This window comes from Mesoplodon mirus (genome assembly GCF_964341445.2).
Source record: "Mesoplodon mirus genome assembly, chromosome: 10".
NCBI lineage: Eukaryota > Metazoa > Chordata > Mammalia > Artiodactyla > Ziphiidae > Mesoplodon > Mesoplodon mirus.
Window position 1 is genome coordinate 3,309 of NC_138986.1, and position 71,640 is coordinate 74,948.

The 71,640-nt window shown below is 49.6% G+C and overlaps 1 long non-coding RNA gene and 2 pseudogenes across 5 annotated transcripts; 1 reads left to right on the forward strand and 2 right to left on the reverse strand.

Moving 5' to 3' along the window:
* Window positions 1–3,564: 3,564 nt before the first annotated feature.
* On the forward strand, window positions 3,565–28,407 carry LOC309811375. Of its 3 annotated transcripts, none has more exons than XR_014295142.1 (4): window positions 3,565–3,626; window positions 18,251–18,327; window positions 18,741–18,983; window positions 27,873–28,407. It is a non-coding gene; the product is annotated as an uncharacterized lncRNA (long non-coding RNA). The 3 variants fall into 3 exon arrangements; XR_014295143.1 differs by lacking the exon at window positions 3,565–3,626 and adding an exon at window positions 16,681–16,976; XR_014295144.1 differs by lacking the exon at window positions 3,565–3,626 and adding an exon at window positions 16,985–17,007.
* LOC309811282 (putative ATP-dependent RNA helicase DDX28) lies at window positions 14,590–16,378 on the reverse strand (annotated as a pseudogene). Its single transcript has one exon. The product of its transcript is annotated as a putative ATP-dependent RNA helicase DDX28 (transcript).
* A 2,960-nt stretch (window positions 28,408–31,367) lies between the features above and the next one.
* LOC309810914 (phosphoethanolamine/phosphocholine phosphatase-like) lies at window positions 31,368–37,540 on the reverse strand (annotated as a pseudogene). Its single transcript has 5 exons — window positions 37,502–37,540; window positions 37,192–37,242; window positions 36,631–36,686; window positions 36,112–36,174; window positions 31,368–32,746 (listed from the first exon to the last, which is right to left on the reverse strand). The product of its transcript is annotated as a phosphoethanolamine/phosphocholine phosphatase-like (transcript).
* Window positions 37,541–71,640: the final 34,100 nt, after the last annotated feature.

Here is a 71,640-nt window from a genome sequence, read left to right on the forward strand (position 1 = left end):
GTCCCCTACTACGATTGTGTTACCTTCGATTTCCCCTTTTATGGCTGTTAGCCTTTTCCTTATGTATGGAGGTGCTCCTATATTGGGTACATAAATATGTACAATTGTTATGTCTTCATTTTAGGTTGATCCCTTGATGATTATGTAGTGTCCTTCTTTGTCTCCTGTAATAGTCTTTATTTTAAAGTCTCTTTTTTTCTGATATGAAAATTGCTACTCTAGCTTTCTTCTGATTTCCATTTGCATGGAATATTTTATTCCATCCCCTCACTTTCAGTCTCTATGTGTCCCTAGGTCTGAAGTGGGCCTCTTGTAGACTGCATATATACCGGTCGTGTTTTCAGATCCATTCAGCCAGTCTATGTTTTTTGGTTGGAGCATTTAATCCATTTACATTTAAGGTAATTATTGATATGTATGTTCTTATTACCATTTTCTTAATTGTTTTGGGTTTGTTATTGTACGTCTTTTCCTTCTCTTGTGTTTCCTGCCTAGAGAAGTTCCTTTAGCATTTGTTGTAAAGCTGGTTTGGTGGTGCTGCATTCTCTTAGATTTTGCTTGTCTGTAAAGGTTTTAATTTCTCTGTCGAATCTGAATGAGATCCTTGCTGGGTAGAGTAATCTTGGTTGTAGCCTCTCCCCTTTCTTCACTTTAAATATGTACTACCTGTCCCTTCTGGCTTGCAGAGTTTCTGCTGAAAGATCAGCTGTTAACCTTATGGGGATTCCCTTGTATGTTATTTGTTGTTTTTCCCTTACTGCTTTTAATATTATTTCTTTGCATTTAATTTTTGATAGTTTGATTAATATATGTTTTGGCATGTTTCTCCTTGGGTGTATCTTGTATGGGACTCTCTGCACTTCCTGGACTTGATTAACGATTTCCTTTCACATATTAGGGAAGTTTTCAACTATAATCTCTTCAAATATTTTCTCTGTCTCTTTCTTTTTCTCTTCTACTTCTGTGACCCCTATATTCGAATGTTGGTGTGTTTAACATTGTCCCAGAGGTGTCTCAGATTGTCCTCAATTCTTTTCATTCTTTTTTCTTTATTCTGCTCTGTGGTAGTTATTTCCACTATTTTATCTTCCAGGTCATTTATCCATTCTTCTGCCTCAGTTATTCTGCTATTGTTTCCTTCTAGAAAATTTTTAATTCCATTTACTGTGTTGTTCATCATTGTTTGTTTGCTCTTTAGTTCTTCTAGGTCCTTGTTAAACATGTCCTGTATATTCTCCATTCTAGTTCCAAGATTTGGGATCATATTTAGTATCATTACTCTGAATTCTCTTTCAGGTAGACTGCCTATTTCCTCTACATTTGTTTGGTCTGGTGGGTTTTTACCTTGTTCCTTCATCTGCTCTGTGTTTCTCTGTCTTCTCATTTGGCTTTGTGGACGGTGTTTGGCATCTCCTTTAGGCAGGCTGAAGATTCGTAGTTCCCGTTGTTTTTGGTGTCTGCCCCCAGTGGCTAAGGTTGGTTCAGTGGGTTGTGTATGCTTTCTGGTGGAGAGGACTGGTGCCTGTGTTCTGGTGGGTTTGTCTGGATCTTGTCTTTCTGTTGGGCAGGTCCGCATCCGGTGTTGTGTTTTGGGGTCTCTGTGACCTATTATGATTTTAGGCAGCCTCTCTGATAATTGGTGGGCCTGCATTCCCGTCTTGCTAGTTGTTTGGCATTGGATGTCCAGCACAGGATCTTACTGGTCTTTGAGTGGAGCTGGGTCTTAGCATTGAGACGGATATCTCTGGGAGGCTTTCACCATTTTGATATTACAAGGTGCCCAAGGTCTCTGGTAGACCAATATTCTGAACTCTGCCCTCCCAACTCAGAGGCACAGGCCTGACACCCGGCTGGAGCACCAAGACCCTCTCAGCCACACAGCTGGGGGTGAGAGTAAGAGCTAACTTTGGTACATCTCAAAGAACACCAATGAGATTCACTCACCATTTTCTCTCCATCAGTGAAGAAAACAAAATTCAGTGTTCGGTGAGTCAGCCACCTTGGTAGCCAGCCTCCAAGAAGGCCCTAATCATACCCTAATTATCTCCCAGTCATCATGCACCTGTGTGCCTCCTCACAGTTGAAAAGGGCTGATGTTTTAACTAATAAGACATTGCAGAAATGACAAAGTGCAGCTTCCAAAGGTATAAAAGATATTGGAGCTTCTGCTTTGGTTTCTGCTAGATCACTCTTCCTGGGGTAAGCCAGCTGCCATGTCATGAGGACACTCAAGCAGCCCTAAGGAGAGATTCATGTGGCAAGGAGCTGAGGCCTCTTACTTACAGCCACATGAGTGAGTCATCTCACAAGTCACAATACTTAATTTTATTTATTTATGGTTGTGTTGGGTCTTCGATGCTGCACAGGGTTTCTCTAGTTGTGTCGAACAGGGGCTACTCATCATTGTGGTGCATGGGTTTCTCCTTGCTGTGGTTTCTCTTCTTGTGGAGTATGGGCTCTAGGTGCATGGACTTCAGTAGTTGTGTCACGCAGGCTCAGTAGTTGTTGCTTGCAGGCTCTAGAACGCAGGCCAAGTAGTCGTGGCACACGGGCTTAGTTGCTCTACAGCCTGTGGGATCTTCCCAGACCAGGGATTGAACCCCTGTCCCCTGCATTGGCAGGCAAATTCTTACCCACTGAGCTACCAGGGAAGTCCAGTGTGCTCTTTTTTAAACCTAGTCTGTTTTCATTATTTTCTATCTTAACTGTTCTATATTAAATAAAAAAAAATAATACTCCTTTCTACCCCTCCTCTTTGAGGATGATATATGAAGAAGTATGTCTTATTTATTAATCTGAAATTTTCACCTTACTTTTAAGAAGTAATCACAATGTCAAGTATTTAATACCTTTCACTTCCACCTTGAAAAGCATGGATATTAAAGTGCTAATATAATTACCTTCCCTAGTCTATCATTTTTACTTTTTGTTATGTATAAAAAACAACTAAAAATATGCATGGTTTGTAAGGAAATGACAAATTTCAGAAAATTCAGAATCTGCATGCACTCTATACATAGCTTCTAGATATAGACACAGAAAATTGCCAGATACTCAGAGCCCCCCTTGTCCAATTCTAGTGACTCCCCTTAAGGTTTAATATTGTTCTGCTATCTAACAAAAAGATCACTTTACCTGTATTTTGTATTTTATATAAATGTAATGACACAGTAAAATCACTTTTGGATTGGGCTTTTTTATTTTATGTTGTTTGTGAATACGCCTATATGGTTGCCTGTTGTTGTTGTCATGCACTGACACTGTTGCATAGGATTCTATAGTGTAAATATTTAACTATTAATTAATTTTTTCCAAAATGTATTACAATATGAGTGATTTTCAGTTTGGGTCTATTGAGAATTGCACTGGTATATACATACTAGAACTTGAGCTTTGGTGGTATGTGTATAAATTATTGTTCAATATACATGTAGTAGTAAAATTTTTGACTCATAGCTTTCATCTGTTTATCTTTTTAGATATTTCTAAATATTTTCAAAACACTTGTATGATTTTTCATCCTCAGCAGCAGTGAATGAGATTCAAGGATTACACACATTCTTGTCAAACTTGATAATACCTGTCATTTTCATTTGAACTTTCTGGTTGGTGAGTGATAATTCCAGGTATGACTTTTTTGCATTTAATTGACTACTAAGAAGCCAAGCATCTTTTGATATGTTTACTCAACGTTCTGTACTCTCTTTCTTGAAATATCTTTTGGTATATTTTTCCCATCTTTGCTATTACATTATGTTCTTATTGAAGACTTTTTTTTTTTTTAAACATCTGAAGACTTCTTATTTAGGAGTTTTAAATATATACTTGATATAAGTTCTTCTCTCTTTCTGTCTCTCCTCTTTCTTTAGATGAGTGTCAGTTTTTAATGTTAATAACATCTAATTTGTTATTTTCCTCTATTTAGTCTTATTTCTATTTATTTATGTAATCTTATCTGTTGGAGAACACATTATATATTCTAAACCACAAATATGTTTTCGTTTCTTCAATAAATCTAATTGTTAAGCTTTAAATTTAAGTTAACTTTCTGAACTAAATATGTTGTATCATAGTGAGCATTAATTTGTCTATGACAGCTGCAAGGTTACATTTATTCAGAAAATGTTGTATTCAGCTTTCTTTTCATTTGCTCCTACTTCTCATTGATTCACAGAGGTAAACATCACTTCATCCATGGATCTGACTTTTCTTGATTTCTCATGGTCATCCTCACTAATTCTTCTTGCCTCATGAAATCTTTAGGCATTGCATTATTCCACAAAAGCAAAAAGCTTCCTTGGGCCTTTTTCCTCAGAAGATTGATTATTCCCACATTTTAAATGGGAGATTGCAATAAGTTAGGAGAAAATGCCACAGGGGTCTCTCTCTCTCTCTTTTTTTTTCTTTCACATCTTGTATCAGCCTCTGCTTGCACTCTGTGTTCAAAGATTTTTGTACAACACATTGATAGAAGTGCCAGGTGTTTCTCTCCTTGGGGCAAAAGACAGACTAATTACCTGACAAATAAAATAAAGACAGTGTCTTTCTCTGTTCAAATGTTGGAAAGGATTGCTTGCATCCTAATTTAAAAGTTTCAGGTGAGTGAAGCTTAAGATGCCAAAGCTTTAATCCATATTTGCACCATGCACAGCATCCAACAGGACTGCTTTACATAACCCCATGAGACTTTTGTGTGCAAGTGAAATAGATAAAAATATAAAACTATTGCTGTCTTTTTGGGTCATAAAAAAGATTTTTTGTCTCATTTAAAATATTTTTTTTTCTAAAATCCAAAAACGTGTCAGGCTAAAATATTGGAATTTCAAACATGGTAAAACCCCTTTTGAACGATGCGAAGTGAGACTTCTTTGTAGTGCTGATTTGCATTGCCCACTTGCTTGGTTGGCCAAAAAGGACCTACGCGTTTTTTCCTGAATATATTCAGGAACAAAAAACGTACGCCCTTTTTGGCCAACTGCATCATTGTCGAAGTTCTGCCGCTTTTCATGTGCTTTAAAGGCGACTCCGATCTACCTCTTGAAAACGGTTTCCTGCAATTCTGCCTTGTTTTCAAATCCTCTTCGTTGCCTTACCTCAATAAGGTACGAAAGTTATCATTTATTATCCTGCAGGTTTGTGAATTTTAGTGCCTCTGAGATCCATTTTTCAACTCGCCTTTTTGGGAGCTGGCCTCCAAACCGCAGGATTGCTTCAGGCCCTATTCTGGTTCCGGGGGGCAGGCAGAGCCTTTGGTTAATTCTTCTTCCTGATTGGAAATTAGAGTGACATGTGTCTGTCCAAACACCTAGAGCTGATCTCTCATTGGTTCCCCCTCTACCCGTTCAACCTCTGGACAAATTGCAAACTGTATGAAACAGGAGGTTAAAGGTGCTGATTCTCCAAGTGGGGAGCTTTTTGGTAAAGCATCTGGAATGGCGAACCCGAGCACCACGAGATGAAAAATGAGGTGCGTTTTAGAAACGTTTCCCGATCATATGGTGTACCATCCTCTGGGTTTCCCATGCATGTTTTAGCTGTAGGAAGATTCCCTTGAACCTGGAGATTTCTGACCCATGGAATGGGTAGCACGCAGTATTACTTTAAAGGGTCTGCATTTGCTCACGCAACCTCACCAATCCAGTCACCCCCAAGAGTGTCCAGCCTTATGTCTCTTCCAGCTGTGGGTCTAGATGTGGTCAATCCAGGTTCCATCACAGCCACTGAACGAATTTTGTAAGAATTTCTCTCTCTTTCACTATCTTTGCTTTTTTTTGTAATTTGTATTTATAATGGGATTTAGCTGATTTTCAATGCTGTGTTTGTGCCCCTTTACACCCACTATATTCACTTACCGAGAAATATCAGTAAATACTTTTTAAGATTCTTACTACGTGGATATATTCTTCTGTGGTGAATAAGGTGTGTTGAGTCCAGTTCACTGAGCAATGAGTAGGTCTTTTCTATTACATATTTGATTGATGGAACGGTATCTGTGCTAATTTCAAACTATTGTTTTATGCATCACCCCACCTCACCTTTCCCCTTAAGCAGCCATAAGTGTGTTTTCTAAATGTGTGACTCTGTTCTGTTTTGTAATTTAGTTCATGTAGCGATTTTTACATTCCGTCTATAACTGATATCTTATGATAAGTTTCTTTATCTGTGTGACGTATTTCTCTTAGAATCATCGTACCTAAATCCACTCATTATGCTGCTACTAGCCTTAGGACATTGATTTCATGGCTGAGTGATATTCCATTGTACATAAGTACTACAACTTGTTTATCCATTTTTCTCTTTCATGAGATACTTAAGGTGTACCCAAGTCGAGGATTTTGTGAACACAGCAGCCCTAAAATTTGGGGTGCCTGTGTCCTGTCGATTTTTGGTTTTCTCAAGATATAAGCCCATGAGTGGAAGTGCCCTGTGCTCTGTAGCTCTGTTTTTTAGATGTTTTAGGAAACACCATACAATTTTCGAGAGTGGCCGTTGGCAATTTATATCACGCCCATCAGCGTAAAAAAGCTCCCTTTTCTCCTTGACTTGCCCTGCATTTCTGGTTTTTACACTTTTTCAGCATGGCCCTTTTGACTGATGCCTAGTGAGACTTCTTTGCAGTGTTGATTTGCATTGCCCGCTTGTTTGGTTGGCCAAAAAGGGCGAATGCGTTTTTTCCTGAATATATTCAGGTGGTCACCAGGGCATGTAGCAGGTGTGGGTGAGTGTCACGTAGCGCACACCCAGCGCATAGAAGGTACGCAGGATGGAGAGGCTACTGTCCAGTGAGTGGCCGCCCTCCACACCAGTGAGGCAAGCCAACTTCCGGGTATTGTTGAGAGCTGGGGGCAGGTAGGTTAGATGATCATTTTCAGAGGCAGGGGTAGCTTACTGAAGTCCCTAACACCCACTACCACCGGTCTGTTTACCTTTTTTTTTGGCCGTGCCACGCAGCATGAGGGCTCTTAGTTCCCCCACCGGGAATCAAACCCGACCCCCCTGCAGTGGAAGCGTGGAGTCTTAACCTCTAGACTACCAGGGAAGTCCCCCGTCTACCTTTAACTGAGGTCACAAGCTCCAGCTCAGAATAGGAGGCACACATGAGGCGGATGAGGTCAATTTGTTCCAGGGTGAGGCGCACAGCATCCCGTTCGTGGGTCTGGCATGGGACATAGGCTGACCAGAACTGAGGGAAGGCCAGGGCTTAGTTTGGGCTTTGGAACTCCTTGGGCTTCTCATAGCCTCCTCAGCTGGCACAGCACTTACTGTGCCCAGAAGTCACATGTAATGCGTTGCTTTTTCTGTGGTACTTGGAAGCCCGTCAGGTGGGCTCACTGTGACCCCTGTAGCCCCCAGCATCCATGGCATGGCACTTTCTTGGTCACTATGGTAACTTCGTTCCAATGTGACTAACCTGTGGTCTCTGAGGCCCCCAAACTGCCCCACATTCCCCAGCAGCCATGGTGGCACCTTGTGTGTCCCTTTGGTACCTGGCCACCCACGAGACCGTCTTTCAGCCTGTCCAAGCTGGTCTAGCCATGGCTGAAATTGCGCAGATTAACATGCTGTAGCCCATTGTGGTAAAACTGCCTCAGGACCAGGGGCATGTTGTTGTGGCTGGAGGGAGGTCAAGGCAAATGAGTGGGCTCCTTAGGTCTTGGGATCGGGCAGGACACATTGCCTGGCCTGGGCCAGCCTGGGGGTCCCCCACCTCACACTGTCACACAGACTATACTAGGAGCAGCTGAGGCCTGGGAGGGGATGACAGAGAAGGGGAAGGGCATCCATAGATGATGGAGAGGACATCCAGGGGTGGTGTGAGGGAGCCTCCCCACCAGCGCTACATGCTCCGGACCTCCTCCCCTGCCCAGGGCCAGGCTAGGCCCCCACCGGCCCCCAGCAGCCCGCACACACTGCAGCCACCCTTCCACAAGCGGGAAGTCCCGCATCAGGGCCCGCGTGCGCTCCCGCGGACTTGGGGTGCTGGAGGTGCCCCGCGTGGTCTGCACGAGGGTTACCGATCACAGCAGCAGACCCAGCAGGAGCAGCAGGCACAGAAGAGGCCGCTGGCTGCGTGCACGGGGACCTTCGAGGCCCCCGGGCCGCAAGCTGCGCAGGGCAAGGCAGGTGGGCAGAGGCGGGTCTGAGAGGGGCGGGCGATGGGGTTCTGCCCGTCGACACAGGCCACCCAGCGGCGCGGCCTCGCGAGGGGGGCGGGGTGAGGGAGGGGATAGAGTCACAGGACCCTGCGACCCGTGTGCGGAGAGCCGTGATCCGGGAAGCCCGGCAGCCACAGGGCGGCACTGCCCTCCCGCCCCCTGCTCAGAGGCAGCTCCCGCGGGCTAAGCTGGCCTCTGCTGAGAGCCCACTCGCCTCCCATCGTGGGTTCCCTCCGCCCCCGCCCCTCTTCCCACACCCACTGCTCCGAGGGGGCGCCCTAGGTTGCTCTCTCCCGCCTCCAACCTTCCTGTCCAAGCTGGGGTGCTTCTCTCAGAGGGCCACCTGCAGCCCGTGGCCTCCCGGGAGCACACCTCATCCCCATCTGCCTGCAGCCGGCCCCGCCCACCCCGAGGGCTGCGTGCGAGGGTCTCTGTGGCCACAAGTGCTCTGGGCTCCCGGTTTCCCGGTACTGGGCCATGGGGACTGGTGTGGGGGAAGAGATAGTTTCTGGAAATGGGGGGGGGGTAACCTTGTGAGGTCTGGATTCAGGAGGGGGCCCTCTGCCCCCAACCTTCTCTCTCCTCCTACTTGACTCCCCAACCTGCATGACCATTCTCTGGGGACTTGAACCAGCACCTGGGCACTATCAGGAGCCTCCCCCACTTCTGTCAGCCAGCCTCAGGAGAGCGCCCTCAGGAGTTGCTACACCTCCCCAGGGCCTGAATAGAGGGACTTTTGGGATGTGAACTGAACAACCTTCTGGGGAGAGTCAACGACCCTTTTACTCAACAGAGCAGGAACTCAGTCAGTAGGCTATTCATGTGGAAGGAAATGAAGTCGCTTCCATGGCAGAAGAGCCCCCACCGCAGCAACCTTCGTCCCAGAGCTGCTGGCTGACCTTCTGGCCAGGATCCCTCCTACCTCAGCGTGGAAGGCCCGGCCTCGTGAAGTGTAGGTTCTGAAGAAAGACCTGGCACCTGGGTTCTGCTGCTACACTTGCCTTATCTCGTGGCCCTTGTGGCTCTAGCTTTCCCAGAAACCTCAAGGGCTAAGTGCCTGTGCTTGCTCAGAGGCCGCACGCCATTCCCCATTTCCAGCCTCAGGCCCTCCCGCTAGCTGCCTCCTCTAGGGACCCCCTCCCCCCAACACACACACACACACACATGCACACTGGGGATGTGCCTTCTCACAGCAGCTCAACCACTGAGATGATTTAGGGACTGTGCCCAAACTCCTGCATCCCCAGCCTCTCAAGTTTTTGCTCTGTTCCCTGACACCCTCTGGAGCTGTTCCACCTTTGGAACCTTCCCCAGGTGGCAGGAGTGCCTAGCACAGGGGTAGTGACCTAAGTCTGAGCACTGGCGACCCTACAAATCTGTTACAGAAGAACATTTTATTGAGCAGTAAGGGACCCCACTGGGGACAGAAAGGGCTGGCAATAAAGGAGCATGTGAACCTCGGGGCAGGGTGCGTGCCGCTTGACTCTCCATCCTGTTCTTGCTTCAGGGAGCAGGGCTTCCTGGGCCTCTCTATCCTGCCTCCTGAGACCCCAGGCAGGAAGGAGGCTCTTTGGGAAGCCACAGATTGCTGCTTTCAGTTTCAAAAAGCCCAGCTCCCCACTGGTTTGTGGTGGTGGCCGCTGACAATGGCTCAGGGCAGGAGCCCATGTGGTAGACTGCTAAGGCTTCTCTGCACCCTGGATCTGCTCCTGCATCCTCCTCGGCTCGCAGAGTGCAGACTTCACTTTCTCCAGCTCACAAAGGGGCCCGTGAGGATTGAGCAGAGGAATGCCAGGTTTTCTTCCAGGCCAGCTTCCGCCCTGGGATGTTCAGGGCAGACTCTCATTTCAAACCTCACTTTCTGAGGCTCCTGGCTTATGGCCATTTAGTGTGCAGGGAGGCTCCTGGCTGAGGAAGGCTCAGACAGAACGACACAGGTTCTAATCTGTGGTAGTGGGCAGTGGGGGGGGGGGCGGGAGGGGTCACTGCAGGAAGAGGCATTCGCTGTCTTAGGCAGTTAAACCATTGCCCTGTCTTCAGAATGGTTCAGCCAGCAAGATTCTGTGGAGTCCGCCTCCTGGCACCATGCTACAATCGCCGGATTTTGGGTCTGGAGCAACAGAGATCTTCGTCCGACTCTTCGGGAGTGTGCTTTCTCTCGGGAGCACGTCTGGGGACTGGCTTCTCGGCTTCCGCCTTTGCTGGCATGGCCAAAGGAGCATCCCCGTAGGCCCGGTAGCCACCAACAAGGCAGTATGTCTCCCCATGCCGGCCCAACTGCGTTTCTCCACACCCTCGGTTGAGGACATGGTAATGACCAGGTTTAGGAGGAGAAATGGGAGCCACAGCTGCTGCAAAGAAAATCAGAATTGATCAGTCACTTCTGCTGTACACAGTCTCCTGCCAGAATTTCCCTCTCTCATGTCTCTCCCAGTTTCTGGCTGAAGACCTTTAATCTACTTGACATCCAAAACACAGACTTGGCCCATCACCTCTATGAGTCCCTAGAGAAGGGACACTGGCTGCAAAAGCAATTCCTAGAGCCTACGGCTGCATCAGGTGAGGTAGTCTCTTCACCGTTGCCAGGGAAAACAGTAGAACCCGAAAGAAATTGCAATCATGATCCTCTCCATCTCTCCCTTCCACAACAGGGAAAACATTTCTTGCAGTGTGTCACTTCTGAGGCTTTAATGGAAACGTCTTTCAAGTTTTGGAAAAAGATAATCTAATATAAATTGGTAAAGGACCCCTCCCACTTTGGCAACCCCTCTTGGGCCCCATTTATACTGCCTGTTACAACCACACTGAACTCTAGCCCTCTGATACTTTTATCTAGATTAGAACAAGGCCAAATACTGAGGCAGAGTGATCAGGAGACTCAACCGGGTTCTGGGTACCAAGTGTAGGCTCACATCCACCCTGCCTCCTGGGACACCACCTGCTCAGCCCTCCAGTCTCACTAGCACTTCATCACCCCCCTTGGTTCTTCCGGTCTTCCCATGAATAGGGCACCACCCTCTCCCCTAGTACTCAGCAGCTCAGTATGGGATGTGTCTGAGGGGACCGATATAGATGTGTACATGACAGCACAGAGGTGCCTGGGTTTGAAGGTGCGGTTCAGGAGTGGCCCTCTTCCTCAAACTGCTCCGTTTACCATCTGCCAACAAAAATGCACTTGCCTTTTGCTAAGAGGCCAATCAGGAAAGGGTCTGAATGGAAGCATCCTGTAGCCCAAAGCGGAAGGCTACATTTATAAAGATCAGAAGCTTCCTGAACACTAGTTCAGGGATGACCTTTCACTTGTCCTCAGCAGTGAGCACTGTGGGACACTGAAGGTGTCCCAGGTCACTGGTATTACTTACAGCTGGGAAAGCGCTGAGGTTTACGTAGTGGGCAAGCCCCACAGGAACATGTGGCAGCCAGGTGAGGTTGTGTGTACACCATGCCTCTTCTACAGATGCCCGGTCTTGGTGTACCTGCTGCACTGCCCAGCCAGGGAACAGAGCACAGGTTTGAGTAAATATAGACGATCCGGTCAGACATTCTCTCTCAGACAACCAAAGAGATTGGTATCTGGTGGAGAACTGGTAGGGAAGTTTCTCTGAGGGCAGCACGTTTCCATAGTTACGCTGCCATGGAAACTGAGAAGGCCTGTGAGGTCATCACTACCCAGTGAGGTCATAATAAGGAACCTGTGACTTGCGGTCAGGCTTCAGGAGGAGGGGCAGTTTTGTGGAGGAGAGCAGGGTGGAGGCAGAGGTACTCTGCCTGGTCCCTCACACCTGGGCCTCCCCGCCCATGCCCTAGTCTAGTAGACACCCCACGTGGGGTGTGCAGGTGGGCTGGTACAGCCCCAGGGGCCCCAGGAGGGCAAGAGAGACCCACATTCTGAAATTGGCTTGAGAGGCAAGATTAACGTTAAGAGACAGCTAGGTTGTATGGCACTGACCCTAAGAGGCAGAGAATTGTGTGGACTGGGGAATCAGGGAAGGCTCCTTGGCAGTGGGCCTGAAGGACAAGTGAGATTTGGACCCATGGGGAAGAGAGGGAAGACATTCCAGTTTGGAAGAATACAAGCAAAGACACACTCTTCTCGACCTTGTCCTGCACCAAATATAAATTCATAGAACCCTCACATTTTTACACCTGAGGGCTTAGAAAAACCAAGATGTTAAGGAGCCTACCCAGTGTTACACAGCTAGTGGAGAGGGGTTCTGCTCAATGGTTAGTTCATGTCGGGGCTCCGGATTTACAGCTGATAGGAATGTGAGGACAAGCTCATGCCATTTCAAACATTTCCAAGTGATACTGAGAGAGATGTTAAAGGTGCAAAATGAGGGTGCTGAATGACCTCACAAAGTGGGAATGGTGGGCCCATTTTAATATGAAATTCAAAACAAATTCATGACAAAAGGACATAATACAAAATGACAACATAATCATTACACTCCCCTCTCGCCTAGAAGTAAAAATCATTATAATCCTCTCTCTCTCTCTCCACCATGAAAGGATGAGATAAAGGCTCAGCAGCAGCCCCCGTGAAAATCATGGTCAACACTGTGAAGAGGGGTTAGTAAGACAACTTGGTCCGACTCAGAGAAGGAAAGAGACAACTCTGCCCTTAGCCTGATCAGGCCCACAGGAAGGAACCACATTTGGGGCAGCTTTTGATAGTGTGGCAATGAGAGAGAACCTTCTTTAGGAGGGGACTCCCTGTTGCCGACCTTGAAAAAGCAAAGATGGGACCTTCGTTTACTGGGGCTGTTGCAGAGGGGATGTGCCCAGGAGGTAGAGACTGCTTGGACTACCCTTTTAGAGGTTGGGCCACCCTGGTTGAGAACCACAGCACCTTCTATCCCTAAACTGCTTGAATCAGTGGGTGCCCGTTAGGACAGACGAAGTCAGGCCTCATTGGAGCAGACTGCCTTTTGGAGTGGTAGAAGGTAAATGTGAAGGGGAATGCTTGCTCTGGCGGAGGTTTGTCACGGCAGGTGCGCCAGCATGAGACCATTCAGAATCTCCAAGGCTCCGGAGATTACTTGGCTGAGAGCATCCCTCTGATGTGGTGTGGGGACTCCTACCTTAACAGGACCTGGCTGGGCATCTGGGGGAGGCAGAATAAACGGTTTATTAACTTAAGAGAGCGAGAGAATCACCTGGGGGGTTCCACCAAACCACTTAAAAGGCCTTGTACCTGGATTCTTGAGCCAACCCTCAGAAAACTTATCTAGATCTGGAGTAGGGCTCAGGAAGCTGCACTTTTCATAAGCTTCCTGGGCAGTCCCACCACAGTGGTCCATGGATAGAGAGACCAAATTATTGTGTATTCTCGGTTGCTTTTGGGAGTCAAAGTGGGCAATATTAAAAACTGCAGCAGGCATATGTATAAACAGGGGATATTCAGGGCAAGCAGAGGTGTATAGTTATTCTATGCATGAATCAGATTTGAGAAAAGCTAGCCTGGTGGTTAAAGAACACAACCCTGAGGACAGACAAACCAGATTCTTTCCTACTGACTTGTGTGATTTTGACCAAGTTCTTTTATCCCTCTGACTGTTTCTTCAAATGGAAAAGAGTTATGACTGTACATTTAGCACAATATTCTCTTTCGGCAAAGGTTGCTCTGGGTCCATCTGTGTTCTCTGCAACTTAACCCTTTCCAGTGTGCAAGCATTTTTAAGTTGTTTGGTGAAGTATTACATTTGACTTTCAACAGTTCATTACTTTGGGCAAAGCTTATATAATGCTGCAGAGACTAGAACCTATGCAGAGATAGTGAGAGGATGTTATAAGCTTATTCTGCTGGTTTATAAAAAAGTTTAACCTTTTCTTCTCTTCCTCCACCTGCCACCAAGAGATGAGAAAGAAGGCAGAGCCTGGAAATGCACACCAAGCAATATTTCTGTGTCAGTTTGCCTTTTATTCCTCTGCCAGTACTTCCCAGAGAGATTTCACCAAAAGTGCCTAAGCTTGCCATGGCCATTGTTGTGAAGAAAATTTCTCTTTATTGCTAGTCACATCCCCTTTTCCTTCTCCTGGAGGCTTAATGGATGTTTGGGGGCAGGAAACAAAATTTAAACTAAAACATCCATTGAAAGAGCCTTCGTCCTAAGTGTGGTAGTTTGGAGTGTGAATCTTCTCAGGGTCTACTGAATCGTGCCCCAGTGGACACTGTTATTAAGGGGCACCCATAGAAACATGGCTTATGGTTAGAAACCATGACATAATACAGAGCCAAGATCGACATTATTCTTCACGTGAAAGACTACAGAGAGCCGAGCTCAGTAGTTCACCCTCCAGTGTTGGCCAGCAACTTACCTTTTGAAGCCAGACAGCAGCCCGGGTCTTCAGAAGGTGACTAGGCAGCCCAGAGCACCCCACTGACAAGTGTGCTCACCCGTCCAGCACAGAGGGGAAGGTCCCTGTTACGGCATCATATATAAGCCTGCTGCAATAAGGTTTGCTGGTGCAAAGGCTCTCTCACTGAGGACCCCAGTCCCGGAAGGCTTCTCCTCCGGCGAGCTGCCAGTTCAATCTTCTGAGCCAGGCTCACGTCCCAGGGATGGGTCACAAAGCTGACGACGGTGCCTGGCACCTCGATCCCCACCCGGCCCACCCTCCCTGCTCTGTGGATGTAGTCTTGCAGGGTGAGAGGGAAATCATAATTGATGACTAGCTCCACCTGGGTGCTGTCCAGGCCCTGAGAGGCGATGTCTGTGCAGAGAAGAATGCCTCGGGAGCCCTTCTGGAAGGACTGGAAGATGCCTGCTTTCACTGAGGCAGGCATCTGTCCCTGCAGTCTTAAGTGTTGGATTTTGTGGTCATCCAGAATATATACCCCAGCCAGTTCACAGTTCTGGAGCAATTACAGAACACCAGAACAGTTCCTGCGGCGCCAGTCCTATATGCTCTGTCATGCTGCCTAAGGATCTGTACCAACCCAGTCACCTTCTCTGTTCCCTTCGGCCTCATGAATGTCTGTCTGACATGAGGCATGATGCAGTGGAGCTTGTCACTGGTAACGGGGGTTAGAGAGAGTAAGCTGGCAACTTTACTCAGCAGCTGGCCTCCACCTTCGGGAAATGTGGCCCCCACCAGCACTAACTGAGCTTTGGGATCGAAGGGGTCTTTTAAGTCAGCTGGGCCTTCTGCTATATGGCTCCCCTCCAAGATGTAATCCACCAGTTCCAGGAAGATTTCATCCAACAGCGTGTCTGCATCATCCAACACCAAGAAGGAGAGCGGCTCCAGGCTGATCAGTTTTCAGGGCCTTCCACAGAGCCCCCGGAGTGGCCACCAGAATATCTGCTGGAGGTTGTTTGGACAGTTGCAGCCTGATTCTCCTCATGCCATGGCCTCCCCCTAACTCCCGCACCTGGAGGTCCAAGGAGCTGCCCAAGGCCTGGGCCACAGCACGCACCAGTTCGGCTAATTCTCGAGAAGGCACAAGAGCCAGGCCTCGAGGAGCAGGGATACGACAGGGGTCCAGCCTTGGCTGGCCCAACAGCCGTTGAAGGAGAGGTAGCATGTAGCTGAGAGTTTTGCCACTGCCGGTTTCTGCGGCGCAGAGAATGTGGCGGCCGCAAAGAAGTGGGGGAATGGTACTCGACTGCACGTTTGTGGGCCGAACAACTTCGGGAGCAGCCTCCTGTAGCGCGCTCAGAACGGGGAGCTCCAGACACACTTCAGTGCAGCTGCCCTTGGGCGAAAGGTTCCGCAGCGCTGGAGCCTCATGTTGCGCGCACTCGATGGAGAAATGGTCCGCGTGGGTGGACCGATTCCTCCAGCCCCACGAAGAGAGTGGCGCGGGTTCCAAGAGCCCAGCGTGAGGTGAGCCGGCTGGTTCAACTCGGGTCGCCGCGCTGACATCAGCGGCAGCCCAGGACGCGCCAGCATCGGCCACGGGGGGGCTACGCTGGCCGCTATGGCGCTCTTCCTGGCGCCGCTGTAGAGCCCGCGGGATGCGCACCACGGGCAGCGGCTCGTGGGGACCGCGGACCGTCAGGTCCCGACAAGGCGCCAGAAGCAACCGAGCCGCGAGCGACAACAGCCGCAGCCGCCGTGCCAGAGCCATACTCCACTTGCTGCGGGAGAGGCGCACGACAGTGACGTCACAGGCGCGCCAAGGCCTCGCGGACGGTGGCCGGCGCGGCTCAGTAAGGCCCGCGGACTCGGCGAACTGTGTGGAAGGAGCGGGATCTGTAGAGCTCAGCAGCGGCGAGGTCTGTAGGTTCGAACAGGGGATGGTGACTCCAGACCCCGGCCAACCTTGGGGAAGGGTGCGCGACGGACGCAGGACCAGGGTCCGGCGATACGCGGCGATGGGGCCCTGGCATTACGAACCAGGAGGGCAGAGGGCTTCTGGCGATCCAATGTCCGATCCCTGCCGTGCTCTTTTGTCGCCCTCACAGCTCCTATCATGGCTTGGCCAGTTCGGGTCCCCCCCTGTAACTTATGAGGGTGCGGCGATGTTTTCCCAGATGTGCTCCCCGTGTAAGGTCTTTGAATACAAGTATTTATTGAGAGTCTGAGTGAATGGTCAGGCCTGGTGGCCGAGACTAGGAGTCCGGAGTCGTAGGTCCAGGCTCAACCCTTTCCTTAGAGCTCCCCAGAGAGCTGAGGGCCCCGAGGGCAAGCTGATGGCTTTCAGCGTATCTTCTCTTCAGTCAAGAGAACTCATCTCTTGGTACTTTTCCCCTTTCTTTTCAGCTGAGGTTCATTCTCCCCTCCCTTGTCACCCTTTCCAAATTCTCATCCTGAACCCACTGCTTTCTTGGGTAGTTCACCTCCAACGGCTTTCCAGTCAGATACCTCAATTCCGTAAATAGCAGAGAGGAGGGTCCTGCTACAGGTTTGTGTCTTGTCTCACAAAGCCACGGTCAGGCAGAATATTTTACTTTAATTCAGTTGTTCAGGTTGCCAAAAAGCCTTAGACAACGGGTCTTCCTGAACGATTCCCGAAAATGGGTGTCCGATCATTTCTGTAATTTCCAGTGTCTTGGGTAGGAGATAAGGTAAACGTGGATTAATCACCTGGGAGGTTATTAACATCTGGCGAAAGAGTTTTACTTTCATCAGATACCGTTATAGAGATAAATACTATCAAATTTCAAATAGCATTTTGATACACGATAGACGTTCTGGAGAGTTGAATGCTAAGCCAGCAGAGGAGAGGGTTTTGAGTCCTCATGGGTGAACAGAGTCATTGGAAAGAACAGTGGCTCTTGAGTGAGGGTGATTTTGCCCTCACCCGTCCTCCAGAACGTTTGACAATGGCTGGAGACATTTTTCTTTGTCACATCCGGGGTGTGGGGGGGCGGTGCTGCAGACATCTAGTGGGTAGTGGCCAGGATGCTACTACATACCGTACAAGGCATAGGACAGCCCTCCCCACCACCCCAAAAGAATTATCTGGCCCAAAATGTCAATAGTGTGCTAGGGAGAAACCTTGGATAGAGGCTGAGGACTGAAGAGAGGCTGAGGTTGTCACATGTACTCTCCCTTCAGGTTGTCAGTCACATTTGCCAGACCCTTGTGTGGCCCTGCCCCTTTCCCAGAATCTGTAGCAGGCACACTGATGCCATTGGTTGTCATGGCCTTGGGATGAGAAAACCTTGGGGGCTCCTCAAAGTCATAAACACAGGAAGGAAGGAGTGATTTAGGAGGGTGACGTGGGAGAAGAGAGCTTTAGGCAGAACAAAATTGTCCTCATGTGTTTGGGAAATGGGCCAGATGGAAAAGAGATGAGGTGTGCCATGGGGTGTACCATTGCAGAAGGCAGACTGGGACTGATGCGTGACAGGGAGTCAGATTCTGAACTTGATATAGACTGCTGTAGCAACTAGAAATGCCTAGACCTGTCTAGACAGTGCTGGGTTTTCTGTCACTGCAAAGTTCATGTATAGGCTGATGACCAGTGACTGGTGATATGATAGAGGGGAGTTGATATAAAGGATGCTCTAAGATATTGTGATTCTACACTACTTTTACGATTCTTTCCCAGAACTCGGAGCTCCTCATTCGTTAGCTGAAGAGCTCCTTGGATGTCTGCTCTGACAAGTTTCATCCATTTACATGTGCCACTCATTTTTCAGGTACAAAACAAAGAATCGCTTTGCACAAAGCCAGAAGGGCTACACTGAAAGAATGATCAGAAAAGAATAATACATAGGTAAGCATTTACATTGACTTTCTCCACATATTTGAGACAGGGTAGCTGGTTAGTGGCTGTTTTCTCGTGCTCGAGCCCTTACAAAGTGAATCTCCTCAGAATGTCATAGAGATTGGAGCCTATCTAAGCCTGTGTGTCTCTGCCCGTGGCCCCTAGTTTCTTCGTGTCATTGCTTTAGATACTGCGTAAGGCCCTTCTCTTTTCCTCCGATCACAGCAGACATTGAGTAACCTCTAGTTGTGACTGAGATGCATATTTCACAGTATAGTACTTTAGAAATGAGAAAGGTTTACCTATTGTGGAAACAAATGTAGGCTCCTGGGAATGTTAGTGTCACATGGTAATGTTTTTCCCAGGGCTGCCCTGGTAACTGACGTTGCCTGGTTACTCCCTATGTTTTCCATTCGATGCAGCAGGCCCACCGCTAGGCCTCTCACCTGAGAAGTCCAGAATCGGGAAGACACAGGCTGTATCAGTTGCACTGCGGCCTTATTCAGAATAGCCAAGATGGTGAAGCAACCAAAATGTCCATCCACAGGTGAATGGATAAAGAAGAAGAGGTCCATGTACACAATGGAATATTCACCATGGAGAACAATGAATTACTGCTCTTTGAGGCACCACAGATGAGCCTAGAGATAATCATGGAACATGAGGTAAGTTGGAAATCAAAAGACCTATATCCTATGATATTACTTATAGGCGTTATCTAATAACTGACCCACAGGAAAATATTTCCACAGAGAAAGACACTCACAGATGTAGGAAAAAACTATACTTATCTAAAAGGAAAGGTGGGAGGAATGGATAAATTAAGATCAGTGTTACATATACCAATACATATTATATATATGTGTCACAAAGACCGACCATATAGCAAGGGAGGTCTACGGAACACTGTGTAATATTTTGCATGGGAAGAGGATCTGTATATGAATAGACATATAAAATGTACAAATGAGCCAGATTGTTTACAGCTAGGGCAAACAATATTCTAATCATTACCCCGATTACAAAAATTAAGACAACCAACAAGAAGTAATGAGACATAAACGTATGGGGGTTTCTCCTGGCACATTCCATTCTAATTTACAACTTAGGAATGCGACTTCCAGAAAGGCTCTCCTGCCCTACTACCCAGATTGGGGAATGGAGAAATGCTGCCTCCTTGTGACCGTTTCACACAACAGCAGCTTTAAACCCACTGCTAATGGTCACTAACTATTCACCAAACGTGCAGTTCTGTAATGGCACCTGTCCACCAAAAAATTCCTGGGGTCGAAAACCGAATAAGAAATTCAAAAGAGGGCAACCTTCCAAGAAGACAATTTCAAGAGGTATATTGTATGCACACTTTGTTCTCCTTTTTTTTAAACAGAAACAAAAACGGCTTGGAAAAATGATGAATTTTAGGTATTTGTAAAGACATGCAAACCCAAATTACAAAAACCTATCAGCTCACAGCAGTCAGAATGGCCATTAGCAAAAATGCTGCAAGCAATAAATGCTGAAGCGATTGTGGAGAAGTGTGTACCCTCCGTTCTAAGGGGGACGTGGTAAGAGCCACTAATGAAAACACAATGGAGGTGCTTTGAAAAGGGAAACATTGCGCTACCAGGCAATCAGTCATACCCACTGCTGGACCTGTCACCTGAGAAAATGAGAATCAAAACCTCACAGACTGGCAATTCTGCACTCCAGCAATACTTACCATAGCCAACACTTGGAAGCAACGAAAATGTCCATCAACAGAGGAGTGCACCAAGAAGCCGTGGTCCATGTACACAATGGAATATTACTCCAATAAAAAGTATAAATTAAATTTAAAAACAAACATAAGTAAGGAGACGTAAGCATTTGGGGGTTTATCCGGGCACATTCCTCTCTAATTTATAACCGAGGAACACCACTGGCAGGAAGTCTGTTTCCCTAGTACCAGCGTGGGGAACTTAGAAAGGCTGCCACCCTCTGGCCGTTACCTGCAAAAGCAGCTTTAAAGCCTGTGCTAATGGTCACTTCCTGTGAACAAGTACTGCAGGGCTGTAAATGAAACCTGCCCTCAAAATGTCTTGAGGGAGGTAATGGCCAAAAAATTTCAAAATGTGACACATACTTTAAGAAAACACTTTGAAGAGCTAAGCTGTAATCACAGTTTGAAAAATAAAATGGACATGCCTTAAAGCTTAATTTCAACGGATTATGAAACACACGCAAATTCAGCTACAAAGAGGTTTCAGCTGGTACACCTCAGAATAACCATCAGCAAGAAACCTATAAACAACAAATGCTGAAGTGTTTGTGGAGAAATGCATAACCTCAACTTTCAGTTGGACGTACCCTTGAAAGATCCACTAATGAGAACAGAATGGAGATGCCTTTAAAAGGTACACATTGAGCTACAATATCATTCAGCAGGCCCATTCCTGGACCTATAACCAAAGAAGACAGAATTGGAAAGGCACAGGAAGGCAAATGTGCACTGCACAGTATTACAATAGCCAAGATATGGAAGTAACCAAAAAGTCCAGCAACAGATGAGTGGACAAAGAAGAACTAGTACAAGTACAGACAAAATATTAGCCAAGGAAAAAAAGGACACATTGCCCTGTGCAGCACCGTAGATGAGTCTAGAGGTAATCACACAACATGTAGTAAATCAGAAAGGGAAATACACATATCGTATGATATCACTTATAGGTGTTACCTATAAATTGATACCAGTGAAGATATCTCCACAGAGAAGGGCAATCACAGATTCATTAAACAAACTTACGTTTCACCAATGGAAATTTGTGTGGATTGGATACATTAGGATATTGGGGTTAACAGACGTATACAAACACAGGTGAAATATATAATCACCAAAGACCTACAGAATACCAAGAGAAGACTACTCAACATTCTGTCCTAACGTACATGGGAAACGATCCCAGGAAGAATACACATATGTTTATGTGTACAAGAACGACATCTTGCACACCTAGAACAAGCCAAGTATTGAAAACAAACTTGCTGTGATAAAAAATTATATTAAAAAAAACGAACAAGAAGTTGTGAGACAAACTTAAGGAGCTTTCCTGGGATATTCCATTCTAAATTACAACCTAGAACACGACTTCCATTGAGGCTCTGTTGCCATAGTAACCAGATTTTGTAAAGGAGAACTGCTGCCACCTTGTGGCCGTTTCACACAACAGCAGCTTTAATCCCAGCGCTAATGGTCAGTGGATATTCAAAATAATTGCAGGCCTGTAAATCACACCTGCCCTGAAAACAAATCCTGGGGTCGTATATCGAACAAAAAATTCAAAAGATGTCCACATTTCAAAATGACAGTTTCAAGAGGCATATTTTACGCACATTTGTGTTCTGTTTCTTTTTCTCTTTTTGTTAAAAAAACAGGAATGGAAAAAGGCTGAACATCAGGAATTAATAAAGCCATGCAAATCCAGTGTACAAAAACTTTCACCTCAAAGCCTTCAGGATGATCATCAGCAAAAAAAAAGTCTACAAAGAATAAATGCTGAAGGGGTTTTAGAGAACTGTGTACCCTTTAGCTGCTGGTGGGATGTAACCTGGTAACAGCCAGTAGTGAGAGCAGAATAGAGGTGCGTTTAAGGGTAAAAATGGAGCTACCATGTAATCTGGTAGGCCCACTAATGGGCCTATCACATGAGTAGACCAGAATCAAAAAGACACAGGCTGGCAATCCTACACTGCAGCAACATGTACCATAGCCAAGACCTGGAAGAAACCAAAATGTCCATCAACAGAAAAATGCACCAAGAAGAAGTCGTCCATGTACACAATGGAATATTAGCCATGAAAAAGCATGGAACAGTGCCGTTGGCACCACCATAGAAGGATCTACAGATAATCACCCAACTTGAAGTTAGAAAGAAACCGAAAGACAGACATCCTATGACATCACTTATAGGTGTTACCTAAAAATTGATACCCATGAAATAATTTCCAAGAGAAGAACACACATAGATTCAGAAAACCAAATTATGTTTAACCAAATGGAAAGGTGTAAGGAATGTATGAATTAGGATGTGGGGGTTAACAGACATGTACTAATACATATGAAATATATAATCACACAATACCTATGGAATACGAAGAGAGGTCTACTCAACACTATAATATACATGGGAAAGGATCCAAAGAGTAATAGACAGATACATTGATAGGATGAATCAGAAACTGTACACCTAGGAGAATCTACATTTTTATCAAATTTGCTCTGATAATTAATAAAAATTAAATTTAAAAAGCAAACAACAATTTAGGATATATATGCTCTTGGGGCTTTGCGCTGGCACATTCCACTCTAATTTGCTGCTTACTAACACAATTTCCAGGAAAGCTCTGTTGCCCAAAAACCCAGAGTTGGAAATGTAGAAATGCTGCCGCCTTGTGGCCGTTTCCCACAAGAGCGGCTTTAAACCCACCGCCAATGGTCACTTAACATTCAGAAGGACTCAGGGCTGTAAAGGACACCTGCCCTAAACAACTGTGCGGAGGTAGGGAATGGCCAAAAAAATTCAAAACTGCAAATTTTTCAAGAAAATAATATGAAGAGGTTAATTTGGCTCACTCTCTTTTAAAAAAAGGAAAATGGATAAAAGCTCAACGTCAGTCATTATTAGACTCATGCAAATCTACTCTACAAAAAGGTTTCAACTCACACCAGTCAACTGGCCATCAGCAAAAAGACTACAAACAATAAATATTGAAGGGGTTTTAGAGAACACTGTACCCTCTAGCTTCTGGTGAGATGTAAAGTGGTAACAGCCAATAATGAGAACAGAAGGTAGCTGCAATTAAAATAAAAATTGAGGTACCATTCAATCCAGCAGTCACACCACTGGGCCTCTCACCTGAGACCTGAATCGAGAAGACCCGGGCTGCAAAATCTGCACTGCAGCCTTATTCACAATAGCCAAGACAGTGAAGCAACCAAAAGGTCCATCAACAGATAAACAGATAAAGAAGAAGTGGTCTACTTATACAACAGAATATTAGCCATGGAAAACAATGAAACACTGCTATTTGAGGCACCATAGATGAGCTTGGAGATAATCACAGAACATGAGGTAAGTCAGAAAGCAAAAACCTATATCCTATGATATCACTTATAGGTGTTAACTAATAACTAACACAAATGAACATATTTCCACAGAGAAAGACACTCACAGACTTAGAAGTATGCTTATCTAAAAGGATAGGTGGGGTGAATGGAAAAATTAAGATTAGGGTTACCATACGTGTACAAATACCTATTAAATACATATATCAAAAGACCGACCATATAGCAAGTGAGGTCTATGGAACTGTGGAGACGTCCCAATCACCTGACTGCCCTCCGACCTACCGTGAATTGGAGACTGAGACCAGGCACGCCTCTCTCCTTCTCCATTCACTCAGGGCAGACTGGGGGTCATGGGAACCTCAGAATCGAAGCCAGATTCTAAGACACCCCTGGGGTGTCTCCTAGCCAATTTTACAGCCCTCGGTTTCTCCCAAGTTCTCTATTGCCTACGGCCTATTTTCTATTCCACTGTGGCCAGGCCACAATATCCTCTAGACAATCAATCCAAATGGCCTCCTGAAGGGACTTTCAATTTTAACATCCTCCGTGATCTAGATAATTACTGCCGCAGGATGGGCAAATGATCCGAGGTCCCCTATGTTCAGGCCTTCTGGTATTTACGCTCCCGCCCCTCCCTCTACGTCGATTGTTCCACTTCCCAGATCTTTCTTGCCAAACAGACATCTCCTACATCCAAGCCCCTAATTTCCTTTGATGATGACTCCTCTCCACTAGGCGACCCACCCGAATCTCTCACCTCTCCCCACTCCAGAGCTCCTCTCCAGCCTCCACCCAACCCTGAAGCGGTCCCTCCTCATCCCGCAGCCGCTCCGGCCCATCCAACGGTTCCCCCGCCTCCCTCAATGGTTTCTCCTTCCTCGCCCCTTGCTTTGCCAATTAGTGCACATACACGCTCTCACGACTCCCAAGATCCAAATCTCCTCTGCCCTCTGAGGGAGGTAGAAGGAGCAGAAGGATTAGTTAGAGTTCATGGTCCCTTTTCCCTCCAACATCTCTCTCAAATAGAAACGCGATTAGGCTCCTTTTCGGCCGACTCTTCCCGCTACATCAAATAATTTCGCTACCTCTCTCAAGCTTATGATCTAACCTGGTATGATATCTCTGTGATCCTATCTTCTACTCTGACCCCTGATGAGAGGGAAAGAATTCAAACTGCTGCCCAAAACCATGCAGATCAGGTTCACCTTACCGACAACTCCATGCCTGTCGGAGTGACTGCTGTACCTGGTACCAATCCAGGCTGGACTTATCAGGATGGCCAAGATGGCCGTCATAAACACGACCTCATGATCCAGTGCCTCCTGGCTGGCATGCAGGCTGCTGCTCATAAGGTAGTCAATTTTGAAAAACTAAAAGAGATAATCCAAGAACCTAACGAAAATCCAGCTATCTTTCTCAATCGCCTTACAGCGGCCTTAACTTTCTACACCCAGCTGGATCCCGACACCCCGGCAGGGGCAGCGGTCCTAGCCACCCATTTTATCACCCAATCAGCCCCGGACATCCGAAAGAAATTAAAACGGGCAGAAGATGGCCCTCAAACCCCTATTCGAGATCTGGTAAAGATGGCCTTTAAAGTCTACAATGGCCGTGAGGATTTGGCAGGATCCAGCTGACAGGCTCGGATGCACCAGAAGGTGGCCCTCCAAACCCAAGCACTTGTAGCCGCCCTAAGGCCGGCCATCTCCCATGTATCACAGCATCCATGGGGTCCGCAAAAGGCAACCCCGCCGGGGGCCTGCTTCAAATGCAGAAAAGAAGGCCACTGGGCTCGCCAATGTCCCAATCCCCGACCTCCTTCTAAGCCCTGTCCCAGCTGCGGGTTAACGGGCCACTGGAAGAGTGACTGCCTTACGACTGGCCCTCCCTCAGCGTCTCCACGTGGGGGCAGGCCGACCCAATGGCATTACCACTCGAACTGCTGGGATTGGCTGACAACTGACGGCACCCGGACTCGAAGACCCCCATCACCCTCACCGAGCCCAGGGTAACGCTACAGGTAGCGGATAAGTCCATTTCATTTCTGGTGGACACGGGGGCTGCCTATTCGGTCCTGCCTACTTATTCCGAGCCAGTTTCTCCTTCCCAGATCTCGGTCATGGGTGTTGATGGCAAACCATCCTTCCCACTCCAGACCGGTCCACTCCCATGTCATATCGAAGGACTCCCTTTTACTCATTCCTTCTTAGTCATACCATGCTGCCCAGTTCCCTTGCTAGGCCGAGATGTCCTTTTCCACTTAGGGGCCTCCCTCCAGCTGGTTAGACTTGACCCTAACGTCCCCTCCTCCCAACTCCTGCTTCCTCTTCTTGGCCTGTCTCTAGAACCCTCCCCCTCCTATCCCCCTCTTCCAATCACACTGAACCCAATCAGTCCCCACGTCTGGGATGCTTCTAAGCCCATAATAGCAACACACCATTCCCCCGTCCTCATCCGCCTAAAGGACCCCTCCAAATTTCCATCAAGGTCCCAATTTCCCATCTCTGAGACTCACCTTAGGGGCCTACAACCTATTATCACCAGACTCCTAAACCAGGGACTCCTTATCCCCACTGACTCTCCCTGAAACACCCCCATCCTGCCTGTCTGCAAGGCCTCTGGGGATTATCGCCTAGTCCAGGACCTCCTACTAATCAATGAAGCCATAATTCCTCTCCACCCAGTAGTATCAAACCCATACACCTTGCTCTCCCATATCCCCCCATTCACAACCCAGTTTACGGTTCTGGATCTCAAAGATGCCTTTTTCACTATCCCCCTACATCCCGACTCCTATTTCCTCTTCACCTTTACCTGGATAGATCCGGATACTCATACTTCCAGTCAGCTCACCTGGACAGTTCTTCCCCAGGGCTTCCACGAGAGTCCTCACCTCTTCGGTCAGGCGCTGGCACAGGACCTCACTTCCTGCTCCCTTACCCCCAGCACACTCCTTCAATATGTACATGACCTCCTCCTTTGTAGCCCATCTCTCAGCCTCTCAAGACAACATACTGCAGATCTCCTCAATTACCTTGGCTCTCGCGGTTATCGGGTCTTCCCAGCCAAGGCTCAGTTACCTGTATCTTCTATAACCTACCTGGAGATCCACCTTACCCCTACCACAAAAGGTCTAACAGCCGATCGCACCCGGATTATCCGTGAACTCCAACCTCCAGAAACAGCGGAACAAATTCTCTCCTTTTGGGGCCTTATAGGATTTTTCCGACACTGGATCCCTAACTTTGCTCTCCTCGCTAAACCCTTATATCTAGCCACTAAGGAAACCCCTCAAGGACCCCTCACCTCTCCTTCCGCCGTTCAACAGGCCTTTCTCACCCTCCGTAACGCTCTGATATCTTCTCCTCCCCTTTCTCTGCCCAACCCAAACCGACCTTTTCACCTTTTTGTGGATGAACGGGCCGGAATAGCCACTGGACTCCTTGCCCAGCCTGTAGGGCCTTCCTACCGCCCCGTGGCTTACCTCTCCAAACAGCTAGACCCAACCATTCGGGGATGGCAACCATGCCTTCGGGCCCTAGCAGCAGCAGCCGAACTGACCAAACAAACACTACAGATACTCAACCACACAGGAATAGGTAACATCTCCGACTGCTTTCTATGTGCCTCGCTTGGCCGTCCACCCTTGGCTGCTGTCCCACTCGACCAGCCCTTTAATTCTACTTCCTACACATCCCCAAACCCACCTTTTTCCCCGTTAAAAGTCCCCATATTCCTTGATTCAAAAAAATCTCACTATCTGTTACGGCAGCTGCCCAAATCTACCTGATACTGGGTTTCTTTGCAACACATCCCTCACGGTAAACACATCAATTGAAACACCACCAGGCATGTTTTTGTGGTGCAATGATTCCCTCACAAAAGAGATCAATCCTTCCTCCCCCTTCCCATGTATCCCCGTTACTCTTGTCCCACAACTCACACTGTATAGCCAAGACGAATTTTCCTCGCTAATCACGCCGCCCTTTACCCGATAAAAAAGAGTTATCTTTCTTCCTCTGGTCGCAGGCATCTCTCTCGCCTCCTCCCTGGTCGCTGCAGGCCTCGGGGGGCGGGGGGGGGGCTCTAACACATAGTGTTTCAACATCCCGCGACTTAGAACATAAACTCCAGCTAGCCATTGAAGGCTCCGCCGCCTCCATCTCCTCTCTCCAGTGCCAAATCACCGCCATAGCCCGAGTCTCTCTCCAGAATCGACGAGCCCTGGATCTCCTGACGGTCGACAAAGGAGGTACCTGCCTCTTCCTACAGGAGGAATGCTGCTGTAAACGCCCTCCATCGCTTAAGAGAAGAACTCCAACGCAAACACCAACAGTCCGCCTCCCCAACTCCCGATTGGTGGCGATCCACCCTCTATACTTGGCTAACACCAATCTGAGGCCCCTTAATTCTCATCTGTATCTTGCTCATGTTTGCCCCGTTTTCTTAGGTTCCTTCGCCGGCGCATGGAGGAAGTCTCTCGGGTGGCCACAAACCAAATGTTCCTCGGTCCTTACACCTTGCTTCCTACAGAAACCCCCACTGGTCTCCCCTAAGCCTCGGACCTCTGGTCGCCCGACTCCCCTTTCGACGCCCCCATTCAGCATGAAGTAGCCAGAGATCGGAACGCCGCCCCATTACACCAAAGATGTCGGGATGTAAGGCCAACTGGCCCGAGGCAGGGGAACGCAATCAGATTCACAGGTTGCATCAGACCGAAACTCTCCGGACCACCCAGTTCCAGAAACTGACCTGGAGACATTCCGGACCACCCAGTTCCAGGAACTGACCTGGGGGCTTTCCACCCGGCCCAGCCTTCCCGCCTTTTGAGGGACGGGACTAGCGTAACCGGCACCATAGTGCCATGACACCCGAAGAGACCACCAGATAAGGAATACCCTGCGCCCTCCCAGATTCACCACACCCCTTTCCCTTCCTCCCCTATAAAATCTTGCCCAGCCCTCGCCTGGGGGCGACTTCTCTGGCCCCTTTCTCTCGGACCAGTGAACCTCGCCTGGGAGCGCCCCCTAATAAAGCTCACTTGAAGCTTTCCTCTGTTTCGCAATGCCGTTTGTTAAGATCCGACCTTACACTTACACATCAAGAATGGCTATGAGCTGAATTTCTGCAAGACTATCCCGTGCAAAGAACAACCCAGTAGAGCTTTGTATCCCATCAGCTACAGAAGAGAATGGCTGCAGGCTACTGAAAGCCAGCAGCATTTACAACTTAACTCCCATGGCCTCTGCAGTGGTACGTCTGAGTTTTCTGTTTCTGCCCCTGTACCAAACAGCTCTGGTGTAATTCCTCGTTCCTTCCTCCACCCACCCCCACCAACCCCTGTCCCCTTACCTGCCGTCCGCAGCCCTCCGCTCCGCGCTCGGATGCCGCTGGGGTGCCAGGGACCCACGGGACGGGCCGTTCCCAGCCGCCGGGCGCTGGCTCCCTAGACTCCCTCCACTCCGCGCTCGGATGCCGCTGGGGTGCCTGGGACCCACGGGATGGGTCATTCCCAGCCGCCGGGCGCTGGATCCCTAGACCCCTGCCAGCTCGCGTGGCGCCGACGGCGAGGAGCCCTGAGGACGCCCCGCGCCAGGTGCGCTCTGGCCGAGACGCCCACTTTCAGGACACTCTCTTCCAGGAGAGGCGCGCAGACCGCTGCCGCGCTCAGGTGACCCGCAGCCAATGCCGAGCAAGACCCGCCCCGCCGGCGCCGCGTCCACGCGGCACAGCACGAGCTCGGCGCTCCAGGCACGGGCGCCGGGGGCGGGCGTCTCCTCTCCTGAGAGGCAGCTAGCGATGCCCCGGGGCACGGGCCCCTGCGGCGCGGAGACCGCTCCAGGCTGGACTCACCGACACCAACGCCGCCAGGAGGAGCGCTTGGCGGGACTCGGCAAACAACCCAATATTTTAAATGGAAAAAGGACTTCAAAAGACCCTTCTCCAGATAAGACATACAAATGGTCAGCAAGCACGTGAAGAGATGTTAATCGTCATTAGTCGTGATGAAATGCAAGTTAACACCACAACGCCGACCCCTCCACACACTAGAACGCCTACAATCAAGAAAGCTAAAAATAACAAATGTTGGCAAAAATTCAGAGAAACTGATACACAATTTTCCATAGGGAAAATGAATAAGTTCCGGAGGTGGATGCTGAGACTATTTGTACAACAACGTGAATGTAGTTAATGCCATAGAACTGTATGCTCAAAATGATTTAAATGGTAAATGTTATGTTATGTGGGGGGGGGGGGGTAACATAATTTAGCCCCTGCTTTATACCAGACCCGAGTCAAAGCTTCTCATCCATTTTCTCTTTTACTGAACCTCCTACGATCTTCACACTCCCATTTAACAGACGAAGCTGAGCCTGAGAGGTTAAACTAAGTGACTTGCCCAAGGCTCACTTCGGCCAAGTCTACCCTGTTCAATGTTGCTGTATTTACTGAGCACCTACTGAGCAATACCTCCAGCACCTGCCAGAGACATTGTGGGAAGACCAGGATGAACGGGGGCTGAAAGCAGATTACAAAACATGGGTAGATCCTGGGGCCCTGCTCTCAAACACTGAAGTTTCTTGGAGTGGAGGGGATGGCCTGTGTCACACTTGTGGAGCCTTTTATTCCACCCCACCACACCCCCACAGAGGAGGGAAGCAGCTGGCCTGATACTGAATATTAGCTCAGCTGGGGAGGAGTCCTGGGGCTTTGAAGAAGGCATCTCCTGCCCCACTCCCCACATTGCCCAGTAGAGTCCAGTATGTGGGCACAAGCATCCCTGTGGTGGGGCAGGAGGCACGTCTCATGGCACCCCTCTCCTCCCGCCCTGCAGTAATGACACTGTACCCATACACCCGCCAGAAGGACAATGAACTCTCCTTCTCTGAGGGCTCCATTATCTGCACCACCCGCCACTACTCCGATGGCTGCTGTGAGGGCATCGGCTCAGAGGGGTCTGGATTCTTCCCCGGGAACTATGTGCAGCCCAGCTGCTGACAGCCTGGGATCTCTGGGATGCTGACCCAAGCACCGCCTTGAGTGAGCCTCTTGAGTCCCACACTAAAGCCTGCTCCAGTCAAGACTGGACCAGACCGGCATGACTCCTGGGCTGTGAGCTGCATCTGTTCCTTCCCCCATTTCAGTGGGAAGGGGTCCTGGTAAAAACAGAGCAGGTACCCAGAGGCCTGCTGGAGACAGGAAAGAACTGGAAGCCAAGGAGTTTGGTGACCTTACCCACAGGGGACCCTTACGCCATGCAAGACAGGGTCTCCAGCTGCAAGTGCCAAGTTTCAATAAAATTCTGATGACCTCCTGATGATTGCCCTGCAGGGCTAGCAGGCCGAGGGACTGAAAGGCAACCCACCTGTAAGGCTCCCGCTCATTGAGCCTCCTCTGCCTGCCCTAAGCAGCAGCATCTCCCATCTCCTCGGTGCTCACTGAGCCCTCCACACGAGACCCCTGTGCCCCTCTGCGAAGGTGGGCCGCACCCTGCTCTTTTGCCAATTGCCTGCTTTGTTATGGATTCAGTCTTGGTTCCCCAGGCTGGGCACTCCTCCAAGAGTGGGGACCAGCTCCCTCACTTAGGTGGGCTCTCTGAGAGCAGAGCTCACCTCGCCCTCATCCCCCAGACGGCAGCGTGAGACATCTCGCTCACCTCCGCCCCTTCACCTCCTTCACAGCTCTGAAACCCCAGAAGAGGGAGGTGGGCCTTGGGTTTCCACTGGCTCTGCTTTACAGCATCATGGTTTTCTGTTCCATACGGGAGGAGGGGGACTCAAAAGGGCCCAGTCAGTGGGGCGACTTTGGTTAAGTCCCTGGTTTCTTGCTGCATAGACGAGGCTGAGGTGCAAGGAGACATCTTTGGGCTCTGTGAGGTCCCTGGCTGGCCAGACCTGAGCCCCGGAACAGTGTGCTACCTCTTTCCACCAACAGGAGGTGACCGTTCCCTCTAGCTTTTTATCCTGTGGGGATGCTGACAGGGTGGGGGGAGGGAGGCAAGGAGTGTAGTGTAGGGTCACAGTAGGTAAAGCAAGATCTAGGCCTGGGACCATCAGCAAGGAGCGCCACCTCTCTCCGTGGGGAGTCTGGTGCGGGGAGGTGTGGGGGGAACATTTCGGGGACTGGGTCCCCTGGACAGAAGACTGGAGGAGGGAGGCCACGCAGCCCAAGGCAACAGTTAACCACAACGTGGCGGGACATGTTCCTTCTCTACCCTGACAGGGAACCCCGTCCTCCCAACTGAGAGGACAAGGTTTGTGGAAACACTGCTGCCTGCTCAGATATGCGTGCCACGCTGCTGCGGCCAGACTCCAGAATTCGCTTGCAGTGGAACTGGGGGAGGCAGCCGAGCTGGGTTAACTGCACAGATGGGGACAGCTCCCAACTCCCTCCTCCAGTTCCGAAATGGACCAACCTGGGATTCCGGGAAATCCTGGAGGAATATACCAAAACGAAAGGGAAAGGGAGTAATAAAACTAGCTTTCTCTTTCCCGACCCCCACCGCCCCACCCCCTCCCCGCCCGGGTGGCCCCTGCAGGCCACGTCCTCAGCACCTGATGCAGGTGTAGGCGCACTTCGGTGGTTTCCCAGGGCACCACCCTGGCGCAGAAGGAGCTGGGCTCGGCCTTCTGCGCCTCCTGCATAAGGCGGTGCATGGGGTAGCGGTGGCGCAGGAAGGCCACGTTGCCGCCTGCCAGTAGCCCCGTGGGGCAGAAGTCGTTGGCGCCATCGCTCACGTAGAAAAGGCTCGAAGGGCACGCCGTCGTGGGCCCGCTCGCGCAAGTAGTCGCTGAGCACCTTGTGCTGGCACATGTTGGCGGGGCAGTGAGCGCAGCTGTGCGCGTGGAAGGGCTGCAGCGCCAGCAGCCCCCAAAGGTCGGGCCCTGACAGGTTGCTGAAGATGTGGCGGAACAGGCCGTGGTGGCCGGCGGCGCGCAGCACACTCTTCACGCCAAAGGTGTTGGCGTCTGAGATGAGAATAACCTCAAAGCAGGCGCCCTGCTTGGCCACAAACTTCAGCAGCTCGCCCGTGCCGGGCGACAGGGGGATGGCCTCGTAGTTGGCGCGCATGTCCCGCGGCCGCACGCCCTGCTCGCCCAGGTACTGGAAGACGCGCTGCATGTATTCGTTGTAGAAGCCCTCGCGCTGGGTGGCATGCAGGCTCTCAGGCAGCCGCTGGCCCGCCGCGGTGCGCACACGACGGAGTCGTCGCTGTTTTCGTCCACGATAGTCTCGTCCAAGTCGAAGGTCAGGAGGAAGCGCGGCGCGCCGGGCGCAGCCAACCCGCTGTCCTCTACCAGCTTTGTCCGGAGCGACCAAATCCTTTTGTGGTCACCAAAGAGTGTCCCTCAGAGGAAAGGGGGACAGGACCTCTGAGCTTCTCCTGCAGGGTGGGGAGCGGCACCTGCGGAGGTCTGTCCCGGCTGAGTTTGGAGTGTCAAGAGTGGGGAGAGGGCCTAGCTGAGGTATTTGGGCGCAGGATGGAGCAAGGGGTGCTCACGGGAATTGGAGGGGACGCTGCATCTTATCCATTCCCGGATTTCTGGGCTCCGGCTCTCACGAGTCCCTCCAGTCCAGAGGGTCCGTGAATGCTGTGCATCTGGGCCGTTCCCTCCACTTGCCCCCCATCCCCATGTTATGTATTTTTAACCACAATAAAAAAATGAATGAAGCACTGATAATACATGTTACAACATGGATAAACATTGAAAACATTCTAAGTCAAAGAAGTCATACTGAAAAGGCCACTTATATCACAACCATCTTGGGTGCTTTAAGTCCATAGCAGTTTTGAAAGTGAGGGGAAGGGACTTTCCTGGTGGTCCAGTGGTTAAGACTCTTGAGCTCCCAATGTAAGGGGCACAGGTTCGATCCTTGGTCGGGGAACTAAAATCCCGCGTGCACAGCATGGCCAAAAATTAAAATAAAATAAACGTCATTGGCCTGGTTTTGGGTCATAGCATCATCCTTGAACCCATCAGAGCACCCACAGGATGGAGCATGAGATTAGCTAAATGTGGATCATATGCCCATCTTCAAGGTGGGTGGAACGTAGCATCAGCCCTCTGGAACTGTTTGGACTGGAAACAGGTAAGAAGTTCCCAAAGGAAAGCTGAGGTTCTGGACTTTGGCCTGAGAACAGATGCTAGCTTGGGGAAAGCGGCAGATTCCACATCACTGACGGCCCACTGCACAGCTGTGGGATCTGAAGGCCAAGGAAGGAAGGGGCTGATTTAGGGTCAGGGGCTGCAGCCACCCATCCAGTGCTCTTGCTGTCCGTCCACAACAGCAAGAACCTCTTCCTCTTGCAAAAGGCACAGCTCTCCTTGATGTCTCTGGTGGCGGGAGCCCAGGAGTCACACCTGCCCCCTGGCCACATGACTCACCCATCCCCCAAGAACAATACTGCTCATTTATCCAGTCTCCTCCCTCCTTTACAAAGAGCAGAGACTAAATGCTATGGTGGTTAGGAAATTCTTGCTCAATGAAGCAGTGGGAGGCTCAAGGATTATGCCGTTATCATGGAATCCATCATTGGCAGCTTTCAGAGACCACATGGGTGCACGTGGCTCTCCAAGACCATGCAGCCTCAGTGTGAAACTGTCCATTGGGTGGCCCAGTTGCTCCCGTATCTTTGACTCTTAATGAGTATGAATATCAAAAGTTTGTTGCAGGGGCTTCCCTGGTGGCGCAGTGGTTGAGAATCTGCCTGCTAATGCAGGGGACACGGGTTCGAGCCCTGGTCTGGGAGGATCCCACATGCCGCGGAGCAACTAGGCCCGTGAGCCACGACTACTGAGCCTGTGCGTCTGGAGCCTGTGCTCCGCAACAAGAGGCCGCGATAGTGAGAGGCCCGCTCACCGCGATGAAGAGTGGCCCCCGCTTGCCACAACTAGAGAAAGCCCTCACACAGAAATGAAGATGCAACACAGCAAAAATAAATAAATTAATTAATAAAAACTCCAACCCCCAACATCTTCAAAAAAAAAAAAAAGTTTGTTACAGCTGGAAGCCCAAAGGATTGCAAGGCCATGGTCTGCTGTATGGTTGTTGTGTCAGGGACACACTCAAATGTTTAGACGGTTATTACCTCGCTTGGAAGGCTATGGGCCTGTGAGGGGGAGGCCCTTTTCTCAACCACATGGATGTTAGTAACTGAAACATCCCAAAGGGCTGTCTGTGCTGCCCAGGTAGCTGTTCAATTGCCAGCAGCAAGGTCAGCTCAGTAATTGGCCACAGGGGCTTGACAGGGACCAGACTGGCCTGAGCTGGAGGACCATAGATGACTGCCTGGATGGTCAGAGGTCAAGGGCTGTCCTGAGACTTGATGTCTATTGATGCCCACTCAGATGGGACAAAGGATGCCTGCAGTCCCAGGAGGGCCCCACCAGCCCTCAGGAGGCAGCACCTGGGGGCTGGTAGGTCGCTGCACCAAGTTATGTATTAATTCATAACATGACCATGGAGTGAGCTCAGGCCTGTGCTGGACCCGGGCTGCCCAGGCCAAGTGGGGCCAGCACTACTCTCTCCAGTTCAGATGGCAGGAGGGAACCCTGTGGGCTTCTGAGGCCCTAACAGCCGTTGACTGAGGTTGAGTTGGATTTGAAACAGTCAGTGACCAGAGCAGACATTTCATTCTTCTGCCATCAGGTTCCAGGATGGGGGTAGATAACCAGCGGTCCAGCTGAACCCCCACTCGTGAGTGACCCCGGGCAAGTCCTGTCCACCCTACAGGACTCAGAGGTGTGGGGTTAGGGGGGCCGTGGGTCAGCTGTGCTTAACACTAACCCACTAACCCTAACGCCCAAACCTCTACTGTTCACTCCCTAACCCTAACCTCCTCATCTCTAATCCTAAACCCTAAGGCTCCTAACCCCTAGCCCCTAGATACTCGACCTTGACCTGTTAACTCCCAACCCTTACCCTGACCCTGACTCAGACCATCTAACCTGATCCTCTAACCCTGACCCTCTAGCCTGCATCCTTTAACTCTAATCCCTCAAAACCTGGGCTCAGCTGAGTGGCTCCAACCAGAGGTGAAGCAGGACCTGTCTTTGGGCCCCCACTGCCTCTGCCCTCTCCTCCTCCCAGGAACCAGAAAGCCCTGGGTTGTTGGACTCTCCTGACCAGAGGGGCAGCTGCTCCTGGTCTACCTGCGCCCACACCCCCCTCCTCTGGGGCCCTTGGCCTCTGGACTGTCTGACCTTCAATCCACCTTCAACAGCCCGGAGACAAATCCAGGTGAGACGCCTGCTTCATTGGCACAGGTGGGACCTGGTCCCCATCCTCACAGCCCGGCCAGAAAGCTTTGTGCACACTGTCTCATGAGGCTGCCTGTCCCCAGCCAGCTGGAGGGGTCGGGAGTCAGATGGGGAACCAAAGTGTCCTTGAGGTTGGAGTGTGGGCAGGACAGGGTAGGAGGGGCGAGAGGTGAGGTGTCATCATTCCCAAACCAGGCAGGGAGTGTGTGCTGTGTTTGCATTTCGGGCAGGGAAGAGTATGTCAGATGGAGGCTCTGAAGCAGCACACCTTGCAGGCCAACCTACCAGGGCAGTTCTTCCCTAAGCCAACGGGTGGCGCAAAACAACGCAACAAACTGTACATGTATCCTTATAATGAACCTGGCAACTGGAAAGGAAACGTCACAGGTCATGGCAACCGAGGCACGAGGAGCCCGTCCCGCCCACCCAGGCTTGCGCAGTCTGGAGGTGGAGCCAGGGTAGGCTGGACAGGCAGCTCCCGGCTGGGGCCTGGGCCGGAGAGCCCCAGAAGGCATGGCAACCCGCAGACAATTTCCAGAGCCCACTGCAGCCAGGAGACGTTCCCTACAGAAGAGCCTCTGGCCCTGTGTGTCCACCCTGCACACAGCACGACCATTCGTCCGTCGACCCCTGGGCCTAGTTCACGGCTGTCTGGCCGCCCCTCCCCTCACTTCCTGAGTGTCTGAGCCCCCAGGGCCCCCTTGGCCAAGCCTTCTCTGCACACCTGGCTTTCCTGACTATCCCTGCCTCTCTGAGCACACCATGTCCTTCCCTGGGGTCTGCGGGTCTGGCTAAGGGTCCCCCTTGTCCCCGGGTGGGCACCCCAGCCAACGCTGACACTTGCCTTTCCTGAAAGATGGCCCCCTCAGTCTCACCAACTCCAAACTGTGTTGCGTTTACTTCTGGGAAAGAGGGAATGAAGAGGAAGCCCCATTCCGGCCTCACGCAAGGTGCGTGCTAACCTTGTGGACCCAAGGGACCACCACAAAGAGGCTGGAAGCCTGGCGGAGGCACAGCCCCCACCGTCACCCCTGTTCCTCGGCCCATCTCCTCTCTTCTGCCATCAAACCCCTCAGCCGCCACCAGAGGAAATGTGTGGGCCTGATCCTGTCACTCTGGTTCCAAAACTGTTCTGTCTGTCTATAAAACGAAGTCAGAGCTAGCTGTCTGGCCACCCTTGCAGCCCCTCTGCGATGCGTCCTCCCCGTGAGCCAGGCACCCAGCCCCTTCCCCTGCCCCCACCCTCCTCTAGAGTGAGCTCCGTCCATCCCACTCCTTCAGTTCAGCTCAGCTGCCACCTCCGTTGACTCACCAGCCAGAGGTAACCTCTCCCTCTGCAGACACACCTGGCCTGCAGCTTCTCTGTCCCGCGCCCGGCTGGGCTGAGCAGAGCTGAGGGCACACGCCTGCTTTACTGTGGACCCCAGGCCCCAGCACATGGCACAGGCTCAGGGATGTTTACTGCACAGATGGATGACCATGAGGATGAGCAGGCAGATCACTCACGGTAGCGGGTAGTGGTCCTCCTTTTGAGTCTCTACACTTCACCACAAAGTGCTGAGGCAACAGCAAAAGGGAGGGTGGGGGAAGGCGGCACCAGAAAGCAACAACCCCGTGCCTTCCTCATCCCCCCACAGCACGCATCTGTACACACACATGTGCACGTACACGCCCAAGCATACCGGCATTCACACACATGTACACACACACATGAAAAGAGGGACTGCAGTCACACACAGGCACACAATCACACGTGCTGCGCATGCAAAAACACGTGCATACACACATGTGCCTGCCTGCACATAAACACACTCACATGCACTCGGATGTGCACAGACAGCACACACATGCACATGCTTGTGGACACTCACGTAATACACACACATATACACAAAAGCTCAGGAAATTTCACAAAGTTTGTTTGTGTTTCAGCCTCCCCAAGAACGAGGAGACAGCAGATGGTCCCTGGGAAATAAAGATGGTCACGGCCCTGCACCTGTCACAGAGGCTCGTTGAAGGCTCAAGTACGCTCTGCCCTGCCCAGTCATGGGGTACAGACCCAGCCTGCTCAGCTGCCTCAGCCGAGCCTTCCGCTGCCCCAGCTGCTCGTGGGAGAAGCAAGTCTGAGTGTCAGTTGCAGGTCATGTCTGTGCTACTTCCGGACTGGGGGTCTTGTGTTATCTTGCATGGTATCTTGCTCTGGGCTGAGGCTTACATTTTGCTATCTACTCTTCCATAAGCACTTCACCATATTCCTGAATGCCTATGCCCTCCAGAGGCCCCAGTTCTAGAACCCTGGAGTTGGGAAACAGTCAGCCGTCTCTGTGCACAATCACAAAGCTGCAGTCTGACCCAAGTCCACTTCTTCTATGTCTTAATGCTGCTCCACCTGGGGCTGATTGCGGAGGTGCTGGGTCTACAGTCCATGAAGATCTGGGAGACATGATCCCCCTCTCGCAGGCCTGCACGGACTTGCCTTTGCCTGTTAGTCCAAGTCATGCTCCATACAACATCTCTGTTTTTCTCCTCTAAAAAAAATATTCACAGAAGCAGCAGCATCTCTTTAGACCACAGTCAGGATGACCCTCCTGGAATGAGCCTCAATCCTACCTCAACTGGACTATCTCCTGCCCTCTGCCTGACAAGGACCAGGCCTTGGATGTGGTCAGTCTCCCCTCCAGTCTGACTGGGCCTTCCTGACCAGAGAACCCAGGAATACCCCCTGAGCCTGTGGACTCAAGCACGTGCTGTGGGAAAATGTGCTGATGCATTAAAAAAAATGATAGGACTCTCCAAGATCATGAAAAATCACACACAACACGAACCATAAATAACAGCCAGGCTTGTTCTACACTGTGTGAAAACTCAATTTTTCACTACACTGGAACACACTCAAGAGATGCTCTGGGCCTGGAAGAGCCCCAGGGCCCTGGTCCTGCCCAGACTGGAAAGGACCTCACATACCACCTTCTGGATCCTCACTGTGGTGGGATGGGGATCCAGGGAGACTGCATAAGTGGGTATGGGAGCCCAGCCAAGCTCCCAGGCTTTTGGGGCCTGGAGGGTCAGAAAGTTCCAGAGTATTCCCCTTGCTGAACTTGGATTCACAGTCCCAGGTACTCTGTGGGCAGCAGGATCCTCCCATGAGGACACTGACCATCTCCTCCGGCCTCTACCACACAAAGGGTGACGAAACACAGAGCTGTGCCACAGGGACGCGGGCAGGGCAGGGAGCCTGAGGGAGATGAGGCGGGAATCGGCAGCACCCCAGTTCCATGGTCTTCTCGTCCCCCTGGAGCCCCTGCCCTGGTGCACAGTTCACTGCCGGGCTCACCGTGAGTGACGCGCTGAGCAGGCCTTAGTCTTACCGACAGGCAGATCTCTCGGGCCCTCTGCATCCTGTGTTTTGCCGCAGACAGTACACCCTTAGTAACTGCTCAAGTCGCGGATCGAGAGGGTGAATGAATGAATGAGCAAGGGAATGAGTGAGCAATGAAGGAACAGAGAAATAGGCAGATGGTGGATCTGCGCTGCCGTGCTGACCCCGAGAACGAAATGTCACAGGTGTGCAAGACTCTCCCACGAAACATAGTCTCCAACGCCTCCTGACCCCAAGCCACTCCCTTCAGGACACCCTTGCTCCACACCCTAAACTGTACCCTAGGCCAAGCCCGTACCCTAACCCATACCCTAACCCTAACGCATAGACGTAACCTAACCCATACCCGAATCCTAAAACTAAGGCATACCATACCCTAACCCATACCCTAACCCTAACCCGTACGCTAACACTAAACCATAACCTAACCCATACCCAAACCCATACCCTAACCCTAACCTAACCCTAACTCTGAACCTGACCCTAACCCCTAACCCTAAACCTAACCCAACACTAACCCTAACCCGTAACCCTAACCCTAAACCTTACCCTAACCCTAAACCTAACCTTAACGCTACCCTAACCCTAACCCTAACACTAACCCTCACCTTTACCATAAACAATACCCGTTTGCTAATCCTAACCTAACCCTAAACACTAAACCTTAATCCCTAACACTAAACCTAACCCTGCGCCAGCCCTAACCCTAACTAACCCTACCCATAACTAACGCTAACCCTAACACCTAACCCTAACCCTAAACCTCTAACCCAAAACCTCTATCCATAACCCTAACCCTAACCCTAACCCTAACCCTAACCCTAACCCTAACCCTAACTCTAACCTAACAAAAGCACCGATGCTACTCCTATCTCAGGCCCTGACACTGTCCCTATATAAAGACTTGCTGCTGTCAATATCTATATCCTGACACAATCCTAAGCTTATATCCTGACCCATCTCTTACTGAAGTCCTGAAACTCTCCCTAAGTGAACCTTGACGCTGTCCCTAAGTGAGGCCCCGAGGCTGTCCGTAACAGACACCCCGATAATATCTTTAACCAACACCCTGATGCTGATCCCACAGAGGCAATTGTGCTGCTCCTAAGCCTTTCCCGGACACTGTCCCTAGATAAGGCCCTGACGCTGCTTCTAAATAAGGCCCTGATGCTCTGAGTAACTAAAGCCCTCAAACTATCCCTTGCTCATTTACTGACATTATCCCTAGCCCTTAACCTGACTCGATCCATAGCTAATGTCCTGCCTCTGATCCTACCTGAAGCCCTAATGCTGTCCCTAACTAAGGCCCTGACTAGTCCTAACTCAGGCCCTGACACGATACCTAACAAAGGCTCTGATGCTACGCCTAACTAAGGCCCTGACACTCTCCGTAACTAAGGCCCTGAACCTACTCCTAACTCAGGACCTGAACTGTCTTTAACTAAGACCCTAATACTGATCCTACAAAGGCCCTGATGCTGCTCTGAAGTCATGACCTGACAGTGTCCCCAGCTAAGGGCCTGACGTTAGGCCTCACTCAGGCCCTGTCACTCTCCCTAAGTCAGGCTCTCATGCTGTCCCTACCTGAAGCCCTGACACTGGTTCTAAAAATGGCCCTGGTACTCTCAGTAACTAACATCGTGACACGATCCCTAGATGTTAACCTGACCCTGTCACTAGCTAATGTCCTCCCTCTGATAACTAAAGCCCTGGTGCTGCGCCTAACTCAGGCCCTGAATTTAGTCCCAAGTCCGTGACACTGTCCTTAATTAAGGCCTAGATGCTTCTCCTAGGTCAGGGCTTGATACTGTTCCTAACTAAGGCCCTAACACTATTCCTAACTCAGGTTCTGACACTGTACGTAACAGAAGGCCCTCACGCTAGTCCTGAGGCCCTGACACTACTCCTAACTCAGGCTCTGACACTAGTCCTAACTAAGGCCCTGACACTGTCCCTAACTAACGCCCTGACACTACACCTAACTCAGGCCCTGACACTGGCCCTAACTAAAGCACTGACACTACTCTTAACACAGGCCCTCACACGATTCCTTTGAAGGCTCTGATGCTAGTCCTAAGGCCCTGACACTGACCCTAACTAAGGCCCTGCTGCCGTCAATATCTAAAGTCCTGACACTATCCTGAGACTATATTCTAACAAATGTCTTAATAACGTCCTAGAACTCTCCTGATGTAAGCCTTGACGCTGTCCCTAAGTGAGGCCCTGAGGCTGTCCCTAACACAGGCCCTGAGAATGTCTTTAACAAAGACCCTGATGCTCATCCTACAGAGGCAATTGTGCTGCTCCTAAGCCTGGCCTGACACTTTCTCTAGATAAAGCCCTGACGCTGGTCCTAAATAAGGCCCTGATGCTCTGAATAACTAAGGCCTTCAAACTATCCCTCGCTCATTTCCTAACATTTTCCGTAGCCCATAACCTGACTCAATCTGTAGAAAATGTCCTGCTTCTTATCCTACCTGAAGCCCTAATGCTGTCCCTAACTAAGTCACTGACTACTCCTAACTCAGGCCCTGACACTGGCCCTAACTAAAGCCTTCAAACTACTCCTAACTCAGGTCAGACACTGTCCCTAACAAAGACCCTGACACGACACATAACACAGGCCCTGACATGATGCCTAACAAAGGCTCTCATGCTAGTCTTAACTAAGGCCCTGACACTCTCCCTACCTAAGGCCCTGAACCTACTCCTAACTCAGGCCCTGATCATGTCTTTAACAAAGACCCTAATGCTCATCCTACAAAGGCCCTAATGCTGCTCCTAAGTCATGCCCTGAGAGTGTCCCTAGCTAAGGGCCTGATGCTAGGCCTCACTCAGGCCGTCGCTCTCCTTACGTCAGGCTCTGACGCTGTCCCTACCTGAAGCCCTAACACTGGTTCTAAACAAGGCCCTTGGTACTCTCAGTAACTATGGTATTGACACTATCCCCAGGTCATTTCCTGACACTATACCTAGATATTAACCTAACTCTATCTTTAGCTAAAGTCGAGCCTCTTATGCCGACTAAAGCCCTGATGCTGTGCCTAAATCAGGCCGTGAATTTAGCCCCAAGGCCATGACACTGTCCCTAACTAAGGCCTAGATGCTGGCCCAACGTCAGGGCCTGATGCTGTCCCTAACAAAGGCCCTAACACTATTCCTAACTCAGGCCCTGACACTGTACCTAACAGAAGGCTCTGATGCTACTCCTAACCAAGGCCCTGACACTGTCCCAAACTAAGGCCTAGATGCTGGTCCAAAGTCAGGACCTGATACTGTCCCCATCTAAGGACCTAGCACTATGGCTAACTCAGTCCCTGACACTACCTAACAGAAAGCCCTGACCCCAGTCCTAATTAAGACCCTGACACTGTCCCTAACAAAGGTTCTGATGCTAGTCCTAACCAAGGCAATGACACTGTCCCTAAGTAAGGCCTGAGATTACTAATAACTCAGGCCATGACACGATACCTAAAAAAGGCTCTGATGCTGTCCCTAACTAAGGCCCTGACACTACCCCTAACTAAGGCCCTGACACTACTCCTAACTCAGGCCCTCAAATGATTCCTAACAAAGGCTCTGATGCTAGTCCTAACTAAGGCCCTGACACTGTTCCTAACAAAGGCACTGATGCCACTCCTAACTCAGGCCCTAACACTGTCCCCAGTGAAGGGCCTTGTGCGGCTCCTAATTCAGGCCCTAACACGATACCTAACAAAGGTTCTGATGCTAATCGTACCTAAGGCTCTGACACTGTCCTTAACTAAGGCCTGGACACTACCACTAACTCAGGCCCTGATACTGTCTCTACCTAAGGCCCTGACACTACACCTACCTCAGGCCATGACAGTGTTCCTAAGGCCCTGACACTACTCCTAACTCTGCCCTGACATTATAACTAACAAAGGCTCTGACGCTTGTTCTAACCAAGGCCCTGACACTGTCCGAAACAAAGGCGCTGACACTACTCCTAACTCAGGCCCTGACACGGTACCTAACGAAGGCTCTGATGCTAATCCTAACTAAGGCCCTGACACTGACCCTAACTAAGCCCTTGACACTACTCCTAACTCAGGTCCTGATGCTACACATAACTCAGGCCCTGACACTGTCCTTAATGAAGGCCTTGACACTACTAATGACTCAGGCCCTGACACTGTCCCTAACTGAGGCCCTGACACTACTACTAACTCAGGCCCTGACATGATACCTAACGAAGGCCCTGATGGTAACCCTAACTAAGGCCTTGACACTATTCCTAACTCAGGCCCTGACACTGTCCCTAAATAAGGCCCTGATACTACACCTAAAACAGGCCCTGACACTGTTCCTAACAGAGGCACTGATGCTAGTCCTAAATCAGGCCCTGACACTGTCCCTAATAAAGGCCCTGCTGCTGTCACTATCGAAAGTCCTGACACTATCCTAAGCTTATATCCTGACCAATCTCTTACTAAGTTCCTGAAACTGTCCCTAAGAGAGGCCTTGATACTGTCCCTAAGAGAGGCCCTGAGGCTGTCCCTAACAGAGGTCCTGACAATGTCTTTAACAAAGACCCTGATGCTGATCTTACAGAAGCGCTGGTGCTACTCCTAAGCCTTGCGTGGACACTGTCCCTAGATAAGGCCCTGACGCAGGTCCTAAATAAGTTCCTGATGATCTGAATAACTAAGGCCTTCAAACTATCCCTCGCTCTTTCCTGACGTCATGCCTAGCCTGTAACCTGACTCAGTCCGTAGCTAATGTCCTGCCTCTTATCCTACCTGAAGCCCGAATGCTGTCCCTAACTAAGGCCCTGACTACTGCTAAATCAGGCCCTGACACTGGCCCTAACTAAAGCCTTCACACTACTCCTATCTCAGGTCCTGACACTGGCCCTAACTAAGGCCCTGACACTACTCATAACTCAGGCCCTGACACAATACCTAACAAAGGCTCTGATGCTAGTCTTAACTAAGGCCCTGACACTCTCCCTACCTAAGGCCCTGAATGTACTCCTAACTCAGGCCCTGATCATGTCTTTAACTAAGACCCTACTGCTCATCCTACAAAGGCCCCGATGTTGCTCCTAAGTCATGCCCTGAGAGTGTCCCTAGCTAAGGGCCTGATGCTAGGCCTCACTCAGGCCCTGTCGCTCTCCCTATAATAGGCTCCCAGGCGATCCCTACCTGAACCCCTGACACTGGTTCTAAACAAGGACCTGATACTCCCAGTAACTGTGGTATTCACACTATCCCCAGGTCATTTCCTGACACTATACCTATACCTTAACGTAACCCTGTCTTTAGCTAAAGTCGAGCCTCTTATGCCAACTAAAGGCCTGATGCTGTGCGTAACTCAGGCCCTGACTTAGTCTCAAGGCCTTGACACTGTCCCTAACTAAGGCCTAGATGCTGGTCCAACGTCAGGGCCTGATACTGTCCCTAACAAAGGCCCTAACACTAATCCTAACTCAGGCCCTGACAGTGTACCTAACAGAAGGTCCTGACGTTAGTCCTAACTAAGACCCTGACACTGTCCCTAACAAAGGCTCAGATGCTAGTCCTAACCAAGGCCCTCACACTGTCCCTAACTAAGACCCTGACAGTACTCCTAACTTAGGCCCTGACCCGATACCTAACAAGGCTTACTTATTAAGTAAATAATAATTAGCCTACCTGAAGCCCTAACTCTGTCCCTAAGGACCTGAATAGTCCTAACTAAGGCCCTGACACTGTCCTCACCAAGGCCTTCACCATACTCCTAACTCAGCCCCTGACACTGTACCTAACTAAGGCCCTGACAGTACTCCTAACTTAGGCCCTGACACGATACCTAACAAAGGTTCTGATGCTATTCCTAACTAAGGCGCTGAAACAGGACCTAACTAAAGCCCTTGACTTAGGAGTAGTGTCAAGGCTTTAGTTAGGGACAGTGTTGGGCCTTAGTTCGGACTAGCATCACAGCCTTTGTTAGGTATCATGTCAAGGCCTGAGTTAGGAGTAGTGTCAGGGCCTTAGTTGGGGACAGTGTCAGGTCCTTAGTTAGGACTAGCAACAGAGCCTTGGTTAGTAATCGTGTGAGGGGCTGAGTTAGGAGAAATGTCAAGGCCTTAGATAGGGACAGTGTGTGTCAGGGCCTTGGTTAGGACTAGCATCAGAGTCTTTGTTAGGTATCATATCAGGGCCTGAGTTAAGAGTAGTATCAGAGCCTTAGTTAGGAACAATGTCATGGCCTGAGTTAGGAGTAGTATCAGGGCGTTATTTAGGGACACTGTCAGGGCCTGAGTTAGCAGTAGTGTCAAGGACTTTGTTAGGGATTGTGTCAGGGCCTCAGTTAGGAATAGTGTCAGGGCCCTAGGTAGGGACAGTATGAGGCCCTGACTTAGGATGAGTATCTAGGCCTTAGTTAGGGACAGTGTCACGGCCTTGGGATTAAATTCAGGGCCTCAGTTAGGCACAGCATCAGGGCTTTAGTTGGCATAAGAAGCTCAACTTTAGCTAAAGAAACGGTTAGGTTAAAGTCTAGGTATAGTATCAGGAAATAACCTACAGATAGTGTCAAACTTTAGTTACTGAGAGGATCAGGGCCTTGTTCAGAACGAGTGTCAGGACTTCAGGTAGGGATAGCGTCAGAGCCTGACAGAGAGACGGTCAGAGCATGACTGAGGCCTAGCGTCAGGCCCTTAGCTAGGGACACTGTCAGGGCATGACTCAGGAGCGGCATCAGGGCCTCTGTAGAATCAGCATTACGGTCTTAAGACATGATCAGAGACTGAGTTAGGGAGAGCGTCAGGGCCTCAGTTACAGGTAGCTTCAGGGCCTATGTTAGCGACAACCTCACGGCTTTATTTGGGGACAGCGTCAGGGTTGACTTAGGAATAGTGTCAGGACCTTGGTTAGACGTGGGTCAGTATATTAGCTCAGTATACTGTCAGGCCTTTTGTTATTACAATCAGCAGGGCCTACATTAGGGACAGCTTCCGGGCCTTACTTACAGACAGTGTCAGGGCCTTAACAGGACTATTCAGGGCCTTAGTTAGGGACAACATTAGGGCTTTACGTAGGATGAGAGGCAGGATATTAACTATGGACTGAGTCAGGTTACAGGCTAGGGATAAGGTCAGGAAAGGACCGAGGGACAGTTTGAAGGCCTTAGTTACTGAGAGAACCTGGGCCTTCTTTACAACCAGCGTCATGGCCTTTGGTAGGGACAGTGCCAGGGCAAGGCCTAGGAGGAGCATAAGGGCCTCTGTAGGATCAGCATCAGGGTCTTGGTTAAAGACATTCTCAGGGCCTCACTTAGGGACAAGCTCAGGGCCTCACTTAGGGACAGCGTCAAGGCTCACGTAGGGACAGTTTCACGACCTTAGTAAGAGATGTGACAGGATATATGCTCAGGATAGTGTCAAAACTTTAGATATTGATGGCAGCAGGGCCTTTGTTAGGGACAGTGTCAGGGCCTGAGTTAGGGACAGTGTCAGGGACTGAGCTAGGGTCAGTGTCAGGGCCTTGGTTAGGATTAGCATCAGAGCCTTCATTAGGTATCATGTCTGGGCCTGAGTTAGGAGTAGTGTCAGGGCCTTAGTTCGGACAGTGTCAGGACCTTAGTTAGGACTAGCATCAGAGCCTTTGTTAGGTATCGTGGCAGGGCCTATATTAGGAGTACAACAAGGGCCTTAGTTGGGGACACATTCACGGGTTGAGCTAGGAGTAATGTCAGGGCGTTATTTAGGGAGAGTGTCAGGGCGTGAGTTAGGAGTAGTCTCAGGGCCTTAGTTAGGAGTAGCACCAGAGCCTTTCTTAGGAATAGTGTGAGGGCCTGAGTTAGGACCAGCATCAGAACCTCTGTTCAGTATCGTGTCACGGCCTGAGTTAGCCGTAGTCTCAGGCTCTACTTAGGGACAGTGTCCAGGCATTGGTTAGGAGCAACAGAGCCTTTGTTACGGACACTGTCAGGACCTTGGTTGGGACTAGTGTCAGAGCCTTCTGTTAGGTACACTGTCAGGGCTTGAGTTAGGAATAGTATTACGGCCTTAGTTAAGGACAGTATCAGGAGCTGACTTAGAGCATCAAGGCCTTAGTTAGGGACAGTGTCACAGCCTTGGGGCTGAATTCAGGGCCTGAGTTAGGGACAGCATCAGTGCTTTAGTTGCCATAAGAGGCCTAACTTTACCTAAAGACAGGATTAAATTATGATCTAGGTATAGTGTCAGGAAATGACCCAGGTATAGTGTCAACACCTTAGTTACTGAGAGTATCAGGGCCTTGTTTAGAACCAGTGTCAGGGCTTCAGGTAGGGAAAGCGTCAGAGCCTGACGTAGGGAGAGCGACAGAGCCTGAGTGAGGCCTAGCATCAGTCTCTTAGCTGGGGACACTGTCAGGTCATGACTCAGGAGAAGCATCAGGGCCTCTGTAGGATCAGCATTACGGTCTTAGTTAAAGACATGGGGGCTTCCCTGGTGGTGCAGTGGTTGAGAGTCTGCATGCCGATGCAGGGGACACGGGTTCGTGCCCCGGTCTGGGAAGATCCCACATGCCGCGGAGCGGCTGGGCCCGTGAGCCATGGCCGCTGAGCCTGCGCGTCCGGAGCCTGTGCTCCACGATGGGAGAGGCCACAACAGTGAGAGGCCGGTGTACCGCAAAAAAAAAAAGAAAAAAAAAAAAAAGACATGGTCAGGGCCTGAATTAGGCGGAGCGTCAAGGCCTCAGTTAGGGATAGCTTCAGGGCCTGTCTTAGAGACAACCTCAGGGATTTAGGGCCAGCATCAGGGCTGACTTAGGGATAGTGTCAGGACCTTGGTTAGAGATGGGTCAGTATATTAGCTCAGGATAGTGTCAGGCCTTTAGTTATTGCCGGCAGCAGGGCCTGCATTAGGGACAGCGTCCGGGCCTTACTTACAAACAGTGTCAGGGCCTTACTGATGACTAGTCAGGAACTTAGTTAGGGACACCATTAGGGCTTCAGGTAGGTTAAGAGGCAGGACATTAACTACGGACTGAGTCAGGTTACGGGCTAGGGATAAAGTCAGGAACGTAGCGAGGGACAGTTTGAAGGCCTTAGTTACTGAGAGCACCTGGGCCTTCTTTAGGACCAGCGTCACAGCCTTCGGTAGGGACAGTGTCAGGGCAAGGCCTAGGAGGAGTATGAGGGCCTCTGTAGGATCAGCATCAGGGTCTTGGTTAAAGACATTCTCAGGGCCTCACTTAAGGACAGGCTCAGGGTCTCACTTAGGGACAGCGTCAAGGCTCACTTAGGGACAGTTTCAGGACCTTAGTAAGAGATGGGATAGGATATATGCTAAGGATACTGTCAAAACGTTAGATATTGACAGCAGCAGGGCGTTTGTTACGGACACTCTCAGGGCCTCAGTTAGGACTAGCATCAGTGCCTCTGTTAGGAACAGTGTCAGGGCCTCTTGTAGGTGTAGTATCAGGGCTTTATTTAGGGACAGTGTCAGGGCCTGAGTTAAGTGTAGCTTCAGGGCCTAGTTAGGAATAGTGTCAAGGCCTTAGTCAGGGTCACTGTCACGGCCTTAGTTAGGGTTAGCATCAGAGCCTTCGTTGGGTGTAATGTCAGGGCCTGAGTTACAAGCAGTGTCAGGGCCTTAGTTAGGGACAGTCTCAGGGCCTTGGATAGGACTAGCATCAGAGCGTTTGTTACATATAATGTCAGGGCCAGAGTTAGGAGGAGAGTCAGGCCCTTAGTTAGGGACACTGTCAAGGACTTAGTTAGGGACAGTATCATGGCCTGAGTTAGTAGTGGTGTAAAGGCCTTAGCTAAGGACAGTGTCAGGGTAGGCCTAGGAGGAGCATAAGGGCCTCTGTAGGAGCTGGGGCCGGGGGTGGGGCTTGGGCTGGGGCTGGGGCTGGGGCTGGGGCAGGGGCTGGGGCTGGGGCTAGAGCCTTACTTAGGAATAGTGTCAAGGCCTTAGTTAGGGTCACTGCCAGGGCCTTAGTTAGGGTTAGCATCAGATCCTTCGTTAGGTAAAATCTCAGGGCCTGAGTTAGAAGTTGTATCAAGGTCTTAGTAAGGGACAGTGTCAGGGCCTTGGATAGGACGAGCGTCAGAGCCTTTATTATGTATAATTGCAGGGCCAGAGCTAGGAGGAGAGAAAGACCCTTAGTTAGGGACACTGTCAGGGCCTTAGTTAGGGACAGTATCACGGCCTGAGTTAGTAGCAGTGTCAAGGCCTTAGTTAAGGACAGTGTCAGGGCAAGGCCTAGGAGGAGCATAAGGGCCTCTCTAGGATCAGCATCAGGGGAAGAGGCAGGGGCAGGGGCCGGGGCTAGGGCTAGGATTAGGGCTAGGGCCTCAGTTACGAATAGTGTCAAGGCCTTAGTTAGGGTCACTGTCAGGGCCTTAGTTAGGCTTAGCATCAGAGACTTCGTTAGCTATAATGTCAGGGCCTGAGGTAGAAGTCCTGTCAGGGCCTCAGTGAGGGACAGTGTCAGGGCCTTGGTTAGGATGAGCGTCACAGCCTTTGTTCTGTATAATGGCAGAGCCAGAGTTAGGAGGACATTCAGTCCCTTAGACAGGGACACTGTCGGGGCCTTAGTTAGGGACAGTATCACGGCCTGAGTTAGTAGTAGTGTCAAGGCCTTAGTTAAGGACAGTGTCAAGTCAAGGCCTAGGAGGAGAATAAGGGCCTCAATAGGATCAGGGGCTGAGCCTGGGGTTGGGGCTCGGTCTGGGGCTACGGCTGGCGCTAGGGCTATGGCTAGGTCTAGGGCCTTAGTTAGGAATAGTGTCAAGGCCTTAGTTAGGGTCACTGTCAGGGCCTTAGATAGGGTTAGCATCAGAGCCTTTGTTAGCTATAATATCAGGGCCTGAGGTAGGAGTAATGTCAGAGCCCTAGTTAGGGACCGTGTCAGGGCCTCAGTTAGGACTAGCATCAGAGCCTTGGTTAGCTATCGTGTCATGACCTGAGTTAGCCGTAGTCTCAGGCCCTACTTAGGGACAGTGCCAGGGCCTTGGTTAAGACTACCATCAGAGCCTTTGTTAGGGACAGTGCCAGGGTCTTCGTTAGGACTGGCGTCAGGGACTGAGTCAGGCATAGTGTTAGGGACTTTGTTAGGGACAGTACCACGCCCTGATGTTGGACCAGCATCTAGGCCTTAGTTAGGGACAGTGTCACGGACTTGCGGCTAAATTCAGGGCATGAGGTAAGCACAGCATCAGGGCTTTAGTTGCCATAAGAGGCTCGACTTTAGCTAAAGAAAGGGTTAAATTATGATCTAGGTATACTGTCAGGAAATGACCCAGGTATAGTGTCAACACCTTAGTTACTGAGAGTATCGGGGCCTTGTTTAGAACCAGTGTCAGGGCTTCAGGTAGGGGACGGCATCAGAGCCTGACGTACGGAGAGCGACAGGGCCCGAGGGACGACTAGTATCAGGCCCTTAGCTGTGGACACTGTCAGGTCATGACTCAGAAGCAGCAACAGGGCCTCCGTAGGATGAGCATTATGGTCTTAGTCAAAGACATGATCAGGGCCTGAGTTAGGAGGAGCGTCAAGGTCTCAGGTAGGGATAGCTTCAGGGCCTGTGTTAGGGACAGCCTCACGGCTTTATTTAGGGCCAGCATCAGGGCTGACTTAGGGATAGTGTCAGGACCTTGGTTCGAGATGGGTCAGTATATTAGCTCAGGAGAGTGTCAGGCCTTTAGTTATTGCCAGCAGCAGGGCCTGAATTAGGGACAGCTTCTGGGCCTTACTTACAAACAGTGTCAAGGCCTTAGTGATGACTAGTCAGGGCCTTAGTTACGGACAGCATTAGGGTTTCAAGTAGGGTAAGAGGCAGGACAATAACTACGGACTAGGGATAAAGTGAGGAACGGAGCGAGGGACACTTTGAAGGTCTTAGTTATCGAGAGCACCTGGTCCTTCTTTAGGACCACCGTTACGGCCTTCGGTAGGGACAGTGTCAGGGCAAGGCCTGGGAGGAGCATAGGGCCTCTTTAGGATTAGCATCAGGGTCTGGGCTTGGGCTGGGGCTGGGGCTGGGGCTAGGGTTGGGGCTGGGAATAGAGCTAGAGCTAGGGCTGGGGCTGGGGCTAGGGCTAGGGTTAGGGCCTTAGTTAGGAATAGTGTCAAGGCCTTAGTTAGGGTCACTGTCAGGGCCTTAGTTGGGGTTAGCATCAGAGCCTTACTTAGGTGTAATGTCAGGGCCTGAGGTAGAAGTCGTGTCAGGGCCTTAGTGAGGGACAGTGTCAGGGCCTTGGTTAGGACGAGCATCAGAGCCTTTGTTATGTATAATGGCAGGCCCAGAGTTAGGAGGAGAGTCAGGCCGTTAGTTAGGGACACTGTCAGGGCCTTAGTTAGGGACAGTATCATGGCCTGAGTTAGTAGTAGTGTCAAGGCCTGAGTTAAGGACAGTGTCAGGGCCTCACTTACAACTAGCATCAGAGCTTTTGTTCGGTATCGTGTCAGGGCCTGATTTAGGAGTAGTGTCAAGGGCTTAGTTAGGGTCAGGGTCAGGGGCTTAGTTACGAGTACTGTAAAGGCCTTACTTAGGATTAGTGTCAGAGACTTAGATAGGATTAGCATCAGAGCCTTCATTAGGTATCGTTTAAGGGCCTGATCTAGGAGTAGTGTCAGGGTCTTAGTTAGCGACAGTGTCAGGGCCTGAGTTAGGAGTGGAATTAGTGCCTCTCTTAGGAACAGTGTCAAGGTCTGTGTTAGGTGTACTATCAGGGCATAAGTTAGGACAGTGTCAGGGCCTTAGTTAGGACGAGCATCAGAGCCTTGGTTAGGTATCGGGACATGGCCTGACTTAGCCAGAGTCTCAGGCCCTACTTAGGGACAGTGTCAGGGCTTTGGTTAGGACTACCATCAGAGCCTTTGTTAGGGACAGTGTCAGGGTCTTGGTTAGGACTGGCGTCAGGGACTTCTGTTAGGTACACTGTCAGGCATAGTGTTAGAGACTTTGTTAGGGACAGTATCAGGCACTGACATTGGAACAGAAACTAGGCCTTAGTTAGGAACAGTGTCACGGCCTTGGGGCTAAATTCAGGGCCTCAGTTAGGCACAGCATCAGGGCTTTAGTTGCCGTAAGAGGCTCGCATTTAGCTAAAGACAGGGTTAAATTATGGTGTAGGTATAGTGTCAGGAAATGACCCAGGTATAGTGTCAACACCTTAGTTACTGAGAGTATCGCAGCCTTGTTTAGATCCAGTGTCAGGGCTTCAGGTAGGGACAGCGTCACAGTCTGACGTAGAGAGAGCGACAGGGCCTGAGTGAGGACTACCATTAGGCCCTTAGATGGGGACACTGTCCGATCATGACTCAGGAGCAGCATCAGGGCCTCCGTAGGATGAGCATTACGGTCTTAGTTAAAGACGTGGTCAGGGCCTGAGATAGGCGGAGCGTCAAGGCCTCAGTTAGGGATAGCTTCGGGGCCTATGTTAGGGACAGCCTCAGGGCTTTATTTAGGGACAGCATCAGGGCTGACTTAGAGATAGTGTCAGGACCTTGGTTAGAGATGGGTCAGTATATTGGCTCAGAATACTGTCAGGCCTTTACTTATTGCCGGCAGCAGGGCCTGCATTAGGGACACCTTCCAGGCCTTACTTACAAACAGTGTCAGGGCCTTAAGGATGACTAGTCAGGGCCTTAGTTAGGGACAGCATTAGGGCTTCAGGTAGGGTAAGAGGCAGGACATTAACTACACACTAGGGATAAAGTCAGGAACGGAGCGAGGGACACTTTGAAGGCCTTAGTTATCGAGAGCACCCGGGCCTTCTTTAGGACCAGTATCACGGCCGTTAGTAGGAACAGTGTCAGAGCAAGGCCTAGGAGGAGCATAAGGGCCTCTGTAGGATCAGTGGATGGGGCTGGGGCTAGGGCTAGGGCCTCAGTTAGGAATAGTGTCAAGGCCTTAGTTAGGGTCACTGTCACGGCCTTAGTTAGGATGAGCATCAGAGCCTTCCTTAGGTAAAATGTCAGGGCCTGAGTTAGAAGTAGGGTCAGGGCCTTAGTGAGGGACAGTGTCAGGGCCTTGGTTAGGACGATCGTCAGAGCCTTTGTTATGTATAATAGCAGCGCCAGAGTTAGGAGCACAGTCAGGCCTCTAGTTAGGGACACGGTCAGGGTCTTAGTTACAGACAGTATCACGGCCTGAGTTAGTACTAGTGTCAAGGCCTTAGTTAAGGACACTGTCACGGCAAGACCTAGGAGGAGCATAAGGGCCTCTGTAGGATCGGCATCAGGGGCTGGATCTCGGGCTGGGGCTGGCGCTAGGGTTGGGGAGGGGGCTAGGGCTATGGTCAGGGCTAAGGCCTTAGTCAGGAAAAGTGTCAAGGCCTTAGTTACGGTCACTGTCAGGGCCTTAGTTAGGGTTAGCATCACAGCCTTCGTTAGGTATAATGTCAGGGCCTGAGTTAGAAGTAGTGTCAGGGCCTTAGTGAGGGACAGTGTCAGGGCCTTGGTTAGGACGAGCGTCAGAGACTTTGTTATGTATAATGGCAGGGCCAGAGTTAGGAGGATAGTCAGGCCCTTAGTTAGGGACACTGTCAGGGCCTTAGTTAGGGACAGTATCACGGCCTGAGTTAGTAGTAGTGTCAGGGCCTTAGTTAAGGACAGTGTCAGGGCCTTACTTACACCTAGCATCAGAGCCTTTATTTGGTATCGTGTCAGGGCCTGATTTAGGAGTACTGTCAAGGCCTTAGTTAAGGACAGTGTCAGGGCAAGGCCTAGGAGGAGCATAAGGGCCTCTGTAGGATCAGCATCAGGGGCTGGGGATGGGGCTGGGGATAGGGATGGGGATGGGGTAGGGGAGGGCTAGGGCTAGGTTTAGGGCTAAGGCCTTAGTTAGGAATAGTATCAAGGCCTTAGTTAGGGTCACTGTCAGGGCCTTAGTTAGGGTTAGCATCAGAGACTTCATTAGGTATAATGTCAGGGACTGACTTAGAAGTAGAGTCAGAGCCTTAGTGAGGGACAGTGTCAGGGCCTTGGTTAGGACGAGGGTCAGAGCCTTTGTTATGTATAATGGCAGGGCCAGATTTAGGAGGAGAGTCAGGCCCATAGTTAGGGACACTGTCAGGGCCTTAGTTAGGGACAGTATCACCGCCTGAGTTAGTAGTAGTGTCAGGGACTTAGTTACGGACAGTGTCAAGGCCTTACTTACAACTGGCATCACAGCCTTTGTTCGGTATCGTGTCAGGGCCTGATTTAGGAGTAGTGTCAAGGCCTTAGTTAGAGTCAAGTGTAAGGGGATTAGTTAGCAGTACTGTCAAGGCCTTACTTAGGATTACTGTCAGAGACTCAGTTAGGATTAGCATCAGAGCCTTCATTAGTATCGTGTCAGGGCCCGAGCTAGGAGTAGTGTCAGGGCCTTAGTTAGGGACAGTGTCAGGGCCTGAGTTAGGAGTGGAATCAGTGCCTCTCTTAGGAACAGGGTCAGGGTCTGCGTTAGGTGTAGTGTCTGGGAGTAATTTAGGACAGTGTCAGGGCCTTACGTAGGACTAGCATCAGAGCCTTTGTTAACGACAGTGTCAGGGCCTTGGTTACGACTGGCATCAGGGCCTTCTGTTTTGTACACTGTCAGGGCCTGACTCAGGCATAGTGTTAGGGACTTTATTAGGGACAGTATCACGCCCTGATGTTGGACCAGCATCTAGGCCTTAGTTAGGGACAGTGTCACGGACTTGCGGCTAAATTCAGGGCATGAGGTAAGTACAGCATCAGGGCTTTAGTTGCCATAAGAGGCTCGACTTTAGCTAAAGAAAGGGTTAAATTATGATCTAGGTATACTGTCAGGAAATGACCCAGGTATAGTGTCAACACCTTAGTTACTGAGAGTATCGGGGCCTTGTTTAGAACCAGTGTCAGGGCTTCAGGTAGGGACAGCGTCAGAGCCTGATGTAGGGAGAGTGACAGGGCCTGAGTGACATCTAGTATCAGGCCCTTAGCTGTGGACACTGTCAGGTCATGACTCAGGAGCAGCAACAGGGCCTCCATAGGATGAGCATTACGGTCTTAGTTAAAGACATGATCAGGGCCTGAGTTAGACAGAGCGTCAAAGCCTCACTTAGGGATACCTTCAGGACCTGTGATAGGGACAGTATCAGAGCTTTATTTAGGGCCAGAATAAGGGCTGACTTAGGGATAGTGTCAGGAACTTGGTTTGAGATGGGTCAGTATATTAGCTCAGGATAGTGTCAGGCCTTTAGTTATTGCCCGCAGCAGGGCCTGCATTAGGGACAGCTTCCGGGCCGTACGTACAAACAGAGTCAGGGCCTTAGTGATGACTAGTCAGGGCCTTGGTTAGGTACAACATTAGGGCTTCAGGCAGGGTAAGGGGCAGGACATTAACTACGGACTAGGGATAAAGTCAGGAACGGAGCGAGGGACACTTTGAAGGTCTTAGTTATCGAGAGCACCTGGGCCTTCTTTAGGACCAGTGTCAAGGCCTTCGGTAGGGACAGTGTCAGGGCAAGGCCTAGGAGGAGCATAAGGGCCTCTGTAGGATCAGCATCAGGGGCTGGGGCTGGGGCTGGGGCTGGAGCTAGGGCCTGGGCCGGGGCTGGGGCTGAGGCTGGGGCTGGGGCCGGGGCTAGGGCTTGGGTTAGGCCTGGGTCTAGGATGGGACTGGGGCTGGGGTTGCGGCTAGCGATGGGGTTGGGGCTGGCGCTAGGGCTGGGGCTAGGGCTAGGGCTAGGGCAATAGTTAGGAATAGTGTAAAGGCCTTAGGTTGGGTCACTGTCAGAGCCTTAGTTAGGGTTAGCATCAGAGCCTTCGTTAGGTAAAATGTCACGGCCTGAGTTAGAAGTAGTGTCAGGGCCTTAGTGATGGACAGTGTCTGGGCCTTGGTTAGGACGAGCGTCATAGCCTTTGTTAGGTATAATGGCAGGTCCAGAGTTAGGAGGAGAGTCAGGCCCTTAGTTAGGGATACTGTCAGGGCGTTAGTTACGGACAGTATCACAGCCTGAGTTACTAGTAGTGTCAAAGCCTTAGTTAAGGACAGTGTCACGGCAATACCTAGGAAGAACATAAGGGCCTCTGTAGGATCAGCATCCGGGGCAGGGGCAGGGACTGGCTCTGGGGCTACGGATGGGGCTGGGGCTAGGGCTGGGGCTAGGGAAAGTGATGGGGCTGGGACTGGGGCTAGGGATGGGACTGGGGCTAGGGATGGGGCTGGGGCTAGGGATGGGGATGGGGCTGGGACTGGGGCTAGGGCTAGGGCTAGGGCCATATTAAGGAATAGTGTCAAGGCCTTAGTTAGCGTCACTGTCAGGTCCTTAGTTAGGGTTGGCATCAGAGCCTTCGTTAGGTATACTGTCAGGGCCTGAGATAGAAGTAGTGTCAGGGCCTTAGTGAGGCAGATTCCGGGCCTTGGTTAGGACGAGTGTCAGAGCCTTTTTCATGTATAATGGCAGGGAAAGTGTTAGGAGGAGAGTCAGGCCCTTAGTTAGGGACACTGTCAGGGTCTTAGGGACAATATTACGGCCTGAGTTAGGAGTAGTGTCAAGGCCTTAGTTAAGGACAGTATCAGAGCAAGGCCTAGTAGGAGGATAAGGGTCTCTGTAGGTTTAGCATCAGGGGCTGGGCCTGGCGCTGGGTCTGGGGCTGGGTCTGGGGCCAGGGCTGGGGCTAGGGCTTGGGCTGAGGCTGGTGCTCGGGTTGGGGCTAGGGCTGGAGCTCGGGTTGGGGCTAGGGGTAAGGCTGGGGCTGGGGCTAGGGCCTTAGTTAGGAATAGTGTCAAGTCCTTAGTTAGGGTCACTGTCAGGGCCTTAATTAGGGTTACCTTCAGAGCCTACGTTAGGTACAATGTCAGGGCCTGAGTTAGAAGTAGTGTCAGGGCCTTAGTGAGGGACACTCTCAGGGCCTTGGTTAGGATGAGCGTCAGAGCCTGTTTTATGTATAATGGCAGGGCCAGAGTTGGGAGGAGAGTGTGGCCATTAGTTAGGTACACTATCAGGGCCTTAGTTAGGGACAGTATCACGGCCTGAGTTAGTAGTAGTGTCAAGGCCTGAGTTAAAGACACTGTCAGGGCAGGGCCTAGGAGGAGCATAAGGGCCCTCGTAGGATCAGGGGCTGGGGCTAGGGCTAGGGCTACCGCCTTAGTTAGGAATAGTGTCAAGGCCTTAGTTAAGGACACTGTCAAGGCCTAGGAGGAACATAAGGGCCTCTGTAGGATCAGCATCAGGGGATGGGGCTGGGGCTGGAGCTGGAGCTGGGGCTGGGGCTAGTGCTGGGGCTAGGACTAGGCCATTAGTTAGGCATAGTGTCAAGGCCTTAGTTAGGGTCACTTTCAGGGTGTTAATTAGGGTTAGCATCAGAGCCTTCGTAAGGTAAAATGTCAGGGCCTGAGTTAGAAGTAGTGTCAGGGCCTTAGTGAGGGACAGTCTCAGGGCCTTGGTTAGGACGAGCGTCAGAGCCTTTTTTATGTATAATGGCAGGGCCAGAGTTAGGAGGAGAGTCGGGCCCTTAGGGACACTGTCAGGGCCTTAGTTAGGGACAGTATCACAGCCTGAGTTAGTAGTAGTGTCAAGGCCTTAGTAAAGGACACTGTCAGGGCAAGGCCTAGGAGGAGCATAAGGGCCTCTGTAGGATCAGCATCAGGGGCTGGGGCTGGGGCTGGGGCTGGACTGGGGCTGGGACTAAGGCTAGGCCCTTACTTAGCAACAGTATCAAGCTGTTAGTTAGGGTCACTGTCAGGGCCTTAATTATGGTTAGCTTCAGAGCCTACGATAGGTATAATGTCAGGGCCTGAGTTAGAAGTAGTGTCAGGGTCTTGGTTAGGACGAGCCTCATAGCCTTCGTTAGGTATAATGGCAGGGCCAGACTTAGGAGGAGAGCCGGGCCCTTAGGGACACTGTCAGGGCCTTAATTAGGGACAGTATCACAGCCTGAGTTAGTAGTAGTGTCAAGGCATTAGTTAGGGTCAGTGTCAGGGGCTTGCTTAGCAGCACTGTCAAGGCCTTACTTAGGATTAGTGTCAGAGACTTAGTTAGGATTAGCATCAGAGCCGTCATTAGGTTTCGTGTCAGGGCCTGAGCTTGGAGTAATGTCAGGGCCTTAGTTAGCAACAGTGTCAGGGCCTGAGTTAGGAGTGGAATCAGGGCCTTTCTTAGAACAGTGTTAGGGTCTGGGTTAAGTGTAGTGTCAGGGCATAATTTAGGACAGTGTCAGGGCCTTAGTTAGGACTAGCATCGGAGCCTTGGTTAGGTATCGTGTCACGGCCTGAGTTAGCAGTAGTCTCCCTACTTAGGGACAGTGTCACGGCCTTGGTTAGGACCACCATCAGAGCCTTTGTTAGGCACAGTGTCCGGGCCTTCTGTTAGGTACACTGTCAGGGCCTGTGTCAGGCATAGTGTTAGGGACTTTGTTAGGGACAGTATCAGGCCCTGATGCTGTCCCTTATAGTCTAAGCTGTCACTAAATAATGCCCTGATCCTGTCCATAACTAAGGCCCTGAATATGTCCCTAAGTGCATCTCTGACGATGTCCTTAACAGCCTGAACTCTCTTCAAGTTATCTCTGAGGCTCTGACACTGGCCCTTCCTAAGGCCTCACCCCGGGGTTGTCCCAGGCTGATGGGCAGTTTTGTCTTGTCCACATCTCTGGCCCGCTGCCTGCCATTGGCCACTCTAAGATTCTGCGATGCAGTGGTCCCACGTGGGATGTGCCTGTGTAGACTCACCTGTGGGAGGAGAGTCATGGCCACTCCACCCTCCAGGGGACTGCGGCTCAGGGTAGGAATCTCTCAGCCAGTGTCTGGAGAATGGGTTCTGTGTCCTTGTTTGTTGTAAATCCCTTGGAGTTACCTCTAACATTTTTTAAATGGATCTCCCCCTCAGGATACTTTGATAATATTTGATTATATCAATAATCAAATTACTGATAAATAATATAAATTATTTACCACATAAAAATTCAGGAATGACATTATTAGAATGAGCAGGAAAACACTGGATGCCCCCCACCCCCAATGATCTATTACTTGCAGGATTTAAAATTCTAATGAGAAAACACTCACTCTCCTCACCCTCTTGGGCGTCAGCACAAGGCGGGAAGCAGCTGCATCCTTTATTTATCCCTCTGATTTTCCAGAACCTTTCCTTCAAGGAGAAATCTCTGGGCTCTGCGGGAGCTGTGCGTGGTGACCATCAGGTAAATCTGAGACTGAAAAGCAAGAGGAAAAGAGATAGAGGAGGAGATGAGAATCGGTGATGGGGAGAAGCAGGGGCATCCCCGTTCAATCGCAGGCCGAGAGTCTGGGTTAATCTCCAACGAAGCTAAGGACCACCAGGATCTGGCCCCACTGGCCTTGTCACCTGGTGTGGGGACTGGGGACAGCCAAACCACCATGGCCACTCTCAGAGAAATAAAGAAGGTGGGAGGGCACCCTGAGAGCCAGATTGAAAATGGTCATGCTGGGCTTCCCTGGTGGTGCAGTGGTTGAGAGTCCGCCTGCCGATGCAGGGGACACAGGTTCGTGCCCCGGCCCGGGAGGATCCCACATGCCACGGAGCGGCTGGGCCCGTGAGCCATGACCGCTGAACCTGCGTGTTCAGAGCCTGTGCTCCGCAACGGGAGAGGCCACAGCAGTGAGAGGCCCGCGTACCGCAAAAAAAAAAAAAAAAAAAAAAAAAAAAAAAAGAAAATGGTCATGCTGTGAGATAGTAAGATGCCCTTTTCAGAAAAGTGAAGACTGTTCTCTTGGCTCTCAAACACTTGCAAATACTCTGTGTCCTTCTGGAGGCATGCTGAAGGCTTCAGCCTTTGAGGGCAGTAATGGGAGTGCATCTGGGCTCAAAACCATCCAGCACTCACTCACTCCTTGAGGGTGCCGAGGATGACCAGTGACCACCCCTCGGGTGCCGTGGGGCCTGAAATTCCCTGATCACCGAGGACGGGAGGGTCCGCACAGACACTCCACTGGACCACCGGGGGCTTGGCCGGTGGGCTACATACAGTCCTTTATCAGATACACGGTTTGCAAACATCCTGCGCCATTTTGGATGGTGGATTATCTTATTCCTTGCTCCTTTTATACAAAACTCTTTCTCATTTTGAGGAAGTCTAATTCATCTATTTTGTCTTTTGTTGCTTGTGCTTTCGGTAGATCTAAGATATCATGACCAAATCCAAGGTCATGAAGATTTACTCTCATGTTGTCTTCTACGAGTTTTATAATTTTGGCTCTTGCACCTAGGCCTTTGGTCCATCTTGTGTTGATTTTGTATGTGGGGTGGGGGGAGGTAAGGGTCCAACTTTACTCTTCTGCATGTGGGTATCCAGTTGTTCCACCACCTGTGCTAACTGTTTGGGAGAAAATACCTGCAAATGATGCGACCAACAAGGTCTTAATTCTAAAATATACAAACGGCTCATACAGCTCAAAAAAGAAAAAAAAATCAAAAAATAAGCAGAAGGTCTAAACAGACATTTCTCCAAAGACATACAGATAGCCAATAGGCACATGAAAAGATGCTCCACATCGCTAATTATTAGAGAACGCAAATCAAAACTACAGTGAGTTATCACCTCATAGCGGTCAGAATGGCCATCATTAAAATGTCTAGAAAGAAATGCTGGAAGGGGTGTGGAGAAAAGGGAACCCTACTACACTACTGGTGGGAATGTAAACTGATGCAGCCACTATGGAAAACAGTACGGAGGGTCCTCAAAAACTAAAACTAGAATTACCATAGGACCCAGCAATCCCACTCCTGGGCACATATCCAGACAGAACTATAATTCGAAAAGATACATGCACCCCAGCATTCACAGCAGCACTATTCACAATAGCCAAGACATGGAAGCAACCTGAATGTCCCTCAGCAGATGAATGGATATAGAAGATGTGGTACATATATACAACGGAATATTACTCAGCCATAAAACAGAATGAAATAATGCCATTTGCAGCTACATGGATGGACCTAGAGATTATCATACAAAGTGAAGTCAGTCAGACAGAGAACAACAAATACCATATGATATCACTTGTATGTGGATTATAAAATGAGACCCAAATGAACCTATCTACAGAACAAAAACAGACTCACAAATATAGAAAACAGACTTGTGGTTGTCAAGGGGAAGACAGGGGAGAGGGATGGATTGGGAGTTTGGTATTAGTAGATGCAAATTATTAGATATAGGATGGATACATAAGGTCTTCCTGTACAGCACAGGGAACTGTATTCAATACCCTGTAATGAACCATAATGGAAAAGAATATGAAAAATATGTACATATGTATGTACGTATATATGAATCACTTTGCTGTGCAGCAGAAATTAACACAACATTGTAGGTTAACTATACTTCAGTATCAATTAGTTTGAAGGCACTTTCATAAATTAGGTCTTAGTTCTCTTGTCCTTTCATCCTGGGACAAATGTATAACAGAAACTAACCTGGATTACTCCCGGATGAACTCATATCACACAGACCTTTAACTGTTGAACAAACCATGAATACCAGTTACACCATGGGATGTCCTGCTCCAATATGAAGTTTGTAAACCTTGTAACAAGCCTGCAGAATCCACTAAATTTGGAAATTCAAACTGAAATGAAGCCACCTATCCCATGACTTCTCCACAACTAGTTATACAACATCAATTGGAAACCATATACAATCAAATGAATGTAGACAGAAACAACTATAGCCTTCCATTTTTTCCCTTTTAGATGAATACGGTATTTAAGGTGATGTCTTGGGCCGTTTCAGGGTGTTACTCCATTTCCTGGGTATCTGCCATGCACACAGGAGGTACACATGTTAGTTAACTTGTTTGTGCAACTAAATGAAGGTAGTTAATACCACAAAACTGTATACATAAAGTGAATTAAATGCTAAAGTCGTGCTTTGTATTTTTACTGACAATGAAAAAAAAAGTGTAGCGCTGGTATTTGTTACAAAAATGAACGTTAAAAACATTCTTAGTGAAAAAAGCCATACAGAAAAGGCCCCCTAGATCCCATACTCATCTTGTCTGCTTCAAATCCATCAAGGTTGTCCAAATGAGGGAGAAACTCAGTCATGGTTCCAGAAAAAGAAAACTGGATCCAGATGGAAAAAGACATTTTCATACCGTTCGGACAGTAGGTGAAGGTTGAAGTGGGGCTCAGAATTAAATTATAATGTGGACATCAGGATTTCTTCAGTTAGGGGTTATGTGCTGGTGCCTTGGGCAAAACACACTGAGCATTTTGTGTCAAGTGGCACATGTGAGTACTTTTTGACATTATTGCAACTTTTCTGTACATTTTAAATTACTGGAAAGTAAATTACTTTTCTAGACAACCATGTCAGGATCATGCCAGAAAATCAGATAAGACAGACATCAAATTTTTCTTATAGAGGCCAAGACTTACCCAGACCACATTCAACCAAATTTGTGATACTTATTTCCCTTGTAGGAGTCCGCATGGTATTAAGAGGCACCGTGGGAAGAGTATATTAGTAGCTACCATGTCGTGGGTCCTGTGGATCACCTGGGGGGCAGTAGAAACGGTGAGATTTTAGTATTGCAATTTTTCACATTACTTCAAAAAATATGTTAAAAAATAAATTCAGTAAAGTTGCAAAATATGCAATCAATATACACAAATCAGTTTCGTTTCTATACACTAATAATGAACCACCAGCAAGAAACATTAAGAAAACAATCCCATTTACAATTCCATCCAAAAGAACGAACTATTTAGCAATAAATTTAACCAAGGACACGAAAGACCTATACTCAGAAAACTATAAAGCACTCGTAAAGAAACTGAAGACACAATAGAAAACAATATTCCATGCTCATGAGTCACAAAAATTACTATTATTAAAATGTTTGGGAGAGGGGGAAGGTGGCGGAAGAGTAAGACACGCAGATCACCTTCCTCTCCACAGATACATCAGAAATACAGCTACACGGGGAACCACCCCTACAGAACACCTACTGAACGCTGGCAGAAGACCTCAGACCTCCCAAAAGGCAAGAAACTCCCCACGGGGCTTCCCTGGTGGCGCAGTGGTTCAGAGTCCGCCTGCCGATGCAGGGGACACGGGTTCGTGCCCTGGGCCGGGAAGATCCCACATGCCGCGGAGCGGCTAGGCCTGTGAGCCATGGCCGCTGAGCCTGCGCGTCCGGAGCCTGTGCTCCGCAACGGGAGAGGCCCGTGTACCGAAAAAAAACGAGAGAAAGAAAGAAAGAAACTCCCCACGTACCTGGGTAGGGCAAAAGAAAACAATAAACAGAGACAAAAAGATAGGGCCGGGACCTGCACCCGTGGGAGGGAGACGTTAAGGAGAAACGGTTTCCACACACTAGGAGCCCCTTCACGGGCGGAGAGTGCGGGTGGCGGAGGGGGAAAGCTTCGGAGCCGCGGAGGAGACCGCAGCCACAGGGGTACGGAGGGCAAAGCAGAGAGATTGCCGCACAGAGGACCGGTGCCGACCGCCACTCACCAGCCCGAGAGGCTTGTCTCCTCACCGACCGGGGCGAGCGGGGCTGGGAGCTGAGGCTCGGGCTTCAGTCAGAGCGCTGGCGGCGTGAACACAGCCTGAAGGGAGTTAGTTCGCCACGGCTGGCCGGGAGGGAGTCCGGGGAAAAGTCTGGAGCTGCCGAAGAGGCAGGAGACTTTTCCTTCCCTCTTTGTTTCCTGGTGCGTGAGGAGAGGGGATTCAGAGCGCTGCTTAAAGGAGGCTCCAGAGACGGGCGCGAGGCGCGCCTGAAAGCGCGGACCCCAGAGACGGGCGTGGGACGCTGGGGCTGCTGCTGCCGCCACCAAGAAGCCCGTGTGTGAGCGCAGGTCACTCTCCACACCTCCCCTCCCGGGAGCCTGTGCTGCCCGCCACCGCCACGGTCCCGGGCTCCACAGACAACATCCCCGGGAGAACGCACGGGCGCGCCTCGGGCTGACGCAACGTCACGCCGGCCTCCGCCGACGCACGCTCGCCCCGCCTCCGTGCCCCTCCCTCCCCCGCGGCCTGAGGGAGCCAGAGCCCCCGAATCAGCGGCTCCTTTAACCCCGTCCTGTCTGAGCGAAGAACAGACGTCCTCCGGCGACCTACACGCAGAGGCGGGGCCGAATCCAAAGCTGAGCCCCGGGAGCTGTGCGAACAAAGAAGAGAACGGGGAATCTCTCCCAGCAGCCTCAGAAGCAGCGGATTAAAGCTCCGCAATCAACTTGATGTACCCTGCGTCTGTGGAATACCTGAAGAGACAACGAATCATCCCAAATTGAGGAGGTGGACTTTGAGCGCAAGATTTATGATTTTTTCCCCTTTTCCTCTTTTTGTGAGTGTGTACGTGTATGCTTCTGTGTGAGATTTTGTCTGTAGACCTTTGCTTTCACCATTTTGTCCTAGGGTTCTATCCGTCCGTTTTTTTTGTTTGTTTGTTTTTTTTACTTAAAAATTTTTTTTCTTAATAATTCTTTATTTTAATAACTTTATTTGACCTTACTTTATTTTCTTTTATCCTCTTTCTTTCTTTCTTTCTTTCTTTCTTTCTTTCTCCTTTTTCTCCCTTTTATTCTGAGCCGTGTGGATGAAAGGCTCTTGGCGCTGCAGCCAGGAGTCAGTGCTGTGCCTCTGACGTGGGAGAGCCAACTTCAGGACACGGGTCCAAAAGAGACCTCCGAGCTCCACGTAATATCCAACGGCGAAAATCTCCCAGAGATCTCCATCTCAACACCAACACCCAGCTTATCTCAATGACCAGCAAGCTACAGTGCTGGACTCCCTATGCCAAACAACCAGCAAGCTACAGTGCTGGACTCCCTATGCCAAACAACCAGCAAGACAGGAACACAACCCCACCCATTAGCAGAGAGGCTGCCTAAAATAATAATAAGTCCACAGACACCCCAAAACACACCACCAGACGTGGACCTGCCCACCAGAAAGACAAGATCCAGCCTCATTCACCAGAACACAGGCACCCTCCACCAGGAAGCCTACACAACCCACTGAACCAACTTTATAGCCACTGGGGACAGACACCAAAAACGACGGGAACAACGAACCTGCAGCCTGCAAAAAGGAGACCCCCAAACACAGTAAGAGAAGCAAAATGAGAAGACAGAAAAACACACAGCAGATGAAGGAACAAGATGAAAACCCACCAGACCTAACAAATGAAGAGGAAATAGGCAGTCTCCCTGAAGAAGTATTCAGAATAATGACAGTAAAGATGATCCAAAATCTTGGAGATACAATAGAGAAAATGCAAGAAACATTTAACAAGGACCTAGAAGAACTAAAGATGAAACAAGCAACGATGAACAACACAATAAATGAAATTAAAAATACTCTAGAAGGGATCAATAGCAGAATAACTGAGGCAGAAGAACGGATAAGTGACCTGGAAGATAAAATAGTGGAAATAACTACTGCAGAGCAGAATAGAGAAAAAAGAATGAAAAGAACCGAGGGCAGTCTCAGAGACCTCTGGGACAACATTAAACGCACCAACATTCTAATTATAGGGGTTCCAGAAGACGAAGAGAAAAAGAAAGGGACTGAGAAAATATTTGAAGAGATTATAGTTGAAAACTTCCCTAATATGGGAAAGGAAATAGTTACTCAAGTCCAGGAAGCACAGAGAGTACCATACAGGATAAATCCAAGGAGAAACATGCCAAGACACATATTAATCAAACTGTCAAAAATTAAATGCAAAGAAAACATATTAAAAGCAGCAAGGGAAAAACAACACATAACACACAAGGGAATCCCCATAAGGTTAACAGCTGATCTTTCAGCAGAAACTCTGCAAGCCAGAAGGGACTGGCAGGACATATTTAAAGTGATGAAGGAGAACAACCTACAGCCAAGATTACTCTACCCAGCAAGGATCTCATTCAGATTGGATGGAGAAATTAAAACCTTCACAGACAAGCAAAAGCTGAGAGAGTTCAGCACCACCAAACCAGCTTTACAACAAATGCTAAAGGATCTTCTCTAGGCAAGAAACACGAGAGAAGGGAAAGACCTATAATAACAAACCCACGCACATATGGTCACCTTATCTTTGATAAAGTGGCAGGAATGTACAGTGGAGAAAGGACAGCCTCTTCAATAAGTGGTGCTGGGAAAACTGGACAGGTACATGTAAAAGTAGGAGATTAGATCACTCCCTAACACCATACACAAAAATAAGCTCAAAATGGACTAAAGACCTAAAGGTAAGGCCAGAAACTATCAAACTCTTAGGGGAAAAACATAGGCAGACCACGCTATGACATAAATCACATCAAGATCCTTTCTGACCCACCGCCTAGAGAAATGGAAATAAAAACAAAAACAAACAAATGGGACCTAATGAAACTTCAAAGCTTTTGCACGCACAGCAAAGGAAACCATAAACAAGATGAAAAGACAACCCTCAGAATGGGAGAAAATATTTGCAAATGAAGCAACTGACAAAGGATTAATCTCCAAAATTTACAAGCAGCTCATGCAGCTCAATAACAAAAAAACCAACAACCCAATCCAAAAATGGGCAGAAGACCTAAATAGACATTTCTCCCAAGAAGATATACAGATTGCCAACAAACACATGAAACAATGCTCAACATCATTAATGATTAGAGAAATGCAAATCAAAACTAGAATGAGATGTCACCTCACACCAGTCAGAATGGTCATCATCAAAAAATCCAGAAACAGCAAATGCTGCAGAGGATGTGGAGAAAAGGGAACACTCTTGCACTGCTGGTGGGAATGTGAATTGGCACAGCCACTATGGCGAACAGTATGGAGGTTCCTTAAAAAACTACAAATAGAACTACCATATGACCCAGCAGTCCAACTACTGGGCATATACCCTGAGAAAACTGTAATTCAAAAAGAGTCATGTACCGAAATGTTCACTGCAGCTCTATTTACAATAGCCCAGAGATGGAAACAACCTAAGTGTCCATCATCGGATGAATGGATAAAGAAGACATGGCACATGTATACAGTGGAATATTACTCAGCCACAAAAAGAAACGAAATTGAGCTATTTGTAAGGAGGTGGATGGAGCTAGAGTCTGTCATACAGAGTGAAGTAAGTCAGAAAGAGAAAGACAAATACCGTATGCTGACACATATATATGGAATTTAAGAAAAAAAATGTCATGAAGAACCTAGGGTTAAGACAGGAATAAAGACACAAACCTACTAGAGAATGGACTTGAGGATATGGGGAGGGGGAAGGGTAAGCTGTGACAAAGTGAGAGAGTGGCTTGGACATATATACACTACCAAACGTAAAATAGATAGCTAGTGGGAAGCAGCCGCGTAGCCCAGGGAGATCAGCTTGCTGCTTTGTGACCACCTAGAGGGGTGGGATAGGGAGGGTGGGAGGGAGGGAGACGCAAGAGGGAAGAGATATGGGGACATATGTATATGTATAACTGATTCACTTTGTTATAAAGCAGAAACTAACACACCATTGTAAAGCAATTAGACTCCAATAAAGATATAAAAAAATGATAAACTATATGAACCCCAAGGAATAATAACACAGGTGTAGAACAACAAATAGGACTTGTGCAAAGATATCAATTTCCCCCAGATATGTTTAACCCATGTTTTTTCTTTAATATCAAGTCTTTTAAGAAAAGAATTTCATAAATTAATTACTCAAGACTCAAAAAATATATATATCAAAAATTTGTTACAGCTGGAAGCCCAAAGGATTCCAAGGCCATGATCTGCTGTGTGGTTGTTGTGTCAGGGACACACTCCAATGTTTAGACGGTTATTACCTCGCTTGGCAGGCTATGGGCCTGTGACGGCGAGGCCCTTTTCTCAACCACATGGATGTTAGTAACTGAAACATCCCAAAGGGCTGTCTGTGCTGCCCAGGTAGCTGTTCAATTTCCCAGCAGCAAGGTCAGCTCAGTAATTGGCCACAGGGGTTTGACAGGGACCAGACTGGCCTGAGCTGGAGGACCACAGATGACTGCCTGGATGGTCAGAGGTCAAGGGCCGTCCTGAGACTTGATGTCTATTGATGCCCACTCAGATGGGACAAAGGATGCCTGCAGTCCCAGGAGGGCCCCACCAGCCCTCAGGAGGCAGCACCTGGGGGCTGGTAGGTCGCTGCACCAAGTTCTGTATAAATTCATGGCATGACCATGGAGTGAGCTCAGTCAGGCCTGTGCTGGACCCGGGCTGCCCAGGCCAAGTGGGGCCAGCACTACTCTTTCCAGTTCAGATGGTAGGAGGAAACCCTGTGGGCTTCTGAGGCCCTAACAGCCATTGACTGAGGTTGAGGTGGATTTGAAACAGTCAGTGACCCGAGCAGACGTTTCGTTCTTCTGCTCTCAGGTTCCAGGATGGGGGTAGATAACCAGCGGCCCAGGTGAACCCCACACTCGTGAGTGACCCCGGGCAAGTCCTGTCTGTCCTACAGGACTCAGGGGTGTGGGGTTAGGGGGGCCGTGGGTCAGCTGTGCTTAACACTAACCCACTAACCCTAACGCCCAAACCTCTACTGTTCACTCCCTAACCCTAACCTCCTCATCTCTAATCCTAAACCCTAAGGCTCCTAACCCCTAGCCCCTAGATACTCGACCTTGACCTGTAAACTCCTAACCCTTACCCTGACCCTGACTCAGACCATCTAACCTGACCCTCTAACCCTTACCCTCCAGCCTGCATCCTTTAACTCTTATCCCTCAAAACCTCATCCTCTTTTTTTTTAATTATTATTTGGTTGCACCTGGTCTTCGTTGCAGCAGGCAGGCTCCTAAGTTGTGGCTCCAGGGCTCCTAAGTCGTGGCTCGTGGGCTCCTTAGTTGAAGCTTGCCAACTCCTTAGTTGTGGCATGCGAACTCTTAGTTGAGGCATGAACGTGGGATCCAGGGCCCTGACCAGGGGTCGGACCCAGGCCCCCTGCACTGGAAGCACAGAGTCCTATCCACTGCGCCACCAGGGAAGCCCCTCATCCTCTTAATGTAGCCTCTAATTCTGTCCCTGAGCCTCTAACCCTGACCCTGACCCTGACCCTACATTCTAACCCTGAGCGCTGAGCCTGAATTTCCATCCTCACTCCTGACCCTCGAACTCTGAACCTTACTCTGCTCCCTGACCCTAACCTCTGAGCCTGACCATGATCCTACACCACCCTTAACCCTAATCCAAATATAGGCCCAGATCAGAACAGACGAAAAACTGGAACCCTACTCCAATCCCTTTTCCCAGTGTAATCAGAACCACAATTTTCATTTTTGTCTGAAACCTAAGCCTGTTCAATTATGCCTTTTCTAAATGAGCTCTAATGTACAGTAGACTGAACAAAACCTTAATTCTTATACCCACATAACCCTACACTGTTAGTGGTTATATAGACAAACCCTTTGCCTGTAACCTAACCCTAACCTCTAATTCCTACCCCCAACTCTAACTTACACCCCAACCTCAACCCCAAACCTAACTCTAACCTCTAACCACTAACCCACCCAACACAGCCACCCCAAACCTCAGCCAATGCCTGCTCAACTCCCAAACTGTATTCCTAACCCTAAAACACAACCACATCCCCCGTGAGTCCTTATCCTGGCTCCTCCAGCCACAAGCCTACCCTGATCCTCACTGTGAAGCTGGGCGTAATCCACCGTTGCATCCTATCAGGCCCAGAGCAAGTTGAAGAGGTTCTCACCTTCTTCTGAGCCCTGTGCACTCCACCCCCGAGCCCCGTACCCACGGAGATGGCTCATCCGCCTGGCTCTGCACCCCTTGCATATATCACCCAGCAGCATGGTGGGGTTTTGTTTTTGATTTTTTGCTAAGTTTTATTTTAATCCAAGGACTTTGCTTCATACAAAATGTCATTGTAGAAACAATAGCAGAATCCAAAGTTTGGCTGATAAATATTACTCAGGCAGCAAACTAGTCAAATCACAGAATTTTTTTTAAAAGCAAGTCCCAGTTGTGTTGCATGGTTGGCACTTCTCTTTTTGTTTTTGTTCTTTTAAACACTGTTCTTAAATATAAAGTTTTGCAACAAACCCTTGATTTATATCAAATATAATTAAAAATTAACAAATGAATACATTTTATCAAAAAGTATGAAGATATACATGTCATGCACATACTTGAATATATGTATATATGTATATATTTTACATGCACACATAACTTATTCAAACTACAGCCACTGCTTGACTGGTTCCAGATGCAGAAAACTGGTTGATGCACTTCAAATTTGGCAACTCACTATGAGATTTGGGGGGAAACGTGACAGCTGAGAAGAGACAGTACAGAAACAAAATGCAGAGTCAGGAAAACAGGACAGTATATCCCCCGCTGTCTGTAATTTTCACCAATTCCAGTGTCTAGAAGAATCCAGACAAGCCAGCATGGCTGTGTGCGTCTGGAAAAGTGGATTCTCTGCCCAACATGGCCTGGGGAAGCAGCTGTGGTTCTGCACAGAATACACTCAAAATAATATGGGCTGGGGGACCAGAGACAAAACATCAGTCCCAAAATACTCATCCTTCTGCTTTGCAACAGGAGCCAGTGATGACATGCACAGCCCGATTTTAAAGTTTCAGAGTGTTGTGCCTTCAAGTAAGGAAATTCTATAAAATGGTTTGGTCACAATCATGCTCAAACCCTAGAACAGGTGGCGGTCTTGTGTGTTTTATTTCTAATAATAAATGTGTGTCTTTTGTTGCACAGCCCTATGGGTTAATGGCATCCACTCACGGGGACACACAGACACGCACACACACACATCACACTCCAAGTTTCTTTAGGAGAATCATGGGGTAAAAGCCAATGGGAACACTCAAATGATCCAGCAAAGAGATCATCTCACATTTCAAAATATGAAGGACACACCAGAATCTACTCATCTAAATGCTCCTTTTGTTTACAAAACAAAGGGTCTCCCAGTGTTTTATGCACCACATCCTAACAGTGGTCTTTCTCCTTTGAATGTGGCCCTGAAGCGGGACTTTGTTTGGCTGCCTGCTTTCCTACCTCTTGTGCCAGAAAGGGTGTGGGCTCAGATGCCCAGCTCAGCAGCTGCAGCTGAGCTGCTCCTTCCTCCGAGCTCCGGCCTCATTTCCGTTTGGTTCCCAGCTGCCCTCATCTGCTCAGACGCGGGCGCTCCGCCTGTCCCCACCCCATCCAATCTCCCCCACTTCCCACCAGCCTCTCCCCGATGAGTCTTCTGTGAAAAGAAATTTGCACAACTACAGAGATTGCGCCCTGCCTGTCAGGCACCCCGTCCCTGAGAATCGCGTGTAGAAAGACTGACCGGCCCACGCGGGCCGTGCTACCCGTGCCCTGCAGCCTCTACTGCTTCGAGGAAAAAGGGCAAACGGCCGCTGCATTCCAACTACGACGGACCTACTGGATGTTTGCTGCACGTTCTCCATTACATCCGCTTTCTACTCAGTTGCTCTTTGGAGTAGTTTCCACAAAGCCCACTCGCAGTTCACACAGGCCTCCCGTCCCGCCCCCGGGAGCCTGCGCGAGGGGCTAGGAGGTCAGGCACTTGGTCGAGAGCCGCGGGAGCCGGGGTGGTCTGGTTGGCCGCCTGGACTGGATACAGAGCATCTCCTCGAGCAAGCCGAGAACACACATCCTGAGAGGCTGAGATCCTCCTATAGGTTTGATGTTTCACAGTCATGTTACCATTCCCTTC